Source organism: Chlorocebus sabaeus, chromosome 10, assembly GCF_047675955.1.
Source record: "Chlorocebus sabaeus isolate Y175 chromosome 10, mChlSab1.0.hap1, whole genome shotgun sequence".
NCBI lineage: Eukaryota > Metazoa > Chordata > Mammalia > Primates > Cercopithecidae > Chlorocebus > Chlorocebus sabaeus.
This window is the reverse complement of record NC_132913.1, coordinates 25,598,682-25,670,770: the sequence shown is the minus strand read 5'-3', so window position 1 is coordinate 25,670,770 and position 72,089 is coordinate 25,598,682. Positions and strand designations below refer to the sequence as shown.

Below are 72,089 nucleotides of genomic sequence, written 5' to 3'. Positions count from 1 at the left end.
CTAGTTCAACCATTGTGGAAGACAGTGTGGCAATTCCTCGAGGATCTAGAACTAGAAATACCATTGACCCAGCCATCCCATTACTGGGCTTATACCTGAAGGACTATAAATCATGCTGCTATAGAGACATATGCACACATATGTTCTTTGCGGCACTATTCACAATAGCAAAGACTTGGAACCAACCCAAATGTCCATCAATGATAGACTGGATTAAGAAAATGTGGCACATATACACCATGGAAGACTATGGAGCCATAAAAAAGAATGAATTCATGTCCTTTGTAGGGACATGGATGCAGCTGGAAACCATCATTCTGAGCAAACTATCGCAGGGAGAGAAAACCAGACACTGCATGTTCTCACTTAAAAGTGGGAATTGAACAATGAGAACACTTGGACACAGGGTGGGGACGTTATACCACATTTTCTTTATCCACTCATTGATTGATGGGCATATGAGCTGATTCCATATTTTTGCAATTGCGAATTGTGCTGCTATAAACATGCATGTGCAAGTGTCTTTTTATATTATGACTTCTTTTCTTCTGGGTAGATATCCAGTAGTGGGATTGCTGGATCAATTGGCAAATCTACTTTTAGATCTTTAAGGAATCTCCATATTATTTTCCAGAGTGGTTGTACTAGTTTACATTTCCACCAGCAGGCTAAAAGTGTTCCCTTTTCACCACAGCCATGACAACATCTATTATTTTTTGATTTTTTAATTATGACAATTCTTGCAGAAGTAAGGTGGTATTGCACTGTGGTTTTGATTTGCATTTCCCTGATAATTAGTGATACTAAGCATTTAAAAAATATGTTTGTTGGCCATGTGTATATCTTCTTTTGAAAATTGTCTATTTATGTCCTTAGCCCACTTTGTGATGGGATTATTTGTATTTGTTTTTATTTGTTTTTTTTTTCTGGTGATTTTTTTGATTGCCTTGTAGATTCTGGATATTATTCCTTTGTTGAATGCTTCGTTTGTGAAGATGTTCTCCAACTCTGAGGGTTCTGTTTACTATACTAATTATTTATTTTGCTGTGTATAAGCTCTTTAGTTTAATTAAGTTCCACCATTTTATCTTTGTTCTTGTTGCATTCGCTTTTGGGTTCTTGATCATGAAGTCTTTGTCTAAGCCAATGTTTAGAATGGTTTTTCTGATGTTACCTTCTAGAATGTTTATGGTTTCAGGTCTCAGATTTAAATCTTTGATCCATATTGAATTGACTTTTGTATAAGGTGAGAGATTAGGATCTAGTTTCATTCTCCTACATGTGGCTTGCCAGTTATCCCAGCACCATTTGTTAAAAAGGGTGTACTTTCTCTACTTTATGTTTTTGTTTGCTTTGTTGAAGATCAGTTGGCTATAAGTATTTAGTTTTATTTCCAGATTCTCTGTTCTGTTCCATTGGTCTACATGCCTATTTTTATACCAGAACCATGCTGTTTTGGTGATTATAGCCTTGTAGTATAGTTTGAAGCCAGGTAATGTGATGCCTCCAGATTTGTTTTTTTGCTGCTTAGTCTTGCTTTGGCTATGCAGGTTCTTTTTGTTTTAATTTCATATGAATTTTAGGGTTGTTTTTTCTAGTTGTGTGAAGAATTATAATCATATTTTGATGGGAATTGCATTAAATTTGTAGATTGCTTTTGGCAGCATGGTCATTTTGACATTATTTGTTCTGTCCATCCGTGAGCATGGGATGTGTTTTTACTTGTGTCATCTATGATTTCTTTCAGCAGTGTTTTGTAGTTTTCTTTGTTGAGGTCTTTCAATTCCTTGGTTAGGTATTGCCTAAGGCCATGGGAGCCCAACTCTTGCATCAGCATGAGCTAGATGTGAGACATAGAGGTAAAGGAGATCATTTCAGAGCTTTAATATTTGACTGCCCCACTGGATTTCAGAGTCGCATGAGGCCTGGAGCCCCTTCATTTTGGCCAATTTCGCTTATTTGAAACAGCTATATTTACCCAATGCCTTCACCCCCATTGTATCTAGGAGGTAACTAACTTACTTTTGATATTACAAACTCATAGGTGGAAGAGACTTACCTTGTCTCAGATGAGACTTTGGACTTGGACTTTTGGGTTAGTGCTGGAATGAAGCTTCTGGACAGCAAAAGAACCATCATCAGAGTGAATAGGCAACCTACAGAATGTGAGAAAACTTTTGCAATCTATCCATCTGACAAAGGGCTAATATCCAGAATCTACAAGAAACTTAAACAAATATATAAGAAAAAACAAACAACCCCATCAGAAAGTGGGTGAAGGATATGAACAGACACTTCTCAAAAGAAGACATTTTTGGGAGGCTGAGGCAGGAGGATCACTGGAGGTCAAGAGTTTGAGACAAGCCTGGCCAATATGGAGAAACCCTGTCTTTACTAAAAATACAAAAATTAGCCGGACGTGCTGGTTGGCGCTTGTAATCCCAGCTACTTGGGAGGCTGAGGCAGGAGAATTGCTTGAACCCCAGAGGTGGAGGTTGCAGTGGGCCAAGATTGCACCACTGCACTCCAGCTTGGGTGACAAGAGTGAAACTCCGTTTCACAAAAATAAAACAAAACAAAACAAAAATGCCTGTAATCACAGTACTTTGGGAGGCCGAGGAGGGTGGATCATGAGGTGAGGAGATCGAGACCATCCTGGCTAACACAGTGAAACCCCATCTCTACTAAAAATACAAAAAATTAGCCCGGCGTGGTGGCAGGCACCTGTGGTCCCAGCTACCTGAGAGACTGAGGCAGGAGAATCGTGTGAACCCGGGAGGCGGAGCTTGCAGTGAGCCAAGATCGCACCACTGTACTCCAGCGACAGAGTGAGACTCCATCTCAACAACAACAACAACAAAAAAAGACATTTATGCAGCCAAAAAACATATGAAAAAAAGCTCACATCACTGATTATTAGAGCAATGCAAATCAAAACCACAATGAGATTCCATCTCATGCTAGTTATAATGGTGATCATTAAAAAGTCAGGAAACAACAGATGCTGGAGAGTATGTGGAGAAATAGGAGCTTTTTACACTGTTGCTGGGACTGTAAACTAGTTCAGCCATTGTGGAAGACAGCGTGGCAATTCCTCAAGGATCTACAACCAGTAATACCATTTGACCCAGCAATCACATTACCGGGTATATACCCAAAGGACTATAAATCATTCTACTATAAAGACACATGCGCATATATGTTTATTGCAGCACTGTTCACAAAAGCAAAGACTTGGAACCAACCCAAATGCCCATTAATGATAGACTGGATTAAGAAAATGTGGAACATATACACCATAGAGTAGTATGCAGCCATAAAAAGGATGAATTCATGTCCTTTGCAGGGATATGGGTGAAGCTGGAAACCATCATTCTCAGCAAACTTACACAGGAACAGAAAACCAAACACCGCATGTTCTCACTCGTAAGTGGGAGCTGAACAATGAGAACACATGGACACAGGCAAGGGAACATTACTCACTGGGGCCTGTTGGGTGATGGGAGTTACGGGAGGGATAGCATCAGAAGAAATACCTAATGTAGATGACAGGTCGATGGGTGCAGCAAACCACCATGGCATATGTAGACTTATGTAACAAACTTGCACATTCTGCACATGTATCCCAGAACTTAAAGTATTAAAAAAAATAAAAAATAAAAAGACTTCGGGGGACTATTGGGAAGGCATGATTGGTTTTGAAATGTGAAAGAGACATGAGGTTTGGGAGGGGCCAGGGGCAGAATGATATGCTTAGGTTTTGTGCCCCCACCCAAATCTCATCTTGAATTGTAATCCCCATAGTCCCTACGTGTCAAAGGAGAGACCAGGTGGAGATAATTTAATCATGGGGACAGTTCCCCCATGCTGACCTCATGATAGTGAGTTCTTACGAGATGTGATGGTTTTATAAAGGGCTCTTCCCTCTTCACTCAGCACTTCTCCTTCCTGCCACCTTGTGATGAAGATGCTTTGCTTCCCCGTCACCTTCTGCCATGATTGTAAGTTTCCTGAGGTCTCCCCAGTCATGCGGAACTGTGAGTCAATTAAACCTTTCTCCTTTATAAATTACCCAGTCTTGGGCAGTTCTTTATAGCAGTATGAAAATGGACCAATAGAGTTATATTGCTAAGTTTTGTTTGTTTGTTTTTGTTTTTTTGCAGCTATTGTAAAAGGGGTTGGGTTCTTGACTTGATTCTCAGTTTGGCCTCTGATGGTGTATACCAGTGTTATACACCAATGTACACTGATTTGTGTACATTGATTTTGTATCCTGAAATTTTACTGAATTAATTTATCAGATCTGGGAGCTTTTTGGACATGTCTTTATGGTTTTCCAAGTATACAGTTACATCGTCAGTGAACAACAATGGTTTGACTTTCTCTTTACCAATTTGAATGCCCTTTCTTTCTCTTGTCTGACTTCTCTGTCGAAGACTTCCAGTATTATGTTGAATAGAAATGGTGAGAGTGGACATCTTTGTCTTGTTCTAGTTCGCACGGGGAATGCTTTCAACTTTTTCTCATTCAGTATAATGTTGGCTGTGGGTTTGTTATAGATGGCATTGATTGCCTTAAGGAATGCCTCTTCTACGCCAGTTTTGCTGAGGTTTTAATCATAAAAGGATGCTGGATTTTGTCAAATGATTTTTCTGCATCTATTGAGATGATCATGTGATTTTTATTTTTAATCTTGTTTATGTGGTGTATCACATTCATTGACTTCCGTATGTTAAATCATCCCTGCATCCCTGGGATAAAACCCACTTGACCATGATGGATTATCTTTTTGATATGCTGTTGTATTTGATCAGTTAGTATTTTGTTGAGGATTTTTGCATCTATATTCATCAGGGATATTGGTATGTAGTTTTCTTTTCTTGTTACGTCCTTTCCTGGTTTTGGTATTAGGGTGACACTGGCTTCATAGAATGAAATTAGGGAGGATTCCCTCTTTATCTTTTGGGATAGTGTCAATAAGATTGGTACCAATTCTTCTTTGAATGTCTGATAGAATTTAGCTCTGAATCTATTTGGTCCTGGTCTTTTTTTTTGTTGGTGATTTTAAAAATTACCATTTCTATTTCGCTGCCTGTTATTGGTTTGTTCACAATTTATATTTCTTTCTGGTTTATACTAGAATAATTGTATCTTTCCAGGAATATATCCATCTCCTCTAGGTTTTCTCGTTTGTGCGTATACAGGTGTCTGTAGCAGACTTGAATAATCTTTTCTATTTCTGTGGTATCAGTTGTAATATCTCCCATTTCATTTCTAATTTAGCTTATTTGGATCTTTTCTCTTCTTTTCTGGGTTTTATAAATTTGGGAGCTCCAGTGTTAGGTGCTTACATATTTAGGATTGTGGTATTTTCTTCTTGGACTAGTTCTTCTATCATTATGTCCCTCTTCTTTTTTAACTGTTGTTGCTTTCAAGTCTATTTTGTCTGATATGAGAATAGCTACTCCTGCTCACTTTTAGTGTCCATTTGCATGGAATATCTTTTTCCACCTTTTTACCTTAAGTTTATCTGAGTCCTTATGTGTCAGGTGAATCTGTTGAAGACAACAAGATACTTCGTTGGTGAATTCTTATCCATTCTGCCATTCTGTATCTTTTAAGTGGAGCTTTTAGGCCATGTACATTCAATGTTGATATTGAGATGTGAAGTACTATCCTATTTATCATGCTAGTTGTTGCCTAAATACCTTTTTTTTTTTCATTGTGTATTGTATTATAGGCCATGTGAGATTTATGTTTTAAGGAGGTTCTGTTTTTTGTATTTTGAGGTTTTGTTTCAAGATGTCTATCTCCTTTTAGCAGCTCTTGTAGTGTAGTCTACCAGTTGGCACTGGTAGTGGTGAATTCTCTCAGCATTTGTTTGTCTGAAAAAGAGTTTATCTTTCCTTCCTTTATGAAGCTCAGTTTCACTGGACATAGACTCTTTGGCTGAAAGTTGTTTTGTTTAAGGAGGCTAAAGATAAGACCCCAATCCCTTCTAGCTTGTAGGGTTTCTGCTGAGAAATCTGCTGTTAATCTGATAGGTTTTCCTTTATAGGTTACCTGATGCTTTTGCCTCACAGCTCTTAAGATTCTTGCCTTCATCTTGAATTTAGATAACCTGATGACTATGTGCCTAGGTGATGATCTTTTTGTGATGAATTTACCTGGTGTTCTTTAAGCTTCTTGAATTTGGATGTCTAGTTCTCTAGCAAGGCCAGGGAAATTTTCCTTCACTATTCCCTCAAATATGTTTTCCAAACTTTTAGATTTCTCATCTTCTTCAGGAACACCAATTATTTTTAGGTTTGGTCATTTAACATAATCCCAAACTTCTTAGAGGCTTTGTTCTTTTTTTTTTTTTTTTTTTTTTTTTTGGATTATTTGTTCTTTGTCTTTGTTGGATTTGGTTAATTCAAATGCCTTGTCTTCAAACTCAGAAGTTTTTTTCTTCTACTTGTTCAATTCTATTGTTGAGATTTTCCAGTGTATTTTGCATTTCTCTAAGCATGTCTTTCATTTCCAGAAGTTTTAATTGCTTTTTTTATTTATGCTGTGTATTTCTATGGAGATTTTTTCATCCATATCCTGCATTTTTTTTTTTTTTTCATTTCTTTAAGTTGGTTTTCACCATTCTCTGGTGCCTCCTTGAGTAGCTTAATAATCAACATTCTCAATTATTTTACTGGCAATTCAAAGATTTCTTCTTGGTTTGGATCCATTGCTGGTGAGCTAATGTGATCTTCTGAGGGTGTTAAAGAACCTTGCTTTGTCATATTACCAGAATTGTTTTTCTGGTTCCTTCTCATTTGGGTAGACTATGTCAGAGGAAAGATCTGGGGCTCAAGAGCCACTGTTCAGATTCTTTTGTCTCATTGTTCTCTCTCTTCCCCTAGAGATGGGACTTCCTGAGAGCTGGACTGCAGTGATTGTTATTGCTCTTCTGAGACTAGCCATCCAGTGGGGCTGCCAGACTCTGGGCTGGTACTGGGGAGTGTCTGCAAAGAGTCCTGTGATGTGATTGGTTTTCAGGTCTTTCAGCCATGGACATCAGCACCTGCTCCGGTAGAGGTAGTAGGGGAGTGTCGTGGACTCTGTGAGAGTCCTTGGTTGTAGTTGTATTTAGTGCACTGGTTTTCTTGAATGCTAGTTTTGCTAGCAGTTGGTTGGTCTCCAGCCAGGAGGTGGTGCTTTCAAGAGAGCATCAGCTGCGCCGGGTGCAGTGGCTCACGCCTGTAATCCCAGCACTTTAGGAGACTGAGGTGGGAGGATCACCTGAGGTCGGGAGTTCGAGACCAGCCTGACCAACATGGAGAAACCCCATCTCTACTAAAAATATAAATTTAGCTGGGCATGGTAGCGCATGCCTATAATCCCAGCTACTTAGGAAAGCTGAAGCACGAGAATAGCTTGAATCCTGGAGGCAGAGGTTGCAGTAAGTTGAGATTGTGCCATTGCACTCCAGCCTGGGCAACAAGAGCGAAACTCCATCTCAATAAAAAAAAGAAGAAGAGAGAGCATCAGCTGATACAAGCTTGCCCTAAGATTGCTTGGATAAGTATTTAGGTTTCTCAGGCAATGGGTGGGGCCATAGAATCTCCCAAGAGATTATACCTTTTGTCTTTGGATACCAGGGCTGGTAGAGAAAGACCATCAGGTAGGGGCAGCTTTAGGTGGTGTGAGCTCAGACTCTCCTTGGGCAGGGTTTGCTGCAGCTGCTCTGGAGTATGGGGGTGTGGTTCTCAGGCCAATGGAGTTATATTCTCAGAGGGATTATGGCTGTCTCTTCTGTTTCATACAGATCACCAGGGAAGTAGGGGAAAACCAACAGTGACAGGCATCACCCAACTCCCATGCAGCCAGCAAGACCAGTCTCACTCCCATCGTGCTGCATCAACAGCACCGAGTTTATATCCAGCCAGCCTGTGAGCAGGGCTGAGATCTTGCCCCAGGCTACAAGCCTTTCTGCTAAGAAAGTAAGCAGGGCTTTCAGGCCCCACCCCTACCCACCGGCCTTGACTTCTGTGCTCCCATCTGCATTTCTCTTTTGCCCCCACCCACCCAGTTGTGTCCAGGAAAATTTGTGTTTGGTCAAAATTATTACAAAGATCTTCTGGAAGTTTCCTTCTCCCTGTGATCCTTCCCCCGTTTCCACTGGCAGCCTTCCCTAAGGAACCCTGTGAGATAAAATCAGAAATGGCTTCCCTGAGGACTGGCAGAGCCTAAAGGGCTCTTCCCACTGCTTCTTCTACTTTTGTATTTCTCTTGGCTCTCTACATTTGTTTCAGATCTAGGTAAGGTTAGATCTTTCTCCTGTGATCTCGACTGACAGGTTCCCCAGTGAGGGTGTGTGTTAGAAGGTGGACTTACCCCCCTCACACTTTGGGCACTCACAGTGTTTTGGCTGTCTCACGGAGTTTGCAGCAGCAACCTGCTTCTTTCAAAGGGTCTCTTGTATTCTGTTGGTTTTTCTAATATGTTCCTGTCGTAGTTTTTAGAGCAAAAGTTCACAGTATGAGTCCCCACATGCTGTTCTATCCATCTGAGGTGGAGCGGCAAGTTAGTCCTGCCTCCTATCTGCCATTTTTTTCATCTCTTAAATTATTATAGATATAAAATACTTAGTTCTGCCAATGTCTCATTATAATCAAGGAAAACAGTTATGGCAGTTTGCAAAAAAGGTTTTAATTTCCATGTGTGTTTTTCAAAATTTATTTCAAAATATACTCACAATCTTGTTTTGAATTCTTACTATTATTTTACTCCAGGTATTTGGTATGTAATGATTTGCCAATCAATGACATTCTTATAGTACATCTTTTTCAGAATTCTAAAAGCACATTAGCAGTGGTAAAACCCTGAGAGGTAGGCATATTTAACTGTAAGATAACATTGCCTTTTAGGTATTGTTTGCCATGTGTCTTTGAACACCTAGGAATTGTATTATCTCATTGTAGCAGAAGGCTTAGTGTTTTCTAATGTAATTATGTGATGAAAGAAAGTGTAGTTTGGAATGAACTATATTGTGCTGCTTATGTTTTTAAACGACAGGTTTAATAACAAAAAAAAGATAACTGTAAGTAACATACTAAGAGAATAATATAAAATTATTCTAACCTGATGTACTGAGAACTTTCTAAAATAAGTCTCTGTAATGATTAAATGGGATAATCTTAAATCAGCTTAGCTATTGGGTTTATCTGAGGCAAATATCTCCTTCTATAAAATGTATTAAATCTAAACCAGACATTTTGGTCTGTAATTTAATTTTTAGTGGTCCAGCATTCTTTTCTTTCTTCTCGATATAATACCATGATTTCCTTTCTTGAGTTACCTTTTGCCCAATGTTTGCAGTCTTGTTCACTGTCAAAGTCCCCTGTCCTCACCTGGCCAAGGGGTGAGTATAAGGACCAACCAAACATTCTTTTTCAAGATTTAACTTTTAAAAAGAGTGATATAAAGATAGGAAAAAGAGAGCTAATTCATCCCCACAGAGGTAACCTAATAAAACCACAGAGTAGTTCCTGCTACTTGAATCTTGCTACCTGCGTCCCTGGGTTCTTTGCTGAGCACACTTTGGCAGTTATTACTTTGCTTATGTGAGCCACCCATATCCTTCCTGTAAGTCCTTTTTTATTTTTCAAGTTTGCCAGTGCTAGCCTTTTTCGTTGCAACTGAAGATCTCTAATTGGTACACAAAATCTTGAACTCCTCCACAATCTTTGTGTTACCTTTGTTAAAGATTATACAGAATTTAACATTTTATATCAGTATACAGATATCAAACATTTACCCCTTTCCACTGATGTGTATGTGTGTGTGTATGCTTGTATGAATGAATGTGTGTTGGTATGTGAGACTCATCTGCAAATATCAAGCTTCTGCTTGCCTCTTTTTTTTTTTTTTTTTTTTTTTTTTGAGACGGAGTTTCTCGTCGGCCAGGCTGGAGTGCAACAGCATGATCGCAGCTCACTGCAACCTCTGCTTCCTGGGGTTCAGGTGATTCTCGTGTCTCAGACTCCCAAGTAGTTGGGATTACAGGCGCGTACCACCACGTCTGGCTAATTTTCATATATTTAGTAGAGACGGGATTTCATCATGTTAGCCAGGCTGGTCTTGAACTCCTGACTTAAGGCGATCCCTCTGCCTTGGCCTCCCAAAGTGCTGGGATTACAGGCGTGAGCCACAGCTCCTGGCCTCCACTGGCATCTTTATGAGACCTTGATCTTTCTTAATTAAAGGAAACAAAGCAGAAACGGGTATATTCTAGGGAGTCTGCCTTCAACACTCTCCAGTTTATCAGTGAGTTTCTAAGTCCTTTTTTATTTGAATAAAAAGAAAAGAGCCTTTTACAGCCAGAAGTTTCCTACATATTTTTACAATTTTAAATACATACTAATATTATAACAGGTTTGCATCTGATACCTGGAGAAAGTAAGTTAAGTTCTCTTAACTATGGTGGATTCTGTTTCTATTATTAGACAGTAAATCAACATATGAAAAGATTGTAGAAACATTGCAATGATAACATTTCTGGAATGTTCACGTAGATTTCTTAAGAGGCTCATGAGAATTTAGAAAGATATATTATGGTCTACAGTTCTGAAGCCTGGGAAGACTGAGACTTTGGACATATTCTTGCCTATGCTAATGGATGATCTTAGATATTAATTTAACCTTTCTCAGTCATAATTTCCCCAACTGTGAAGTGAAGATAATAATCTCTTTATCTATATCATAAGGTTGCATGAAGATCAAATGAGATGTCCTCCAAGTAGTTAATGGAAAATGTACTTTTGATTAGAAGCCTATACAAATAAAAGTTAAGATGAGAAACAAAGGAAATAGAAAATAAGGTAACCATTGCATAGAAGGACTTATAGAATTCGTGTGGGGGACCCAAAGTAAACAGATTTAAAACAGTGCTAATCAAAACTGTATCAAACTTATTCAAAAGGCAAGTTTATGAGGTGTGCAATCATTTTTAAACAAAAGTACCCTTTATGTTTTTATAATAAGTATTATGAAAATTAATATCTATTAAACATGTACTATTTCTTAGGTTCTCTGTTAGCTATACTTTTGTCTCATTTAATCCCTTAAACCAAATGAATTGGATATTGTTATCTTCATTTTATAGGGGCGAAAACTCAAAATTTTGAGACTCAAAGAAATAAAATTACTTGTCAAGGTCAAAAAAGATAGAGCTGGGATCCAAATTTCTTGTGTTTGCCCTTCCCACATTGAGTCTAGGTTTGACCTTGGGACTTGCTTTTGCCAATGGGACATTAGCAAGCATGACATTAACAGAGGCTTACTAACCACTTGGACTTAGGGAGTTTGTCTTCTTTGTAATGTTTCCTCTTGGAACCTTGAGACTACCATGATATAAGGAGTCCAAGCTAAGAGTCACAACCAAGACTGCAGACAGATGGCCTCCATTGAGCCTTTCCAGCCAGCTCCTGGATATTTAAGTAAAGTCAGGTGAGGTTCCAGACATCAAAGAACAGAAACAAGTTATTATCATTGTACATTGCCTAACTACTTGACCCACAAAGTCTTAAGTATATAAAATAGTAGTCATTTTATGCTGCCTAAGTTTGGAGTGATTTACTACGTAACAATAGATAATTGATATTTAACTTGGGTTCAGTCTAAAGCTTGAGTACTCTTTACCCTGCAATATGCTGTCACAAATTATTGAACTTTCCTATATATTATCAAATGAAGTCTGGAACCTTGTTGTGCAAAGACATGAAACAAACTTTTATTAAAAAGTAAAAGAAGCTTAATAGAGAGAAGAGACAATCCACAGATTGGGAGAAAATATTTGAAAATCACATATGGGATAATGAGCCAATATTCAAAATATATAAATAAACCAAACTACTCAATAACAAGAAAACAACTCTATTTAAAAATGGGCAAAGGACTTGAATAGACACTTCTTAAAAGAAGACATACAAATGGCCAAGAGATACATGAAAAAAATGCTCAGTATCTTTAATCATCAGAGAAATGCAAATTAAAACCACAATGAGATACCACCTCACAATTGTAGACTGACTATTATCAAAAACATAAAAGATAGCAAGTGTTGGTGAGCATGTGGAGAAAAGGGAACCCTTATATACTGTTGGTGGTATTATAAATTAGTAGACATTTTGAAAATAATATGAAGATTTCTTAAAAAACTAAAAATAGAATTACCATATGATGCAGCAATCTCACTATTGGGTATATACTCACAGGAATTAAAATCAGTATGCCAAAGAGACATCTGCACTTTCATGTTCATTGCAGCATTACTCACAATAGCCAAGATATGGAAACAACCTAACTTTCCATCAAGGGATGAATAGATTTTTACAATGTGGTATATATACATAACAGAATACTGTTCATCTTTAAAAAATAAACTGAATTTCTGTCATTTTCAACAACATGGATGAACCTAGGGGATATTGTGTTAAGTGAAATGAGTCAGGCACAGAGAGACAAATACCATGTGATCTTATGTATATGTAAAATCTAAAAAAGGCAAGCTCATAGAAGGAGAGAGCAGATTTGCACGTAATTCTGATGCTAAAATTAAAAAAAAAAAATAGAACTAGGGAGCAGAATGATGGTTACCAGGGGCTTGGATTAGGGGAGGTAAATGGACAAAAGGAGAGACATTTATCAACAGGTACAAAGTTACATCTAGGAGGAATAAGTTTTAGCTGCTCTACTGCACAGCAAGGTAACTATAGTTAATGTATTAGATATTTCAAAATAACTAAAAGAGAAGATTTTAAATGTTCTCACCACAAAGAAATAATAAGCATTTGGGGTAACGGGTATGCTAATTACACTGATTTGATCATCTCACAATGTATATACATGTATTGAAACATCACATCCTACCCCATAAATATATAGAATTATTATTTGCCAATTAGAAAAAAGTAGAAGAAGAACACTAAAATGATTCATATCCTTCCATAAAGAGATTAATAGTTGTTGGTTAATATTTTGTCTTGTTTACAGTCTTATTTTTAATAAAATAAATTATTCCATCTTTTCTTGTAAATACTAAGTGTATTTTTAGAAGGAATTAAAACACTGCAAAAAGTACAAACATGGAGATTTAAAAATCAGTTAAATCTCACCACACAGGAAGAAACTTGGTTAATATTAGATGAACTTTATCCAGGCATGTTTCTTTAAAAAATAGACCACTAGACAGGAAGGAAATGCTTTAAAATATGATTATATTATAGATGACTTTTTTTTTAAAAAGAGTCAGGGTCTCACTTTGTAGCCCAGACTGAGGTGTAGTGGCACTATCATAGATTACTACCACCTTGAACTCCTGGGCTCAAGGAACCCTCTGGGGTAGCTGGGACTACAGGTGAGTGTTATTATGCTGAGGCAATTTTTTTATATTTTGTAGAGATGGGGTTTAGCCATGTTGCCCAGCCTGGTCTTGAACTTCTGAAATCAAACAATCCAACTGCCTTGGCCTCCCAAAGTGCTAGGATTATGGGCTTGAGCTACCATGCCTGGCCTATTATAGTTTTTGGGTTTTTTGTTTGTTTGTTTGTTTGTTTTTTGAGTTGGAGTCTTGCTCAGTCACCTAGGCTGGAGTGCAGTGGCACGATCTCAGCTCACTGCAACCTCTGCCTCCCAGGTTCAAGCCATTCTCCTGCCTCAGCCTCCGGAGTACCTGGGACTATAGATGTTTGCCACCCTGCCTGGCTAATTTTTGTATTTTAAGTAGAGATGGGGTTTCGCTCTGCCAGCCAGGCTGCTTGTCAAACTCCTGACTTAGGTGATCTGCCCACCTCAGTCTCCCAAAGTGCTGGGATTACAGGCGTGAGCCACTGCACCCGGCCTATAGATGTTTTTTAAAGTGAAAAAGAAGCCAATTTCTTTATGACCCAAACATACACACACATGCATACATACACACCACACAAACATTCTGAAACACCCTGATGGAAGTGTAAGCTTCAAACAAATATTTTCTTTCCTTTCAACGTAAAAGATTCCTCTAAGACTGTGGAAGAAATTTTGGAAAAACACAAATGTTAAGAGATTGGAGGGGCTGGGTGTGGTGACTCACGCCTGTAATCCCAGCACTTTGGAAGGCCGAGGAGAGTGGATCACCTGAGGTCGGGAGTTAGAGACCAGCCTGACCAAAATGGAGAAACCCCTTATCTACTTAAAATACAAAATTAGCCAGGCATGGTGGCACATGCCTGTAATCCCAGCTACTCGGAGGCCGGAGAATCGCTTGAATCCAGGAGGCATAGGTTGTCATGAGCTGCGATCCCAACACTGCACTCCAGCATGGGCAACAAGAGCGAAACTCCATCTAAAAAAAAAAAAGATTGGAAAATCTCAGTTTTAATAGTGATTCCCTGCTATAAATAAGGAGGACATTAACAGTCACATCCATTCTGTCATTTCATTCTATCTACCTTCCAGGTTTTGTTAAAACTTATTTTTAACATAATAGGACTATTACAATGTACCGTGATTTCCCCCCAGAACCATGAAGATCAGTACAACCAATCTCCAATTGTCAAAGAATCTGAGGCCAGTGTGATTACTTCCCCGGTGATAGTGATTGGCATTTTTGATCTTTTTTGTTTGAATTCTTTTTCTTAATGCTTGATAGTAGCACAACTAGCATAAGGAAAATCACCTAACTAGAATATGAATTGGCGTTGACTACTCTGTGTCAAATTTCTTTCAAATCCAATGTGTTCTTTCAGTCTGCAGCATTTGCCTTCAATTCAGGGAAATTATTCTTGTTTCATATTTTCAAATAACTTTTTGTATTTGTTTGGTTCTTTACAACCCAGTATCTATGTTAGATCCTTTTTATCTAACTCTCTTAGCTGTTAGTTTCCCCCTAATCTCTTAGATTGTTCCTCCTTCTCTTCCTTCTTCTTTTCTTTTTTACATTCACTATTATTATTTTTAGCCATTTCCCTATAAGAACAGTTCTATATTTATCAGAACCTTTTTAATTTTCTTTGCTTCTTTGAAATTATTCATTTTTCTCAATTTGGCCAAAGTTAATATCAGTTTGGATGCTGTGAGGAAACAGAATTTGCCCTGTTTGCTTAAAATTTAGACATATTAAGAAGTACTGTTGGGGTGGGAATGAGATTAAGAGAAAAAAATAAGCAATAGTGAGATTCCAGAGACTAACAACTGCTTGAAGCTGCTACAGGCACTACAGTGCTCCTGGAGTCAACTGACAATGAACACAGAGAAGAAGGTCCCCTCTCACACCAGCAGAGTGTGGAGTGTTCTATCTACTGTCAGAGACCTACAAAGAAGCAGGGAAAAATTGGAGAAAAAACATATTGGCCTCTTCCTTCTCCTACCTTCTGATCTCCTGCCCAACTGGAAGCCCAAAGACAAAGGAGCAAGGGTGATGAGTCCTCAGGGGTCAGCTTTCCATGGAACACAGAGAATGGTAGTGGTGGAAATGGTATTGAGGGGTTTGACAGTGAGAATGATTAGCGTATACTTGTCATTTTGTGTGATGTTGCTGAAGGATCACAAAGACTTTAACTCTTCAATAGGTCTCAAATATTTACTCTTCTCCACTGGCCAGTGTGTGTGCACACACTCATATGCATTTGCCAAGTTTCCACCAAAGTCTTCATGAAGCCTTGATCTTTCCTAATTTCAAGAGAAGGTGTATTATCTTTAAAGCAGGAAACAGGCGATATCTTAGGGAATCTCTTCAAACAACGAGTCTGGTTTATTTCCTGAACTCCTAAACTGTATTTTATTTGAAAGAAGAGAGAAGAGCCAATGAATTTTATGGCCTGAGAACAATGTTATCCATCCTTAATTGTTTTTTTCTCAGACTGACAAACTTCTTTTTGATCTCAAACCGTTGTTTGATCAACTCATTTTTCAGTTCATTCTTAAAATCCTTTGAATTTGTATTCTTATTAAATTCATCTATAGCTTAAAGCAACTGTGAGGTATTTCCATGTCATTTTTAAGCTATAATTTCTTCCAAGTTGGGTCCTTTTACTTTGCATTAAATATTTGTTTGTTTTTGCAATGAGATTTATTTTCATCTTGATCATGCCCAGGTAATTCTCCATTGATACAGTACAGGTGCATTCTTCCTACCATATGAGAATAATTTGTTTTCCTCTTAGCCACAGGTAGTGGGCTGACTTTTCTACAGTCTCCACTTTTCTACAGCTGGAGAGAACTGCACGGGCAAGAGACCCACCCAGCTTGAGAGAATGTGTACAATCTTCATCTTCCTTATAGTGCCTGGTCTTTGTCCTCTTTTGTGAGGGTTTCTCAAAGCCCAGCACCAGCTTTCTATGTTCCAGTCCCATAGAGACAAATTTCCAGCTTTGTGCTTGATAACCATTGCTAAAAAAATATTGGAGCAAAGCATAGGTCAAGCATTAAGGAATTAAGTAAATTGACTTGTCTATGTGAAGCCAGAAGACGTTAGATCTAGAAAGCCTATGGTTTTCTGAGAAGATACAAGTCTTACTTGGCTCTCTTTGGATCTATTATCTGTAACTAGTCTACATAATTTCATTGTTGGCTATATAATTAGAAAGAGAGGATGGCAACCAAGAAGTTGGGAAAACCTATAAGCATTATCCTGAAAATAAAAACCTAAACAAAAAAGTTAGGCAGAGATTGTTCTGAACAGTACAACAAGAAGTGAGTCAGTGAAAGGAGCTAAGAAATAGCTGACTTAATTCCATTGACATTTCCATAAACTCCAGAGGGAGATCTATAAAAAACATTAATCTATACAGTTTTTTTGTCATTGTAATTTGATTTTTTAAAAATTTTGTTCTCTTTATTTAAAAGTCTTTAAAAATATTAGAGGGCTTTTGTGTAAAATGGATATATCTATGTTTTCTTTTTTCTTTGTAGCATTTCTCTTGAGGACAATCTCTGGAATTTTGCTGAAACTATGAGGAAAGGTACAATTTGCTGGTGTGGGGAGGGCGGGGTACAGGCGTATTGTCTGTAAAGATGATGGAAGCCTAGAGCTGCTGGTGGTCATCTTTGCCACATGTGGGAAGAATCTGCCCAGAGAAAAACAGAGATAGAATGGGAAAGTCAAAACTTTAAGACGTAATTTGAGCACTGTGATCTAGCCGTGCCTGAAGTTCATTGGTGGAACTTCCCAGCTAGAAAGCCAGACAAGCCTGTTTCTTCCAAGTAGTTTGGGTAGGCTTTTTATTAGTAAAAGAGGTTTCATATTAATGTATTTTGTTTCCAAGGAACTAGTGACTGGACTTTAGAAATAGCTAGGCCTGCACTTTTTTCCCTGCTAAGAAACGGAGTACTTAGCAGCTGTGTTGAAGAAAACACAATAAAACAAAGAATAAGAATGAAACAGCTGAATGATTTAAGTCACCAAGTGGCTCTTCCTTGAAGCAGGGCAATCTGTGATTATGATGTTTGTCATCCCAGGTGATTTGACTGATTTGCCTAGCCGGGTGAGTATCCTTTCCCTCCCTTTCTTGTGTTTCCTCAACAAAGTTCCTCATCAGGTAGTGTACACATCAGGGGATTTCCTGATGGGAGGTCAGGATGGGGGAACCCTTAGGAATTGAGGATGGAGTGTTACTACTACTGCTTTCGCTTGTGTGTGACTTTGATCTTCCTGAACCACGGACTGTGTCCTCTCTTGCTTGTTCATGACAGTATTCCCAGTGCCCTGGACAGTGTTAGCCCACTATGGAACTTAATACATGTTTGTAGCAGAAACTATTTACTTCTATGTCAAAATCAGTTCTGCTGGAAGCATTGTTCTCAGAGGAATGACACAAAAAGAGAGGACTCAGAAAGGCAAGGGACCAAGTATCAGCTTAATGCCTAGCTTATAGCTAAGAGGTACTATTAGGTTCTTGACATATTCTCACAATTACTAAAAAAAAAATTGTATGCAAGGAAAAAACAAATGTTGCAATGTAGTATACATTTGTTTTGCATCAAAATTTTAAAACTGTGCTAATTTTGTGACAAATGATCTATTTTATAGCCACAAATTTTAGTTCTTAAGCTATCACTCTGTGATTATCAGTATTTTGCCTTTTTAAATTTCACAATAAAATTCTAAATAACAATGTATCATGAGAATGTAAATTTTGGAAGTCAGAAGAGAAACATTACTTCATTTTTTTTTTTTAATGGAAAGTTGTAAAGCATCTTTGAAACACCATGATAAAGATCCCATTGCAGTTGAAGATTTGCTTATCTGATTGCTTGACCTAATGAAATATATGGAACAAGCTGACCAGCTGTTTAAAATTAGATGGTAGGTTGGGAAAATGTGACATCATCATCTGAGACAGCCTTATACAAAGTTATACAGCAGGTGAATTTGGCATTCAGAAATGCTGCCTTTTCTTTTTAACCTGATGCTAGCCAGTTTTCAGTACTGTCTTCTTTCTATGCTGACCCTGTTTGAGAAAATAATCAAACATACCAATCTGGTCATTTATTTTTTCTTTAAAGTGTTCTAATGACCTTTGACTCCTTATAGGATAAAATCTAACCTCTTTAGCATGATAAATTTTGTTTTGTTTTGTTTTGTTTTGTTTTTGATCTGGAACTTTATCTCAGGGATTTGCCAACAGATTTTTTTTGAGTTCACCGGTTTGTTTTTGTTTTTGTTTTTGTTTTTGCCCCACACTATTGGAGGTCAAGGGGGTCTTCTAAATAGCACACATCTTGTCATCCAAGTTCTGAATCCATTAAAAATAAGACAAAAGTGTAAGGCATATGGGAACCCAAATGTGATATTTGTTACCGACAGAGCTGATAGTTGAAAAATTGCCTACTGGTGGACAACTGGACTTTCTAATACCGGTACCCAGAGTTAGATGGTTATAAAACCACGTCATAGGCAGTTCTGGGAGATAGCAAAAGCCCCCTGACAGTGGGTGCCAATGTGCCCAGATAGTACCATATGGAAGCAGCACAGCATAAGGTTCTTCCCTATAGACAACTGGCTCCCAAGCAGAAGGAGAGAGGAAGTGGCTTCTCTCCTTACACCCAATCTCTCCTTTCAAATTTTTGCATCATATTAAGATACTTTTCTCAGAGGAGGACTAGTGAGCTGGGGGTAGGGTGGGGAGAGGAAGCCCAGGGCTGTGATGCAAGTGGAAGACCTGCCATATGGAAAGGAACATAGGACTAGAGAAGAAGCATCCCTCCAGTAAGATGGACTGAACCTCCAGCTTCATTACTGTTATTGCCAAAGCACTGAGTTCTTTTAGTGAGGATCTCTTTTTAGACTCTTTATTGCTTTTATGTCTGAAAACATCTATTTCTCTCTCACTTTGGAAAGATTATCTAGTCTGGTGGTTTTCAGAAAAGAGGATGACAAGTTTCCTAGATCTTCCTCTGAGGCTATTGACAGGGAAAAGGGAGGGGAAACTGTTAAGCTGGTGGGATATGGATTCTAAGTTCCAGCCATAGCCATACCCTCTTTATTTCTCATATATATTTACATATTGAGTTTCTACATAATATTGTTTGGGAGAAAGGATCTTATTAATAGATAAAATCTGAAAGATGTTATTATAATCGAATCCATCTTATAATAATAATAACAAACACTTAATTAGCACTTATTATGTTTCAGAAACAACCTTAAGTTATGGTGTGTGTGTATGTATTTGTGTGTATAAACACACATGGTAATTTAATTCTAAGACAATCTTATGAAATAGTTATAATAATATCACCCTTTTATTGATGAGGACACTGAGGCACAAATATTTTATATTTTCTGAAGTTATGCAGCTGGTAAGAGGCACAACTAGAACTTGGTCCCAGTTTTCTGAATTGGGAGTGTGTATTATAAACAATGGCACTATTGTGAATTCTAGAAAGTTAGAATGAATCCCACAGCTAGATAGTGGAATGAGGAGAAAAACAAGAATCTAGATTTCCTCACTTTCCTACTAGACTTTTGTGACTACGTCATAGCATTTTCAAAGTGACCACCTACTCTGTGCTCATATAATGTTGAATCTGACCAACTTTGTGTTCACTGTTGCTGATGTCCATAGTTTAGTGGAGATGACTCCAGACTTGGATATTTAACATCCTACTTGATTTCACCTGTTGGATGACTCACGAGCATCACAAACTTTAAAAGTCCCAGAAAGAACTTATGATTCCACACCCCATGAATCTACTTGCCCTACTGATCTTCTTTCAGTAAATTTTGTCAGTTGCTCAAGCCAAGAACTTGTTCATCTTTTTTTATTTTTATTTTTTAAGATGGAGTTTCATTGTTGTCGCCTAAGCTGGAATGCAATGGTGCAATCTCAGCTCACTGCAACCTCCACCTCTTGGGTTTAAGCAATTCTCCTGCCTCAGCCTACCAAGTACCAAGACTAGAGGTGTGCACCACCATACCTGGCTCATTTTGTATTTTTAGTAGAGACGGGGTTTCACCATATTGGCCAGGCTGGTCTCGAACTACTGACCTCAGGTGATCTGCCTGCCTCAGCCTCCCAAAGTGCTGGGATTACAAGGTTGAGCCACCATGCCTGGCCTTGCTCATCATTTTTAATTTCTTCCTCTCTTTGCCTCCCATTTCCAACCCACCAGCAAGTCTTTTTGATATACACATGGTAATACAAAATACAGCTGGAATCTATATAATTCTCTCCAACACTGCACCATACTTAGAAAAACAACACAGTAGCTATTACCACCATATTTTTTTCTTTGTTCTCCCCAAACAGAATGAAATCTCTCTATGCACCATCTGTCTTTTCCAAGGTTTACACTCAATATACTCAAAAACAATACTCCATCCAATCCTTTTTACCGTTTTGCAACCCCATATTGTGAGAAATAAATTAAAAGTCACAAACACCTCAAAATTTACCCTGAAGAATCACATTTCACAAAATTTTCTTTCGAAAAGGATAAGACATAATAAATACACACACACCACAACTCTCTTATCCCAATTTATTTTATGCTTGATCTAATTTCTAATTCATATGGTTGCAAAGTTGTTAGTGTAAGCTATTCAGGAATACTTTATGGAAATTTGCCACAAAAACCTTTTGCTATCTGTTTCAGTATTTAACTTTTCAAGATTTGATATCAAAATATATACTTGGGAAAGTTTAATTTCAAACAAAGTCCTTAAGCTGTATTGAACTTGTTTAGTTTAGTCATATTTTAATCTTCCTGTTATTATATTGGCATGTTACAATTAATGGCCTATTTGAAATTCCATTAAATCTTCTATTATCAGCAGTTCATAACTGCAGCATAAAAATTTTTCTCTAGGCTGAAACTTGTTATACAAAGGTCTCAGCCTAGAAACAATTAAAAAAATTAGTCATTAAGTAGTTTGTCTTTGAATGCAGACTTGTCATTTTCATTATTTTTGGACTAAGCTGTTTAGCCAGGTCTATACTGCTCCATGCTAATGTTCTAAAAATTGTTTTTGAAATGTTCATGGAAAAAGTTATGGGAAATACAAGGAAAAATAATATCTCATTTTAGACCAGGGAATGATTTGGCTCTTTATGTCCAGTATTCCCCAGTTCTGCATCTCTCTGGCCCACCCTTACCACCATGTAAGTCTCAATTCCTCCTCCAAGATTAGGAAGGATCCATTGTCTGTCTATGTAAAGTGAAGACTGAAATTTTAATCAGATTTTCAATGACTCTACCTGTTTTTAGTCCTGCATTCACCTCTCATTTTTAGGGGTACCAGGTACCACCTGTTTCTTTGCCTCCTTGGGGTTTTGCAATGAACGTCAGTTCTTCTTGGTTCAGTGAATGGAATGATAAAGAGCACCGCTACTCAAGTTTACATTTTGGCTATATCATTCACTAGTCTTTAAATCTTAAATCAAATACTTAACTTCTGGCCGACCCAGTGGCTCATGCCTGTAATCCCAACACTTTGGGAGGCTGAGGTGGGTTAATCTCGAGGCTAGGAGTTTGAGACCAGCCTGGTTAACATGATGAAACCCCATCTCTACTAAAAATACAAAACTTAGCCTGGCATGGTGGCATGTCCCTGTAATCCCAGCTACTTGGGAGTCTGAGGCTGGAGAATCACTTGAACCCAGGAGGCTGAGGTTGCAGAGATTTGAGCAGCTCCTAGTGGCCACGATCACATCACTGTACTCCAGCCTGGGCAACAGAGTGAGACTCTGTCTCAAATGAAACAAAACAAAACAGAACAAAAAACAACTGTTTTTCAGCCTCAGTCTCTTTATCTACAACATAGGGATAACAAACTGTCATAGGGTTTTTGCGAGGATTAAGTGAGCTAAAGAGGGTGATGTTTAACATAACAGAGGAATGGATCAGGCAGAACATGAAAGGCCAGTTAAGGACTTGGCTTTTACTGTAAGTGAAGTGGGGAACCATTGCAAGGTTTTGAGTGGAAGGGTGACATGATCAGATTTTTAAAAAAGAAAACAATCGAGGTTTAGGATGTTCTGACAGATTATATGTTAAAGAAAGAGAAGTGTCAACGTGATTCCAAGAGTGTTGACCTTCAGCAAGGATAGAGTTTCCATCAACTGAGACAGGCAAGGCTGTGGGTAGAGTGGATTTGGAATGGTTGGGAGTAGGAATTGTGTTTTGGTTCTCTATTGGACATTAAAATAAGGCAGTGGAGAGAGAGTTATGGGCAGGAATGTGACAGTTGAGTCTTTGCACTGAAATTGTGTTTAAAGCCCTGAGAAAGAATGAGATCACAGGGGAGTGAGTATAGACAAAAAGGACTGTGCCCTGGGGCAAACTAACACCAAGAGGTCTGGATTAAAAAGAGGATTGAGACTGAGAAGGAGTGCTCGGTGAGGTGCGAGGAGACCAAGAAAGTTGTACTGGATGGCAAGGGAATGAAGTGTATTGGAGAGAAGTGAGGGATGAGTTGTGTTTCATGTGACTGATAAGTCAAGTATAATTAGGTCTGCTGGATTTAGTATAGTGAAAGTCATTGAAGATCCCAACAAACGATTTTCATGGAGGATTTGGGGAGGAAGTAAATGAAGTGGTTTTACAAAGTAACTGAAGAGGAGGAATTGGAGACAGCAAGGCAGATAACTCTAAAGGATTTTTCTGAAAAGGGAGTAAAAGAAATAGAGTAGTAGCTTGCAGGGGTCAGGGATCAAGAAATAACAGCTTATTTGTATACTATAGGAATCAACTCCCATGAACAGAATTCTAGAATACTATACAGTCCACTTCTAGATGCAGAACTTTTACTTATACAGTATATCCTCAAATAACATTGTTTTGTGCAAAGTCATTTTATTATGCCATCAATGAAAAAAAATTAATTCTGGGACAGAGTCACTATCTGTGTGGAGTTTGCATGGATTTTTTTTTTCTCAAGTACTTCTATTTCCTCCTATATCCCAAAACTGTGCATGTTAGGTTAACACGTATGTCTAAATGATGCCAGTCTGAGAGAGTGTATGTATATGTGTGTGTCTGTGTGTATGTGCATGTGTGTGCCCCACAGTGGAATGGTGTCCTGTCTAAAGCTGGTTCACTCCTGGTGCCCTGAGCTGCCAGGAAAGGCTCCAGCTACCTGAGACGCTGAACTGGAATAATCAGGTTGGAAAATGAAGAATGAATAGAAATGATGGTAAAATAAAAATTTGTAAAGTATGCAATAATCATACAAATACGGAACAATAAACAATTTGACATGAAAGCACTCAGTGAGCATACCATATTTATGGTTTTTTGGACTGTGTGGTGGTTGGAGGTGCTCATTACAACTCTCACTTTGCAAATATTTATTTCTCAATTGAACCCACCACCACTACTACTGCTGTGATTCACTGATTCACTACAAATTAGATAAGTAATTATCTTATTTTTATTAATCTTTCTGAAATGTACATGTAGACAACATTTACTTCAATGTTTACTATTAGAAGTGGGTCTTTATTAAGAAGTTTGGTGATGTTTTTGTGACCAGAAATATGCCACAGGATCTTAACTCTTATTTATATCAATTAGCCTGTCGTAAAATCGGTTTTGTTGAACGTCGCTTTGTTTAAACTTAGTCTCCAAGAATCCATTGACGATATTAAGTGAGGACGTATTGTAATAGTTAATAAATGGAATAAATTTGAGAAAAGAACATTTGTAAGCCTAAAGCACAATGGTTAATTGCATGTATCAAGTTATGTAGTCAAAATGCTCTATCTTCAAATTCCAACTGTGATATATATTGGCTCTTTGATAGGAATAATTAAGCCTCCTTTGAAGAGTTTGATGAAGGTGGCTTCAGTCAACCAACATTCATCATATGCCTAATGTATGTCAGGCACTGTTTTAGGTGCTGTGGATAGAGCACTGGACAAAACAGATAGTAAATGCTAATCATTTGTCACAATGCCTTATCATAGAAAACACTCAATAAATATAGGTTGTTCTCATAATTTTTTTTCTCTACGTTATCCTCATCAATATTAATTACAGAATATCTGGAGGGGACCAAGGTCATGAAATATTTAAAATTTTATAGTAAAATCACTGATCATTAGAGAAATGCAAATCAAAACCGCAATGAGATAGTATCTCACACCAGTCAGAATGGCTATTACTAAAAAGTCAAAAAATAACAGCTCCTGGAGAGGTTGTGGAGAAAAGGAATGCTTATATACTATTGGTGGGAGTATAAATTAGTTCAACCATTGTGGAAGATGGTGTGGCAATTCCTCAAAGACCTAAACACAGAAATACCATTCAACCCAGCAACCCCATTACTATGTATATACTCAAAGGAATATAAAGCATTCTGTTATAAAGACACATGCACACATATGTTCATTGCAACACTATTCACAATAGCAAAGATACGAAACCAACCAAATGCCCATCAATGACAGACTACATAAGAAAATATGGTACATACCATGGAATACTTTGTAGCCGTAAAAAAGAGAAAAGATCGTGTCATTTTCAGGGACATGGATGGAACTGGAGGCTATTATCCTTAGCAAACTAATGCAGAAACAGAAAACCAAATATTGCATGTTCTAATTATAAGTGGGAGCTAAAAGATGAGAGCACATGGACACATGGTGGGGAACAACACATACTGGGGTCTACTGCAGGGTGGAGGGTAGGAGGAGGTAGAGAATTAGGGAAAATAACTAATGAGTACTAGGCTTAATACCTGGATGATGAAATAATCTGTACAACAAACCCCCATGACACAAGTTTACCTAGGTAACAAACCTGTACATGTACCGCTGAACTTAAAATAAATTAAAAATAATAAAATACAATTATTTGACTATTAAAAAATCTGGAGTATAATGCCTAAAAGAAATATGAAAATATTAAAGAGAAAAGGAAGCAGAATTATCAGTTTCTCAAATATCAGAATCCGAAACAAAGAGTAGAAAGAAAGATATTATGGCTAGATATGAAAATAAAATGTCTCACAAATTGAATGGGCTGCCTAATTGTGACAAGTAATTAATTCTCAGAGGTAATATTCACACAACACCATCAGGAATGTTGTATTGGGTATTTCTATTTGAGAGTGATATTTTAGACTTGGGTGTTTCTAAGATCATTAGTGGGTCTAAAATGTAATGATTTAATAAATTTCTTTAGATATAAATTATTCATCCTGGTTGGAATTTTGATTGATTTGTTCTTAGGTGGTTCACTTACCTTCTTTAGGTCTCAGTTTGGACCTCATCTGTAAAAAGACTTCTGCTGGGTGTTTAGCTCTAAATTACTTTAGTTAATTAATGAAAGCAACCTGAAAAACTATTTTTTCCATTGCCAGGCATGTTGGTGCTTGCCTGTGGTCCCAGCTACTCAGGAGGCTGAGGCAGGATCACTTGAGCCCAGGAAGTCGAGTCTACAGTGAGCCATGATGGCACTACTACACTCCATCCTGGGTGACAGAGTGAGACTTTGTCTCAAAAAAAATAAAAATAAAAAATATTTAAAAAAAATTAACAAAAACCTGTCTTCCCATTTGTTTTTAGTTTTTATTTGGAGCTAGGAATGTGGAGAATCCTGGGCTACATGCAGTATATAGTATTACTTTTCATCTCCATTTGACTTTAAAGATTAAAAATTACATGAATTATATTTGAAAGAAACTCTGAGCTTTGCAGATAAGCAGAAAAGCCTCAGCAAATAAAAACCATATTGCAAAGAGAATACTGTGCAGTGTAGGTAAAAATCAAACATTTACTCTTTGTTCTGAAATCTGAGTTACTGGAAGCGAACAAAACTGCAAACAATTATTGCTGTGAGAAACAACTCCTGCTGGGCAGTCTTAGGATGTCAACTCTAATTCTGCACTGAGGGCTAGTTCCATGGTGCCTGGGATAATTATTGAGAAGACAACTCTTTCCAGCATTTACTATTTTTAAGTATTTCTTTTTTCTTTCATGCTCTCTCTTTATTTCTCTACTCTTATTTTCCTGTGCCATTTCATTTTGATCTTTCTAAATTCACAATTATTTGAACATATATGCTCAGAATAACTGACAAAGGATAGCGGCAAAGGAATATAAAGAAGTGTAAGACTTGGTTCCTGATCTTAAAGGATCTGTAGATTATTCAATGAAGGAAGAATGGAAGGAAAATAGAATAAACAGAGCTCTTGCAGTGATGTTGGCACTATATTAAGTATGAGAAGACTTAGGTAGTTTTACAGAGGTCATACATAATACTTGGTGGGCATTACTCATTGAATCCTCTCACCAACTCTGTAAAATACTTATCATATCCACATGTTGATTCTAGGTTAAGAAATTTGTCCATGGGTGCCTGAACCGAAAGTCGTATTTCTTTTTACCACAATGTGCTGCCTTAGAGGAACAATTGAATACAATGGGATCAAGTGCATTGTGGGGTGGAGTAGGCTGTATTTATAACATGCATATGATAGAGAGAGGTAAGATATCACAGGTGGTTGGAAAGATGGGTGTGAACTTCTTGAAGAAGTGGAGACCTGAGTCATTTTTTCATTCATTCTTTAATTAAATATTTATTAAGCATTCTATACCAAGCACAGTGTGTAGACCTGGCTTAGCTGCTGGTGATACAAATTTTAGAAAGAATCGATGCCTACAGAAACAAAAACTTCTTGAAATATGTATACAGTAGGTGATGACCATGTTTGATAATGTCTTTATTTTCCCAAGTTTTCTTGAAAAACATTAACTTGAATTTGTTGATTTAAGAGAAGCCTCTAAGATCTTTTAAAAATTCAGTAAAAATCCCTGCTTTATTTTTGGTTTCCACTTAAAATGAACATTTAGCACAGTGTTTCCCAAATACAGCTGAGAGAAGTAATCACCTGGGCACATCTTAAAACTGTAGATTCCAGAAAAGTCTGGGAATCTATATTTTTAACAATAGCTCCAGGTTATTTTTATTATTAGCAAGTTTGGGAATCACTAAGTTAGCCCAAAGCTATTTGAAATTTAGCCTTAGATTTCTTGATAATCAACCCAGGCTTGTACAATCCAAACTGGTTTGACACACAGCTGGAAGTGTCAGATCACTGGACCAGATGGACTTGAAATTGCCCTTAAGTTTTGATGGGAAAACAGCATTACAAACCAGATTTGTAAACAAAATTTAACATAATTAACATTTAATCCTATTAATAAAAAATAATAACCAAACTCAAATTTGTTCCATTTCTACATTCCTAAGACTAAGCTTCTGGGGCAAGAGAATCAGATGGGGGTAAGTAAAAAGACAGTGGCAGTATCATTCATTTTAATTTTATGCTTGGATACTTGAAGCAGATCAAATATGGAGGAGAGACAGAATCTGGTTTTTAGGAGAAGATCGTTGTCTTGTTTTCAGTTTTAATACAGTTTAAAAGCTGAATAACAGAGGGGTGAACAATAATTTTAGTGAAAAAGATTTTAGGTGCTTGAGGAGGATATTAAAAAAAATTCTGTGTTATGTATAATACAATTGAAAAATACTTCTTCGTGGAGATTATGATAAACTTTTCTCGAAACCAGAGCTTTTCTTTTCTTTTCTTTCTTTTTTTTTTTTTTTTCGATGAAGCAACTGAAGGCTGGTTTGTGGTATAGAAAAGAAAAGATACTCTAGCTTTCTAGTCCTTAGCAGTGAAAACTAATGTAATCTATTCCAGATATTAATTAATAGGTTTGGGTTTGTGTTGGTCCTGCAATTAATGTGCTGTGTGATTCTGGGCAATTTACCTAGCTTCTCTGCTTTTTAATTTCAATCTCTGTCAATGGGACATAACAACACATATTCCATGCATCATACAGATTATTGTGAGGCTTGAATGCCATAATGGGCGTAAATACAAAGAGTTATTAAACTCATTGGATAATCACAAATTCTGTATATTTTATTTCAAAATGGTCTGAAAATCATTATTCTAAACTGTTTAAAAGGAGTATTTGGTTAGGGAATCTAATACAGGCAAGGGAAAGGCCCAATAAATTATTGAGATCTTACCGGTGCCCAGCTTCTCTCAGTGACACAGTAATAGTCCACCCTATCCCCAGAAATTGTTTCCACATCACAGTACAAAAGAACAGTGGTGTGGGAGCCACTCTCGTAAACTTTCCCAATCCCTGCTTGGCTTGTTTAGCAGCTCAATAGATACTGTCCTATCACTGCTGTCCATTTTCACCCCTTTCACGGGTCTGTAACTCAGGCAGTGGCTTGTGTTCCTTCTTAGTTTAAATGCTATTACTCACTTGGAATTCCAAATGGGAAAATGCTGGCAATGCAAAGGTTAATAGAAGCGCTGACACAACTCTAATTGCAGCAGCACAGACATATCTCTGTAATTGTAGCCCGCACTTATCTCGGTTTCTCATACTCTTTCAGCCCATTGAGATCTGCCTCAAGCTGAAGATGAAAAGGGGGACTCTGGAGTCGATTGATCGAGCAGAGTCTGATAGAGTTATCAGGCTTTTGCAGATAGAATGCCTACCACTGTTGGATACATTGTCATAATCAGTGTTTAGGCAAAACACCTGGACTTCTGCAAGGGCCACAGCCCCCTCCCCACCACAACACTACTGGTGCCTAGGCATTTGTATGACTGGGAGACAGATTAAACTGAAAGCGATAAAGGTACCAGTCTGAACTGGTTGTCAGATGCTTCCTGAATGTTTCCCATTAGGTCATTATTGAATATATGTTTATTTTCATACTTAGGAAGGCATTGGAAACATGCCCAACTCATCTATAGCAACTGACTACAGCTTTTAAAGCCCAAACATGCTGATGCTTGTTGATTGTAATTGGCCATGCTACATGGTGATGACTTTGGGAGGGTGGAGATGCTAATTTTGCAACTTTGGGAATCTCGAGTCAGCTAATTTAATGAGGACCCAGACTCCTTACTGTCAAAAGAGACTCTCATGAAATTAACCATCACAATTGTCTCCTTAATGTTAGCATTGAACTTGCCTAGGTTGGGTACTTTTATGGTATGAATTAGACCAATGTTGCTGGGTTAATATGCGTAGGTGGAAAGATGGGTACTGACTAGCTTTATTTAAATTTTCAGAGTCTTTGTGTATTTGGTTCTGTTTAAAGATTTTATGGAGGTAAAATGTACGTGAAATTATACATTCTCTCTCTTTTATTATCATTCTATTTATTTATCTGGTTCGTTTAGGCTAGTTATAGGTTCCCCATATGACACTGCTGTGTATATGATTATAGATATTTGTGCTCAATATTTTTACCCTGATCCTGGGTAGATCATGGAGCTAACATTTTTCAGGTGAAAATATGTACATAGAAAGGCACTTCTGCAACTTTGTATTGATTTCAAAGGCAAAGGCCTTTGTCAGCTTTCACAGACTAATGTCTAATGCACAGGTTTGCTTTTGACACCTCCAGTTACCCACCGGAGAAGTTTTACTTCCTCTCCCTGAAGAATCCAATGCACTCAAGATCTACATTTTTCTTTCATTTGATTCGATAATTTATTTACACTGATGATTTAGTAAGTTACCCATTTTCAGTGGCATTTTTGTTTAAAAAGGGGTACGTGGTGAGGAAATAGTTCATCTTAACACCAAAGAATCACGGAAAATGACAGGCAGCAATGATTGGTGGCAAGGACACTTTCAGGGAAAACATCTTCTGCAGTTATCTTCACTCCTGTAATCAACTTTGGTAAAAAGGCCCAGACTCTGGGATGTGATTGTGACAACCTGAGTCATAAGAATGAGTGGGTGTGTGAATGGGTGGGTTTGTGTCCTGGGGGAGATGAAACACAGGCAGAAGAAATACCTACTGAAAATTAAAGGGGCCCTACAAAACATCTTGAGGAATGACATACAGGGAAGGAACATGTTGAATAAATAACTATATGCACAAATGGCAAACCTGGAGCTCAGCTGTAGTATTTTCACATGGCTAATGATAGCAGTAACACAATAACAATAAGCCAGCATTTATTAAGCATCTACTCTGTGCTGAAACTGTGCTAAGTGCTTTATTGTATTTGTTCCCAGAATTCTTGCAACTACTTTATGAAGTAGATGTAGTCTTTATCTTCATTTTAGATGGTAAACCTGAGGCACGAGAAATCTAAATAAATCATTGGACATAGTAAGTTGTTAGAATTAGATCAAATCCAGGTGATTCTAATTCCAAAACCTAGTTTTTTTGTTTGTTTGTTTGTTTTAAGTTCATAAAATTCTTACAACTACTCTATAAAGTAGGTATAGTTTTTATCTTCATTTCAGATGATAAAACTGAGGCACGAGAAATCTAAATAAATTATTGGACATAGTAAGTTGTTAGAATTGGATCAAATCCAGGTGATTCTAATTCGAAAACCTAGTTTTTGTTTTGTTTTGTTTTGTTTTTTTGAGACGGAGTCTTTCTCTGTCGCCCAGGCTGGAGTGGAATGCAGTGCTGCAATCTCCACTCACTGCAACCTCGGCCTTCTGGGTTCAGGCAATTCTCCTGCCTCAGCCTCCTGAGTAGCTGGGACTACAGGTGCTCACCACAACACAGGCAAATTTTTGTATTTTAGTAGACAGAGGTTTCACCATGTTGGCTAGGCTGGTCTGGAACTCCTGACCTCCGGCGATCTGCCCGCCTTTGCCTCTCAAAGTGCTGGAATTACAAGCATGAGCCACTGCGCCTGGCCCAAAACCTAGATTCTTAACCAATGTACTATGCTACTTCCAACAAAGTCATTTCAGAGGCTTTTTTTTGTTGTTCTCAGAGAATTTTATAGGTCAGCTCAGGTCAAGGAAGGGAAAATGGCTATTAAGACACAAAATACGCGTATCCTACTATGAATTACTTTACCTCTTTTAAACATCTACTCATTGTCAGGATCAGATTAGACAAAGAGAAGAAAGTCATTTTTAAGATCTATAAATAACAATTTTAGAGAAAGCACAGAATGAAATGAGTGAAAAGTCCTTCCTGATCTCTATATTTTTATAGCAAAAACCATTATATGTGTTCTATTTTCATCAGGAAGATTATATGCTTATTTGGACTTTATATGTAAACTGATTTTTAAGAGTAACATTCTGAAGTTGTGAGGCTCTCCTAGGAAGTGGCTTCATCTTTTTCCTTGTTGAATTTCAGCTCTAGCACAGGATTGGCCTTTTGAGAGAGTAAGAGGGTGACTGACTCTCCAACATGAGGAAATGAGGTAAAATAAAGTGAGATATTGGCATTAGATGCCTGGATTCAGTTACCAGCTGTGCCTTTCCCATCTGTGTGGGACCTTGGGCAAATCAAATCATTTAAGCTCTCTAATGCAGTGATTCTGACACTTTAGTATGCACCAGAATCGCCCAGGCTTCTTGCTGAAACACGATGTGCTGGGCTCCACCCCAGAGTCTCTGAATCAATAGGTCTGAAATGGGCCCAAGCATCTGCCTGACACGTTTCCAGGTGATGCTAATGCTATCAGTCCAGGGCTACACTTCGAGAAACATCATTCAGAGTCTCATGTTTGCATCTTTAAAAGGGGATAATAGTATCTACCTCGTTAGGCTGTTGTAAGGTTTGGAGACAGAATCTCAAGCTGACTTTCTCACCTGTGCGTGTACACCCCACACTAGAACTCTACGTTCGTTTAGTGCTTAAAGTCCACTATTCAGACCCTCCATTTGGATTGTTAAAGGGACATTGGTGATTCCAGAGTTTCTGGAAAGTGTCAGTTAAAACTTAACAGCTACCAGATGTGTGGAGTTAACTTGCAAAAGTTACACGTATCTGAGAAAGAGGGAAAACAGGAACAGAGATCTGTGCTTACGCAGCATAGAAGAAAATGTCTGAAGAAGACCTTCTTCCCTTTCTGCATAACATTCATGAAGGTCTCTACTGATTTTCAGTATTTTCTAAATGCAAACTTGAGAACCAAATTAACTCATTAATTAATTTATTTAGCACATATTTACTGTGCCTTAAAAAAATCCTTGTGCTATGAACTCCTACAATACCACGTGAGGATAAGAAAAATATAATTCCTAGCCTCAAGAAAGTTTATTAAAAGTCCTTTGAATCTGTTTCTAGATTAAATTCTGGGTCTTCATCTATAATTTGAATATATTTGTTATTTTATAAGACTTACTGATCTAAATCAATCTACATATACTGAATATCACATTATTCTCTCTGACCTTTATTAAGTTTAGTGGATAGCACAAGAGAAATACCACAGACTCTGAATTCAAAGAATTAAGAGTTTATTAACCAACACATATTTAAATATTATATACTATCAGCACTAATACCACATATATTTGCTAAATATTAAGGAGTGTTCAAAGAAGGAAACCTAAAGGAAGATTTCCTTGTGATTGAAAGTGCTTTCATTTGGTGGACCCATCACTATATTTCAGAGGCAATTTGAGATTCAGTCATTAATACTATGACTTTTAACTTTAATCCAAAGTGAGACCCTAATGGAAATCTAAAACTTGCTGAAATACATGGCAAAGAGAAATCTGTTTGATGTTTTCCCTTATAAATACTATTTTACACTTCCATTTTCATTTCTTGGGTTCTGGAAATTCCAACTCATCCAAACCTTTACTGACAATATGTATGAGACTCTCTAAGTTTATTTATTGACTCGGAAGTTTTTATTTTATTTTATTTTGTTTTTTTGAGACGGAGTTTCACTCTTGTTGCCCAGGCTGGAGTGCAATGGTGCTAGCTCAGCTCACCGTAACCTCTGCCTCCTGAGTTCAAGTGATTCTCCTGCCTCAGCCTCCCGAGTAGCTGGGATTACAGCCCCTGCCACCACACCCAGATAATTTTGTATATTTAGTAGAGATGAGGTTTCTCCATGTTTGTCAGGCTGGTCTCGAACTCCCTACCTCAAGTGATCTGCCCACCTCGGCCTCCCAAAGTGCTAGGATTGCAAGCGTGAGCCACCATACCCGGCCAACTCTGAATTTTTAAAGTGATTCTACCCAAAGTTGGAGAAAATCTTTACCTGTAACTATATCTACATACCAGAGCAAATGAATGCACAAAGCTTACTGTAGAGTTTGACACTGATCATAAAGTTCCTTTGGTAATCTCTGGATATTTAATAAAATGTAGTATCCTTCAAAGTCAAATATGATATTGTTGACATAAATGTATCAACATGTTCTTGCAATAGATAGCACATAATATCTACTATGTTTTAGAAGTCACAAGAATGGTTTGGTACTGATTTTTGCACATATTCTATCTTGGTCCCACTTGAATTGAAAGGTTCTCATTTTCAAATTTTCAATTATAACTAAGGAGATAGGAAGAAGTCACAGAACAGATCTTCTGTCCTAAGTCCAGCCATTTTTGTTGTCAGTTATTGGGCTGTTGGTTGGAAAATTTAAGCCTGTAAAGGGAAAGGGGTGGAGGTGAGTCAAATGAGGCTAGGATATTTTTCACATCTGAAACTCTATGACCCTCCTTATGGCTGGTTAAAAGAATGGTAGCTAAAGGAAAAGAAATACCATTTCTGTTGAAAGTCTGAAAAGTCATTCTGAGTTTACTTAGTCATCAGTGCTTCATTCACATTAGCTTTTGTTTGTGTATTTGTCTGTTTTCACACTGCTATAAAGACATACTCAGGACTGGGTAAATTATAAAGCAAAGAGGTTTAATTGACTCACAGTTTTGCATGACTGGGGAGACCTCAGGAAATATGATCATAGTGGAAGGGAAAGCAGGCACGTCTTACATGGTGGCAGGTGAGAGACAGCCAGCAAGAATAGGGAAAACTGCCTAATAAAACCATCAGATCTTGTAAGAACTCTTTCACTATCACAAGAACAGCAGGTGGGAAATCACCCCCATGATCCAATTATGTCCTGCCCTCTACACGTGGAGGTTACAATTCGAGATGAGATTTGAGTAGGGACACGAGAGCCAAACCATATCATTTGCTTTGGTTTGTTTGTTTTTTGGTTCCTTTTGGGAATCATATTTACATGTGAGATTAAACAGAATCAGGTTATGCTTGCAGTGCTTAAAGTTCTTACTTTGACAGCAGCTCAGCCTCTGCTATGTTAGATGGGAGCCAGGAAGGACAGGAATAAAGAGGATATCCAAGGTTGAGTGGCTTTCTTTGTAAGTGTTCTTAGAGTATAAGGGGTGAATATGATAACCAAACATCCTTGGGGGAAATAGAGATATAAGAAAGCGTCACAAATTGTGAGGGAAAACTTTGAACTTTAACCATTTGATAGTTATGCCTAGAAATGATCCTGTTTTCTATTTGTAACTTTTCCAATTAAGTAATAGATAAAACCTGCAAACTTGAGGTCACACATTTTTTTAAACTTGAGAGCTTTTAACATATTTTAAAGATTTCACTGTAAAATTGTTTTATAAATTGCCACTCAATTAGCATTTGACTTATTTAATTAATACAACAAAGGAAGAAAAGAAAGCCAATATATCATCTCAGATTCTTATGTAGTTTTTTGAAAGGTAAAAACAGACCTCTTTATTTCTGGGTAATCTAATTTAAAAATCAGTAATTAAGAGTTGATATTTTAAAGAATAAGTTAAAGCATTAAGTTAAATTATCTCTATTTTCAGATGGTATGATTATGTGACCAAAAAAAATCAATAAACTATGTAAAAATTTCTATAATCAATAGTGTAATAAAATTGCAGCATTAAAACTGACATACAAAATTGAATAAACATATATATATATAGAGAGAGATTATTTGAAATAATAATAAAATTGAAGACCCAATTTGTGCTTAAAAACAAACACACAGACACACCTATACATAAGCTCAACATGAAATGTCTACAGCCTTCGTAAAGAAAACTATAGCACACACTATTGGAAGATCCAAAGGTACAGTTGAACAATCAGCAAAGATAAGTTTTGGATAGTAAAATTTGACATAACACAGATATCAGTTATTTCTAAGTTAATTAATACATTTAATACACTCCCAATAAAAATGCCACCAGTTTTTTTTTTTTTTTTTTTTCCTGGAACTAGAAAAGTTGTCTATAAAGTTGATTTGGAAAAAAAAAAGAAGCAAGAATAGACATAAGAACCTTTAAAAAAAAACATAAAAAAGGTAGACTAATCCTGAAATATATTAAAATATCCTATGAAACCTCTAAATTAAAATAATATAACATTATAGCAAAGGTTGAAAGAAAAACTAGACCCAAATACGTATGCAAATATAGTGTAAAATAATCTTAGTGGGGGAAAGAACTTATTTAAATAAATTAGTGTTGGCATAAGTAGATGGCAATAGAGAGAGAGAAAATTGGTCTTATTCTTCTTACTTCATACTAGGACAAATTCCAAATGTGCCAGAGAGTTGAGTTAAATCAAAGAAGTACTGAAACAAATCATAGGTGCAACCGTATATCTTAGGCATAAGAGAAACTCTCATAACTATAACTCAAAATAGAAGAGTGGTAAGGAAAAATATTAATAATTTGACAGCATAAAAATTCAAGATAATAACATCAAAAAACTTTTCATGGCAAAAACAAGGAAACACTATGAAAGTGAAAATGACAAAATGAGGAAAGTATTTGCAATGTATATCAAAGACAAAGTTTAATAGTATGAGTATCCAAAGAGTTTATAACAATAGAGAAGAAAAACATTCTACAAATCCTATAGAAAAATGGCAAGAGATTTAAGTAAAGATAGAAAAAAATAAAAATGGCCCTTAACTATTTACAGAGGTATTCAGCATCATTGGTAAAGCGTTCAGCAATTTAAAGCTACACTTAGATCCCTTTTCTCGTTTAGGAGATTGGCCAAAATACAAAAGTTTGACAGCATCCCTGCTAGCTGGATGAGGCATGCTCATACATTGTTGGTTGGAATGAAGAAATGTACAATTTCAAACAGAGGGCAAGTGGGCAATATCTATTAGTTGGCACAGAAATCTTACTTTTAGGAACCTATTTTGAATGAAGTGGAGGGAAAAACAAGATGACATTTGCACAGACTACTCATTGCAGCAAAAGGCTTAGAAAACCCCAAGTGCCCATCGTAAGAGGACTGGTTGAATGCTATGTTACAACCACATGATGGAGTAATATGTGGTGGTAAAGAGAAGTCGGAAAGATTATTATATACTACTATGAAGTCATCTCTGGAACTAATAGATTAAAGGAGAGACTTGAGAGACATAGCCACCCATTGCACTGTATCGATCTTATTTGTGAGTTGACAGACTTTTTCTACAAAGAGCCAGATGGGTAAATATCTTAGGCTTTCTGGGTTGGTCCTACAGTTTCTGTCAGAACTACTCATTTCTGCCCTTATAAGGCAAAAACAACCATGGATAGCCGAATGAACTGCATTCCAAGACATCTGTACTTAACAAAAATGGGAGACAGCCAGATTTGGCCTGAAGGCTACAGTTTGCAGGTACCTGTCAAACTGTGTTCAAAAAGTATCTAAAATGACTTGAACACTGATTGGATGGAAGAACAGGGACAGGATAATGACAGTTAACTCTTCTATTTGGAAAGGAGAACAATGAGATGCACAGAGCAGTTACTGGTCCATAGATATTTTGAAATCCTATTAAGCAAGATTCTTCTACTGGGTGGGGCACACGGGGGTGGGGGCGGATTGTTCCAAGTTCACAGCCTAGTCGCCTAGTCTCTGTTCTTGTAAGTAGATTTTCAGTCCATTGTATTCTATGACTTTTAGCCCCATTTTCTGGGAGTTCCTACGTTTTTCATGATTATCTTTGGCCACATTTGAAAATCGTCTCCTTGCCCTCCCCTCACCCCTAGCAGCTTCTGAGCCTGCTTCCTTTCTGTGTTGAATTGTCTACTGTTGACTTAGCACCTGGGCTCCTGTCTAAGATTAGGAACTACATTTCTCAGAATCTTCTTTGTATGGTTGTGAGATGGAGTTGGTCCATTAAAAGAAATTTTATGAGATTGGAAGGTAGATAAGAGTAGAGGACATAATTCTTGGGAGGTTATGGTCATCAGGCATCATCTGCAGAGGTGCCTGGTGAGTCTCTGGTTGTAATTCTACTGCTCCAGCTCATCTTGATGGCTGGCCACGATGACCAACAGCTGCCTCAAGCCCACCTGAGCTTGGCTTGTGGATCCACTGAGGCTTACACAAGACTCTCCCTGAGCTCCTTCTTTGCCAGGTTCTCCAGTTTCTCTTTGGCAGTATCACACTGCTCCCATGCCAGCCCATCAAGATAAAATCGTTAGTGACAGTTTCTCAACTTCTATGTCCAATCCCTTTACTTTCCCAACTCCACTAATGTTTGCATAAACTCTAATTCCCATATTAAATCCATTATTCCTTTTTATTTTGCTTTTTTGTTATTTCTCTGTACTTCAGTGGATTCTCTCCTTATTCCTTGTAATATATATAGTGGCTCTGGTTTCCTGATTTAACCTCAAACGATATATTACTCACAGAAAGTTCAGGACCAAGACTTACTTTATGTCTCAGTCATTCTTATTTAGTCCAGACTGGATGATCTTTTGAGTACAACTCTCTCAAAAACTTACATGACCTTTTTCTATTTTATTTTATTTAGTTCCCGTACCAATACCTACATCAAGAATTCTTCTTGATACATGCTCCTTGTCCTAATATTAATTCTGGACATTGTAAGCCGATGAGATTTTCACAGAAGACACATCCTTCGTATGTTCTCCCTCTGCCGTTTGTCTAACTGAAAGGATATTTGTTGATTTCTTAATTGGTTCAGAAGTTTCACAATAGGTTTTATGGTCACATGCTTGATTTTTTCTTTCCCATGAAACTTCTTTTCATATTGGCCTTTGTCACCCAAAGCTTTCTCTTTGGGTTTAATGTTTTACCAGTTGGAGATGAAAAACAGTTGCATCCTTCAAAACTGAAAGGCCCACAAATTTCTGTGCTCTCTTTATTTCCTTTGACTCTTATTTATAAGCCATCAGACCTTTTCTGAGTTCATTTCTTTGCAGTACCTTACCAAATGCAGCCAATAGCAACAAAAGCATGGTCCTAACATTATGTCTCTCAATCTCTCCACTTAAAGCCATAAGCTCATTTGGTACATTATCTTTCTTCCTGGTTATTCCAATTTGCCACTACATGGTAAGGGTAATGTCTTTCTACTGTAAACAGGTTTCCTGGTTATCTACTGTCCAGCAGTGAAGCTAATGCCATGTATTTCAGGTTTTGTGTTATAATAACACTCGCTTTGGGGATCAATTTCTATACCAGTAAGTTTAGGCTGTAGAGTATAAGTTTAGGCTGTAGAGTGTTAAGCCAGATCTTAGTTGCTTACAAAGACAAGGATTCATTTCTCATTCACATTACAGCTGGCTTATCAAAGGTCAGCTGAAACTTTGTTCTACATCTCTGCTTGTGATCAAGGTTGAAGAAGCAGTATCAATGGGAGATGTGTATATCCTCATCATAGAGAGAACAGAGCATGGCATAACCATACAGTGGTACCCAAATCTTCTTCTTCCAGTGGCCCAGGTCATTTCCAAGTATATTTCATTGATTAAAAAAGTCCTGGGTTCACCATGACAGGGACACACAATCCTCCTGCAGGGAGGTATACCTCAAGATATATATGCCTGAAGTCAGCAGGGCAGGGTTGTATAATGCATTCACAGGGAGGTCACTTCTGGTCAGATAACTATGCCTGATACTCCATAAGGTGAAAGTATAACCTCCCAAGTGTAGGGGCAGATAATATTTTGACTAACAACACAATCAATTTTATTTCAACATGTTTCATAAACAACTTGATAACAGAGTCAGTTTTATGCCTGTGCTCTAACTATATTTGAACTGACCTACTGGAACCCAAATTCCATGATGCCAGAGTCTACCGTTTGTCCAATTAAAAACATGCTTCCTATGATTAAATATTAATTAAATTGAAAAAATGTATATATGTGTCTTTTGAAAACAATAGTTCATTCAAGGAATTCTATTATTAGTAACTCCTGCTTAGTGATTAAAATGTTAATATTAAATTTTTTTCTGAAAAATATTTGTCTACAGAATATAATAGGAAACTGACTTTCAAAACAAATTTTCTAGTCATTATTTGAAAAAGAAAATTTCAAAATTTAAGATGTGCCTGAAGGTATAGACTTAGAAATTTAACATTTAAAAACATTTTCTTCATTCTCTAAGCTTATATTTCATAACTGTACAAATTCTTGGCTATTCTACTATTACTTGTGAATTTGCTTAAAAGAAAGCTCTTTAGTGTTTAGTCAAACAATAGATAAAGCTTTTAGCATGAAACATTATTTTATGGTAGAATCAGCAAGCTGAACTATTAATATATTCTCTTATTTACTGAAACATTTGTTTGGTATTTGTCATTTTTGTATAAGGCAATACACTAATTTGTGATGAGCTTTTAATTATATATTATTTGTAAAATTAATTTTTCCTATGTAGCAAATTTTAAAATAACCAGAGTAAGCCATGAAAATAAGTCTATGTCAAAAGTTGAAGGTCAAATTAGTATGATCTACTAGAAAGAATTGTGCCTTTGAGTGAAGTAGATTGAATAACTGATGCAAAGTTTTCCTTAGCTCTGGTAAAAAGAACTGTGCCTTTGAGTGAAGTACATTGAATAACTGATGCAAAGTTTGCCTTAACTCTGGTAAAAAGAACTGTGCCTTTGAGTGAAGTTGATTGAATAACTGATGCAAAGTTTTCCTTAGCTCTGGTAAAACAATCGATTAATTCCTTTGCTATGGCTTCATTTTAGCCAGAGTGTGCTTCCTGCCTCCTTGACTTGGGTTTGGCCACATGACTGGCTTTAGCCAAAGGGAAATTAGCAAATATAATGTAATCAGAGTCTTGAAAATTTTTATGAGTGGTTGGGCTTGCTTCCCTCTGCACTGTGCTTCTGCAGTGCCAGGAGAAGATTATGCTCTAGGTGTCTCTAGCATGAGTTTCAGTATGAGATGTGCAAGAGGAGCTGCCCCAGCCCAGTCTCAGATACTTGAACCCAAAATATATGCTCTTTGTTGAATGCCACTGAGTTTTTGTGGTTGTATGTCATACGGTAAGAGCTAACTGACATGAGAACTGGAGACCTAATTTAGTCTCATCTCTGCCTAGGTACATGATGATGTTGACAGGATCCCCAGCCCTTCTATGTCCAGTCTCTCAATCTACTACTTGAGGATAATAACACCTCTATCATAGCCTGGTTTTGAGAATAAATTAAGACAATAATATAGATGTGAAAGTGCTTTGAATAACTGTAAGATGTTCCTAAAAGTCCTAAAAGATATTTGGTTTTGAGGAGGGTGAGAGAGAAAGAGAGAATCAAAGAGAGAGAGAGAGAGAAATTATATGACCCAACTCTAGGTCATAAAAGAGATGGCCTACATTTGTTGTTTGGCCTAATAAGCTGGGTGAAGTTGAATAATAATCTGTGATCCATCACTGAAAAATGCTTCCTTACAAAACATTGTTACTCAGATTTATTTGATGAGAATCCTTTCAGGTGTTCGTTAAAAAGGGGAGGGGAGAAGAGGGGAAAAAAGGAAAAAAAAATGATACACAAACTTCTCTCTCCTAGATATTTTGATACAGGAAACATGGATATGGGTTGGGATGTAGAAATTTGTGTGTTAGGAAGTGGCCCATGTGACCTTTTAGGATTAGGCGGATTTGGGAAATATTATGCACATAAAGTATCCTGTAAATAAAAAAATAAAAATGCAGATGATTATGAATAAACTAATGTTTGATTAAAAGATGATCAGATTCTAACATTTGAAAACAGAAAAAAACACCTCTGATTATTAAAAGACTTGGGAAGATAAAAAAGTTACTAGCATAATATTACGGTAGATTGTGGGACTAAAAACTCCTAATAATTCTTTTAATTTGTTTTTACTTTTTCAAAAATAACCTTGACATCAGAGAATGTATATGAACACTAAAAACTAGAAATGGTATTAATGAAGTGGCAGAGTTTTATCTGACTTATTGCAGACCTCCCTTTACATTTGTGGAGTCTGCAGCAAGGTAAAAAAATGGAGGCCTGCATGCCATATGTCTAATATTTAAATGTGATAAATCATACTAAAACCTATTACATAACATATATTTTATCTTCCAATTGTTTCTGATATAACTTTTATGGCACGTATAAAACCAAATTAAAAGATATGTGAATTACATCTACGATTTTTACATAACTAAAAATTGGTAAAATACCAAAGACATCTGAATTTAAGTATCAAGATATCCGAAACTTGTGTTAGTTTAAAAAGTATTAAATGCAGATATACATAAATCTTATATATTTATCTCATAAAATTTAAGTTTATTTTCTCTATTTCAACAAAATAAATTATGTTGTCATGATGAATTTTTTTCATAATCAAGGGTATCATATAATGACCTAAAGGAATAAAAAGTAAAATTAAATAATTACTCAAAGCATATAAAACTTAAATATGTTTTTGTTTAAAAATGTATATTAAGTAAAAAAGTCTATATTAAATATAAAAATAAGAAATAAAATTATTTTCATGTTTTCAAAAACTTTTTTTAAAAAATATTCAAGATATGCACTAAAGCTTATAAGCAGAAGACAAATTAAAAGTAAGGAAATCAAAATATCCACTAAAATTAAGATTGATGATTAATTTTTGAAAATTTAATTAAATCTTACTAAAAATTTTTATAAAAATAAAATTATTTGCAAATGTAACATTCAATGTTTATTTAATTGCCAATATAAAAGAAGATATATCTAGACCAACATATATATATGTTTTTAAAAGTAATATCAACTATTTATTATTTCAACATGTTCCTCATCTGCAGTGTGTGATTTTTATAAATTTTTATGCAAACCATGAGCACTACTAGATTCATGAAATGAAACAGGAAGAAAAAAATACTGGGAAATAATGTTTTGGGCAGGAATCTATTGCATTTATGCTGAGAATATTTTAGCAAGTAAATTAATTTGTCTGTTATCTAAGTAGTTCTACCACTTGATTCCTGACTGCACTGGTGTCTTTGTTTTGTGGTGCTACAACAGAATATTACAGACAGGGTAATTTATTTAATAAAGAACAGAAATTTATACTCTCACAGTGCTGGAGGCTGGGAAATCTAAGATCAAGGTGCTAACATCTGGTTAGAGCTTTCTTGCTGTGTCCCCACATGGCAGATGAGCAGAAGAAAGTGAACCTACTCCCTCAAACCTTTTTTATAGTGGCACTAATCAATTCACATTCCAAAAGGCCCCATTTCCCAACACTTTTGCTTTGGAGATTGTTTCCAATACATGAACTTTGGAGGAACACATTCAGTCCACAGCAACTGGGAGTCAGCTTCTGACTCCGATACTGGAATTAGTGCAGTCTTCATACATTCACCACATAAGGGCACAGTTGATTTTGTAGGACAAGAGGTGTGGAATAGCAATTACCTGGAAACTGAACAGTACAGGGTTCTAGTGACATGATGCCAGCATCAAGGACAGGGTCTTGAGTGGCAGAGGCACATATGTGCTTTTTTATAGATATGCTTGTGTGTGTGTGTGTGTGTATGTATATTTGTGTGTGTGTGTGTATGTGTATGTGTGTGTGTGTGTGTGTGTGTGAGAGAGAGAGAGAGAGTTAGGAATTTGTGAAGCCCCCTAAAGTATGAAACCGAGGAAGAAGCCTGAACTCTTTGAGGGTGTATGTGAAATGGCAAGGTTGTTGATAACATTAGTGCCCATTTTGAAGGAACAAGATGGTGAGTTGTGACTAGTAAATGTTTAGCATGCCAGGGTTATCTGGCCTGAACCATCACTTACATCTTTGAGTCTCAAAAAATGTATACAATTTAAAGGGCTCCCCTTTCCTTTCCTTAACTAGCAACCACCCCTACTCTGAGGTGCACAGTTCCACATTGTTTTATGCCCTGTAGTGCCTTCTGTGATTATTCCAGGCTTACCAATGTCTACTTGAACTTAAATCTAATTACTGAAAAAACTCGCTGAAACTGGAAGACCTAACAAAATGTTTTGGTATTAGGCCTTGAAGTCCTAGAGATTGGTTTAAATTCATTATGGATTAGAAATGGGAAGGAAGCACCTTTTTTTCTGGAGAAGATTTCCACAGCATATGGTAGATTTTGTTTCTTGTCCTAGATAGATTCTTATTACTTAATTCTGCTGAACCTTCTGATAGTTTTAATGGAGCCATAACCCACTTGGCTAGATTTTAAGTATTATCTGCCTTTCCAAGTGAGCTTATAATGTTAAGGACAGTCCCGGAACACCCCAGGTCAAATACACCAAAGGAAAAGAAAAGAGACTTGGGGGATACTTTCACACTGCAAGATGATGACATATACCCCCGGTTAATCAAATTCTAGCTAATCATAAATACCAAGGTGATTTGAACAAATGAATTGCTTCAGCATACTGAAACTCTGATTTAAATTCTCAGGGCTCCATAATTTCAAAATCAATAAACACTTATTATTGTTTCTGTTTGTACTGCTGAATAAATCACTGTGTAATTTTACCTCTTAATTCTTAAATGTGTAATATAAAAGTATTGATTTTAATAGTTTTTGTACTACTAAAAGGGTATGTAATTCATATATACACAACTCTTTGGCATGGTGCCTAAGGCAGTGAAATTGTTGCTGTGAATAATGTGTAAAAACCTTTTATTAAAAATATTTTATTGAGGCATAACCATCATAAAGAAGTGTGTACAAATTATAAGTTTACAACTTGCTGGGTTTTTGCAAAGTGAATACACCTGTATTGCCTGTCTCTGGACTAAGAAATAGAATATACCAGCACCCTAGGCACTAGCCACTGAAAAAAGATAACCATAATCTGACTTCTAACATCATTGATTAGTTTTGCATAGTATTGAACTTTACATAAATTGACAGCCACAGTAGAAACATCTTTGTTCCTGCTTTAAAAAAACAAACACCCAATATTATGTTTACACAATCATCCATGTACTTTGAGTTTAACAATAATTTGTTCATTCTCGTTGCTATTTAATGTGCCTCTGTATGAATGTGCCACAGTGTTTGTATCCATTGTTCTGTTGATGAACATGTGTTTCCAGGTTCTGGCTGTGATGAATAATGGTGCTATAAACATTCTTATACATGTCTATTGATGTACACACATATACATGCATTGGTGTGAGCTACTGGATCATAAATTATGCCTGTGTTCAGCTTTAGTTCATCATGCTGAGCTAGTTTCTAAAATAATTGCATCAGCTTACACTTATAATAGCAATGCCTACTGGTTTACTTCCTCACCCACTTTGCCAACACTTGTTTTTTTCCATCTTTTTCATTTCAGCTCTTCCAGCAGGTGTGAAGTGGCATCTCACTGTGGCTAATTGGCATTATTTCTCTGGTGACTATGGATGTCATGCACATTTTTGTAAGTTTAATGGCCATCTAGATATCCCCTTCTGTGAAGAACCTGCTGAAGTCTTGTGCATTTTTCTATTAGAATGTGTCCTTTTTTAAATAAAAAATTGATCTGTACATTTTAAAATATCTGGATTTTTGTCTTTTATGTATAATTCAAATATTTTATCCCATCTTAATGGCCTTTTTAAATTACATTTTTTTGATAAACAGAAATTCTTAATTTTAATATAGTGTAATATATTCACTTTTATTTTATTAGTACTTTTTTTTTGTCCTGTTTACGAAATCTGGCCAAGTGCAGTGGTTCACACCTGTAATCCCAGTACTTTGGGAGGCCAAGGCGGGTGGATCACGAGGTGAAGAGATCAAGACCATCCTGTCCAACATGGTGAAACCCCGTCTCTACTAAAAATACAAAAATTAGCTGGGTGTGGTGGCACGTGCCTGTAGTCCCAACTACTCAGGCGGCTGAGGCAGGAGAATCTCTTCAACCTGGGACACAGAGGTTGTAGTGAGTTGAGATCGCACCACTGCACTCCAGCCTGGTCAGAGCAAGACTGTGTCTCAAAAAAACAAAAACAAAAACAAAAACAAAAAAACAACAAGACATCTTTGGATTTTCCGATATATTTCTAGAAGTATGTGTGAGATAACTTTACTTAAAATTTTTTTTTTTTCTTATTAAGTACAGGAAAAGGATGCTGTTGAATATTATTAATATCTTACATTTCTGTCTTATTTAAAGCAGTTGAAATTAATGTATGTGTTTATATTATTATATAAATATTTCTTGAAAAGGGGCCTGAATAAGAACAGGGATGGTGAACTCAAGTAGCTTCATATCTAAGAGAATAAGTATATGTAAATAAGCATGCAAATAAAAAGAAATAATTGCCACAAACGGTGCAGATAAGGGAACATGGGATTTTTTTTTCTTTCTCTTTTTGGGTGGGTGACAGGAAAGTCTGCATGAAAGAGATGAAATTTTAATCAAGCCCTGAAGTATGGATAGAATTGGGGCTTGAGATAAAACGAAGGCATTTTGGAGGGTGAAAATAGAATAAACAAATGATCAGAATTGAAACGGTGTGGTATACATGTAAACATAGAGGTAATTTAACCAGATAGTTCATATAAAATATGACTAAAAAATTACTGGCCTTAATTATTGAAAAGCAAAAACAACAGGAAATAGAGTCTAGATGCATTGCATGTCATTTTTTACAAAGTGGTTATATTAACACTTTTTAGTTGTATTAACAGAAACCAAATCTAGCCAGTTTATACCTAAAGCGCCTCAGGGAAAGTGGTTATTTCATGGAATCTAAGGGTAGGGAAGCAGATGGAATTCAGAACTAAAGGCTGGAGTTCCGTAGTGACCCAAGTAGTCTTCTCTCTACCGATTTATCTCCCTCTCAGGGCATGTCTGTTTTATTCTGCTCCTTTGCTATAGAATGGCTTCTTTGCTTCTCAGGCAAGATATTAGAAAATAGCTTCTAAAAGCTCTCCCCTAGTCAATATATCAGACAGATGTATCTGGAATCTGAAATTCCCTGGGAAAGGGGCTCGTTGACTCAGTTTCAGTCAAGGGCCCATTCCTGGTCCAATCAACTATAACAGGGCAGGGAATGGGAGGTATGTAGTAGGAGGCACCATATTTACTAATGTGATTTCTGGGAAACTCACCATTATAACCAAAGGGATCTGGAGGCCAAGGAGGAAGTTTTTTCTCAGAAAAGGGGAAAGTGGATTGTATAATCAATAGAAGAGGGGTCATCTTAGAAAGCTATGATAATAGCTATTATTTATTAAGGATATACAGCAGTCTTTTTTTAAAAAAAGTTTTTATTTTAAAATGATTATATATTTACAGAAGAATTGTGCAGATGAGAGAATGCCTGAATAGCTTTCATCCAACTTCCCCTAACATTAGTCTTTTATGTAACCATGATATATTTACTAAAACTAAGACTTAACATTGGCATACTATTATATTATATAAACTGCAGACTTTATTCAGGTTTCACAAGTTTTTCTACCGATGTCTTTTTTTCTGCTCCAGAATTAAATACAGGATGTTAGATATTGCATTCGTCATCATGACATCAACAGTCTCCTCTAATCAGTCTCTCTTTGTTCTTTATTACTTCGACAGTTTTGAAGAGTACTGGTCAGGTGTTTGTAGAGGGTCCCTGAACTTGGGGTTTTCTAATGTTTTCTCATTATTTGACTGAGGTTCTGGGCAAGAAGAATATCATGAAGGTGAAACATTCCCTGATAGCATCATTTCATGTTATCAGAGGTATGTGATATCAACATGACTCCTACCAGTGATATAAGCTTTCTTCACTGAAAACTTACAAGGAATTTGTGAACAAATGTTAAAAACATCGCAGTAATTGATAAATATTTTGTGCATAATACTTTAAGGTTAAGCAAATATACTTTTTCCTTATAAAGATATATATAGATATATAAAGAGCATATATATATCTATATGAAGAGTATATAAATATAAATATACTCTTTCCTTATAAAGATCCGCCCACAAATTTGCTAAAATGCTATTCATGAATGCTATTCATCTATGGATCCTGCCTACAGCCATCACAGGTTGAGTATCCCAAATATAAAATTCCAAAATCCAAAACTTTTTGAGCACTGACAATGCTAAAACAAAATGCTCATTGGAGCACGTTGAATTTTGACTTTTCAGATTTGGGATGCTCAACCAGTAAATAAAATAAAAATATTCCAAAATCAAAAAAATTATGAAATACTTTTGGCTCCTAGCATTTCAGATAAGGGATACCCAGCCTGTATCACAGTATGTAATGGTGATATTATTTTTCCTTAATTTCCTTTCTGTTTCTTTAAAATTCTTTTCTAAAGAATATTCATTTATTTTTCCCATTTTACTTACGTATTTAATCATTTGTTTAGATCAATATGTACTGGATATTTAATTTTTGGTGGTCATAATCCAGTATTATCTCTATTTATTGTGTTAAAATTTTTCCATCTTTGTCCATTTAAAAATATTTCAGGTTGGCTCTTGTGTCCTCTGTTATGTATCCATCCTTCGTTTTGTTGTTGTTAAAGCGCTTTCTTTTTTCTAGCACTACAAGATGGTCCAGATTTCTCTGTATTTTTGCTGTTCTGGTCCTAGAATCAGCCATTTCTCTAGGGAGTTCTTATTCTTTTTATTGGAGAATAGTATTTAGTAATTAAGATATGGATATTGGATGTGCTGATTGATATTGGAATACCTGCTTCTAAGTCCTCTCTGCTCACAAAGCTAAGAAATATGTACATGTATATTAAGTCATGCATACATACATACATATCAATAATTATTTCTAATCTATTTGCAAATATATTAAAGTAAATATGAGTTTATACTGATATCTCTGATTCTTAATTCAGTATCATGGGATTTATTTTAGCCTTTCCTCATCATTTCTTGGTAATTTTATGCTACAACAGTGACAAAAACTCATGCCAGGTGCTTTATCTATGATCTAATATTAAATTGTCACAACTATGCTTTAAGTCTGATCTCCATAACTGATGGGAAAGTTACAAACTTAGTAAGCTTTAGTCATTTGTCTAAGGCACAAAGAAAGTAAATGGTGCTTCATGGCAGTAGACCCAGCAGCAGGTCCACCTGTGAACATGATGGTGACCCCACCTTCCTCTAGACCCTGAAGATAGCCACACTCATCTGTGGACCCCAGGGGCAGCCCAGGCCAGCCACAAACCCCAACAGCAGGACTTCCCCCTGCAAATACCTGCAGCAGGCCCACCAAAGACACATATGCCTGTGAACACTGCCAGCCAACTGACTTGTGAACTGTGCCAGTTTATATACCTGGAATCTCTGACTGAGTTGACTGGCAAAGATCTTTCCCTGCTAACGCCAGTTAGTAACAACTGGAAGAGGTGACTGCTTCCTCAAGTGCACAGACATCAACAAAAGGTTACACAAATCCTGAAAAATCAGGCAACCATGATACCATCAAAGAAAACCAATAGAACACTAGTAAATAACAATAAAGAAATAGAGATCTAAAAAAATACTTGACAAAGAATTAAAAATAGTAGACTTAAGGAAACTTAAGGAGCTACAAGAGAACATAGACAATGAAACTAAATCAGGAAAATAATGCATGAACAAAAGGAGAAGTTCAACAAAGAAATAGAAACCGTAAGAAAGAATCAAACTGAAATCCTGGAACTAAAGAATACAATGTCTGGCCTGAAAAATTAACTAGCAATCTTCATTCCACAGCAGGCTAAATCAAACAGAAGGACTCGGTGAATTCAAAGACAGTTCATTGGAAATTATACAGTCAGAGGAACAAAAATGAAAAAGAAAAAAGAAGAGTGAAAAATCCTGTGGGAGTTATGGGACACCATCAAATGAAACAATATACCCATTATGGAAGTCCAAGAAGGAAAAGAAAAAGAGAAACGGGAAGAAATCTTATTTTAAAAAATAATGGGCCAGGCACAGTTGCTCACACCTGTAATCTCAGCACTTTAGGAGGTGGGTGAATCCTGTGAGGTCAGGAGTTCGAGACCAGCCTGACTAACATGGTGAAAACCCACCTCTGCTGAAAATGCAAAAACTAACCAGGCATGGTGGCAGGGACCTGTAATCCCAGCTACTTGGAAATCTCAGATGGGAGAATTGCTTGAACCAGGGAGGTGGAGGTTGCAGTGAGCTGAGATTGTGCCATTGCACTCCACCCTGGGAGACAGAGTGAGACTGTCTCAAAAAGAAAAAAAAAATGACTAAAAATTTTCCAAATCTAAGTAAGAAAATAGACATTCTAATTTATGAAGCCCAAAGATTCCTAAATAGACTGAACCCGAAGAGGTATACTGGAGAAACATTATAATTAAGTTATAAAAGTCAGAATTTTAAAAACAGCAAGAGAAAAGAAACTTCTCACATAGGAGGGAACTTCTATCAGCAGACTTTGCAGCAGAAACATTACAGGTCAGCATATCCACCTTCAGCAGTCTCAACTCCACCAGCTGGAGAATAAATGGGATTTGCATGAACTCCACTCTGAACTGAAATAGAGATTGCAGTGTTAATATCCTTTTCTTCTGATCATTACTAACAGTTCCTCAGAAAATTAAATGTCAGAAGACAGAGAAGCACAGGAGGGTGAATTGTTGGCCCTGGAGATTATTTATGATGGAGATGAATTTAGAAAATAGAGTCTGTTCAAGGTGGAGAAACCAGGTTCTATTTGGATTTGCCACAGAATTTCCAGATATTTGTGAGTGCTATCTGCTCTATGCAAGCACTTAGACTTCCTATGGGAAGAGCACCATGCCAGCATGGTCCTTTTTGCCTGGATGCAGTTTCTTAAGGAAGAGATCCTAGTGTACTTGAATATTGTCTCTCCTTTCGAGCTCACGGTGGGTTCTCAGAAAAAAGTATAGAGAATGACAGCTCAAGCCTCTCCTAACACAGAGCTAGATATTGGAGGAGCTGCTGGATCTAATGTAGACCAAGAGGAAATTGTGGATGAGAGAGCTGTGCAGATGTGGAATCACTGTCAAGTCTAATCCAGAAAATCTTGGACTTTGATCAAGCTCAGCACATAAAATGCTTTAATAGTAAATTTTTCCTTTGCCATATCTGTTTCTGTGAGAAGCTGGGCAGTGAATGCATGTACTTCTTGGAGGGCAGGTATGTATACTGCAAGGCTTGTCTGAAGGACTACTTTGAACTCCAGATCAGAGATGATCAGGTCCAATGCCTCAACTACCCAGAACCAAAGTGCCCTTCGATGGCCACTCCTGATCAGGTCAAAGAGCTAGTGGGACCAGAGTTATTTGCCTGTTATCATTGCCTTCTCCTCTAGTCTACTTTGGACCTGATGGCACTTGTGGTATACTGCCCCCGCTCATGCTGCCAGCTGCCTGTGATGCAGAATCCTGGCTGCACCATGGGCATCTGCTCCAGCTGCAATTTTGCCTTCTGTACCTTGGGCAAATTGACCTACCATGGGGTCTCTCTATGTAAGGTGACTGCAGATAAATTAATAGACTTATGAAATAAATCCCTGAATGCAGATGAGGCCAATAAAAGATTTTTGTAACAAAGGTATCATAAGAGGGTGATTCAGAAGGCACTGGAAGAGATGGAAAGTGAGGAGGGGTTAGAAAAGAACTCAAAGAGCTGCCACATTGTGGAACTCCCATAGAGAAATTAGATGAATGTAATAAGATGACATGTACTGACTGTATGCAATATTTCTGTTGGATTTGCATGGGTTCTTTCTCTAGAGCAGACTCTTACAAACATTTCACTGATCCTACCTCACCATGTTTTAATGGGCTGTTTCACGCTATGGATGTTAATGGAGACATTTGGGAAGATGGGATTGAAGACTAGTTAATGACTGCTCAAGATATGGAAGTGGATTGGTTTTTCCTAATCTTTTGTCAAGTACACGAAGTAAACTTGCAGGATATTTATGACACTATTCATTCACCCTTCCTGTGCAGAAGATATGGAAGAACAAGTCTTATATTTTCATGTGGTACTACTGATGAAGGTGCATTCGTACATTTTTTAATGTAATGTAAGTTGAGCAAAATTATAAGCTGAAGCTTCAGAAAATGAAACAACAGAATATTAGATATAATGTGTGCAAATCTCTGAATTGTTAAAAATTAAATATTTATTTTCTTCCCAAAGCTTTAGGTAGGAAAAGAGGGGTCAAGAGTTAAACTTAGAGACTGTTTTTTGTCTCTGAGAAGCATCCCTCTAAGGCATTCTGTTGGAGGTCCCTCAGTACTACTCCTTACAACAGGTGTGGGTTGAAGGCTTATGAAAATTATACTGTGACTCTGATCTAATTTACTCCATGTTAGTCACATTCCTTCCAACCTAAATTTCGGCCAAGTCAGTTCTCTTTGGAGGGAGCCCTATACTCTGTAACTGACTGGATGGTCCAGTGTTATTTTCATATACTGCTTTTCAGAATGGAAATTTACAATACTTTAAAAATATTTTTAATACCATAAATACTGTGGCGCACTTGATATTTATTAGTGTCGTATATGATCCACTGGTTTCAGGCCAAATCTAGAATTTAGTGATACTGGCTCAGAAGAATTTAAGTTCTATTCAACCTTCCTGGGCATTAGAGCCTAGATTCAAAATGACTTGTCTTTACTACTTTTGTTCCACATTCCCTCTCTTTACCTTTGCCCTACCTTCTGTTTGTAAGGACAATTTTAATATTAATTCCAGCAACACCTGTTTTTATTTCCTCTGCTGGAATAGGAGAAAGCCTAATATATTCCCAAATTGAAAGTTCTTGAATTATCCACATTTCGCACCGTACATGCCTATAGTGACAGTATACAAACTGTCTATTCCACTGTAGTTCCAGTCTTAACTTTCTGAATTCTTTTTAAATATCTTCTCTAACAAGCTATGGGAATTGGGCTTCCTATTTATTTTTTATTTTTATTTTTTGCAATGGCAGTGTTTTGGGTGATAATTTTGGATTGATACCTATTCCTTTTTCTGGGTTTTCTTGGCTTTTTGAAAAATTGTCTTTTCTAATAGTTTGGTGAGTGGCTTGGTAGCAAAGTAAGATTTTTTGGAAAAGAGTACAGAAAAATTGAACTGCTGCTCGAGAACATATTCTTTTTTCCTACTTTGTCATTGAAAATTGAGGAATCCCTTTTAAATGTTTTAGGTGTGTATATCCAAAGAGTGAGCGAGGACTATGTTTCCGAATTGTCAAAGAGGATGCTTAAACTTAAAAATAAAAATAAATTTTAAAATCATGTTACTAAAAAGAAAGAAACATTACAGGTCAGGAAAGAATGGGATAATATATTCAGCATACTGAAAGGAAAAAAATCTGTATTATATTGCTGATGCTGAGTATCTGTATTATAGCCAACTAAACTGTCCTTTAAAAATGATGAAGGGTTAAAGACTTTCCCAAACTAACAAAAGCTAAAGGAGTTTGTCAGCACTAGATTAACAGTGAAATGAAAAAAAGAAGTTAAGCAGCACCACCAAGACATATGAAATTATAAATTTCACTGTAAAGGTCAATATAAAGATAAACACAGAATATTGTAATATTGTAATGGTGACACATAAATTACTTTTAACACTATAATGAGTTAAAGGGTAACATTATTAAGAATTCTAGTAACAATAGAAATTTGTTAATGTAAACAAAATATAAAAAAGAATATCTGACATCAATAACATAAAGTTGTGGGGGAGTAAAGTGTAAACTTCTGCATGCAATTGTAGTTAAAATGTTGTCAGCTTCAAGTAGACTGTCACAATTATAAAATGTTCAATTCAAACCTTATTGTAACCATAAGAGAAAACCTCCAGTAGATACATCAAAGATAAAGAGAAAAGAATCAAAATATATAACTGCAAAAGCCATCAAAACACAATAAAGATAACAAGAGAGGAAGAAAGGAAGAGGAGAACTATAAAAGAGACAGAAAACAATTAACAAAATGTCAAGTTAATTGTAGTGTTCTTACCTATCACTAATTACTTTAAATTTAAAGGGCTAAACTCCCCTATCAAAAGACATAAATGGCTGAGTGGACTTAAAAAAACAGGTAATACCCAAATACACACTGTGTGCAAGAGACCCAGTTTAAGTTTAAGGACATACATAGACTAAAAGTGAAGGGGTGGCAAAAGATACTCCATGTAAAAAGTAACCAAAATAGAGCAGGAGTGGCTACATTTGTATCAGACAAAATACATTTTAAATCAAATAATTACACAAGAGATAAATAAGGTCATTAAATGATGATAAAGGGTCAATTTTATTAAAAAAATAAACATTTATAAATATATATTCACCCAACATCAAAGACCCTAAGTATATAAGTATATAAAGCAAACATTTTGTAATCGAAAGAAGAAATGGAAACATAATACTAGTAAGTAATTTTTCTTTTTTTTTTTTTTTTTTTAGATGGAGTCTCACTCTGTTGCCAGGCTGGAGTGCAGTGGCATGATCTTGGCTCACTGCAACCTCCGACTCCCTGGTTCAAACAATTCTCCTGCCTCAGCCTCTGAAGTAGCTGGGATTACAGGTACGTGCCACCATGTGCAGCTAATTTTTTTTTTTTTTTTTTTTTTTTTGTATTTTCGGTAGAGACGGGTTTCACCATGTTGGCCAGGATGGTCTCGAACTCCTGACCTCGTGATCCGCCTGCCTCGGCCTCCCAAAGTGCTGGGATTACAGGTGTGAGCCACTGAGGCTGGCCATAAGTAACTTTAATACCCCACTCTCAATAAAGGATAGATCATCTAGATAGAAAATCAATAAAACAGCAGAACTGAAGAATACCATAGGCTAAATGGACTTAACAGACATATATAGAACATTCTACTTAATATCAGCACAATATTCATTCTTCCCAAATACACATAAACATTCTCCAGCATAGAGTCCATGCTAGATCACAAAACAATTATCAACAAATTCAATAAAATTAAAATCATCTAAAGTATTTTACCTGATCATAATGGAATGAAACTAGAACTCAATAATAGAAATAAACTGGGAAAATTCACAAAAATGTGGAAATTAAACAACACGTACTTAAATAACTATTGGGTCAAATAAAAATAAAAAAGGAAATTAAAAAATATCTTGAAACAAACAGAAACAAAACATACGCAAACTTTTGGGATATAGGCAAAGCAGTACTGAAAGGGAAGTTTATAGAAATAAACATATGCATTTAAAAAGAAGAAAGATCTCAAATTAACAAGGTAACTTTGGACCTCAAGAAACTAGAAAAAGAAAAAATGAAGCCCCAACATAGCAGAAGAAAAGAAAAAAATAGAGTAGAAATAAATGAAATACAGAATAGGAAAACAATAGAAAAAAAATCAATGACATTCTTTATTCTTTGAAAAGATAACGAAGATTAACAAACCTAGACTAAGGACAAAAAAGAAGATTCAAATAAAATCAGAAATGAAAGTAGAGATATTGCAATTGATGTCACCAAAATCAAAAGGATCACAGGGACTCTGACAATTATACATCAACAGATTGAACAAACTAGAAGAAATGCATAATTCCTAGAAACATGCAACATACCAACACAGAATAAAGAAGAAATAGCACTTCTGAACAGATCAATAACAAATAAAGACTTTGAAGCAGTAATAATAATAATAATAATAATAAAACTTTCAATAAATAAAAGTCCAGAAGCAGATGGCTTCAGGGATAATTTTATCAGATATTTAAAGAAGAAGACATACCAATTTGTCATAAACTTATAAAAAAATAAAAGAACAAGAAACATTTCCAAATTCAGTTTTTGAGGCATCATTCAGCTACCAAAGACACCACATGAAAAGGAACTATAGGCTAATATCTTTAATAAAAATAGATGCAAAAATCTTCACAAAATACTAACCAACCAAATTCAACAGCACATTTAAAAGGATCATACACTATGACAAAGTAGGATTTATTTTTGGGATGCAACGATGGTTTACATTAACAGAATGAAGAGTAAAAATCACATTATAATCTCAATAGATTTAAGAAAAGCATTTGATAGAATTCAACACTCTTCCGTAATAAAAACTCAACATTTATGTATAGAAGGAACTGACTTCAATACAATAAAGGTCATTTATGATTAGCCCACAGCTAACATCATATCAATGGTGAAAAGCTGAAAGCTTTCCCTCTAACATCCAGAACATGGTAAGGATGCCACGCTTGCCTCTCCTATTCACCATAATATTGGAAGTCCTAGCCATAGCAAATAGGCAAGACAAAGAAGTAAAAGACATCCAAGTGACAAAGGAAGAAGTAAAATTGTCCTGATTGCAAATGATGTCATCTTATTTGTAGAAAGCCTAAAGATGCCACAAAAATACTATAAGAATTGATAAATAGATTCAGTAAAGTTTCAGGACACAAAATCAACATGTAAAATTCAATTGCACTATGATACACCAACAAGAAATTTTCTGAAAAGGAAATTAAGAAAAAATTCTACTTACGATAGTGTCAAAGAGGTAAAATACTTAGGAATAAACTTAACCCAGGAGGCAAAAGACTTTTTATACTGAAAATTATAAAATATTGTGGAAAAAATTAAAAACATGAATTAATGGAAGGATGTTTGTGTTCATGAATTGGAAGAATTAATATTCTTAAAATCTGTATACTTTTCAAAATAATCTATACATTCAATGAAATATTTATTAAAATCCTGATGACAATTTTTGCAGGCATAGAAAAAAAAAATTCTAAAGTTTATTTGGAACCAAAAAAGACCCTGAGTAGCCAATGTAATTTTGAGAATAAAGAACAAAGTTGTTCATACTCTCTGATTTCATAATATATAATAAGCTACAGAAATAAATACACTATGGTACTTACTGAAATGCAGCCATGTAGATAAATGAAACAGAATAGAGAGCCCAGAAACAAAACCATACACATAAAGTCAACTAATGTTTGATGATGGTCTCAAGAATATTTAATGGGGAAAAGATAGTCTCTTCAATAAATGGTATTGGGAAAACTGGATACCCACTGGCAAAAAGAATGACTTTAGGTTCTTATCTCACACCATATACAAAAATCAACTCAAAATGATTTAAGGGCTTAAATGCAAATCCTGAAGCAAAACTCTTAGAAGAAAAGAGAGTAAAAGCTTCCAGACATTGGATTTGACAATGATTTCTTGGATATGACACCAAAAGCATAGGTAACAAAAGCAAGCATAGACAAGTGGGATTACATCAAACCAAGAAGCTTCTTCACAACAAAGAGAACACTCAACAGAAAGTAAAGACAACCTACTGAATGGGTGACAGTATTTGCAAACCATCCATTTGATAAGGAGTTAATATCCAAAATATATAAGATTGAGCAGATATTTCACTAAAGAAGACATATAAATAGTCAACAAGTATATGCAAAGGTATTCAACATCACTAATTGTCAGGGAAATGCAAATCAAAACAATGGTATATCACCTGGCACCAGTTTAAAAGGCTATTATTTTAAAAACCCGAGAGACAGCAAGTTTTGTCAAGGATGTAGGGAAAAGGGAACCCTGTACACTGTTAGTGGGAATGTATTAATATATTATTAATGTAATAACTTGGTGTAGCCGCTATTGAAAACAGTATGGAGTTTCCTAAAAAAGTAAAAATATAATTACCATATGATTCAGCAATCCTATTTCTGGGTATTTATTCAAAGAAATTGAAATCTGGATCTCAAAAATATATCTGCACTGTCATGTTCATTGCAGCATTACTCACAATAGCCAAGATATGGAAATACTCTAAATGTCCATAGACAAATGGAAGGATAAAGAAAATGTGGTATATTCATATAATGGAATATGATTAACCTTACACAGGAAGGAAATCTTGCCATTGCAATAATATGAATGGATCTAAAAGACATTATGCTAAGTGGAATAAGCGGGCACAGGAGGGCAAGTACTGCATAAAAATACCTTTATGAGGAATCCAAAATAATAAAACTCATAGAACCAGAGAGTAGAATAGTGGTCATCTGAGGCTAGGAAGAGGGGAAAGGAAGAGGTATCATTCAAAGAGTACAAAATTTTAGTTATGCAAGATAAGTAAGTTCTGGAGGCCTACTGTACAACACAGGGCCCATAGTTAACAATAATGTATAGTATACTTAAAAATTTGCTAAGAGGGTAGATTGTTTGTTAAGACCTCTTGCCACAAAAGAAAAACCTTATAAATGATTAAAAATAAAAATAATAAAGATGGCAGAAGGAAATGTTGAGAAGTGATGAGTAAGTTTATAGCCTTGGTTGTGATGATGGTTTCAAGATTATACACTTATCTCTAAACTCATCAAGTTGTGTACATTAATTATGTGCAGTTTTTTGTATGCTAATCATCTCCAACAAAATGTTTAAAAAAGAAATGGGTTGAGCCCATGCATTGAAAAACAGTTACCTTAATGTCATACTTAAGTGTTGCTTATCATTGACTACACACTTAATAGAACTATCCTTGTGAAGATATTTTTAGAGCTGATCTTTTTTAAAAACAGATTGAGATACAACTTATATCTTATAACATCTACCCTTTTAGACTGTATAATTAAGTGCTTTTTAGTATATTCACAGTGCCTTGCAACCATCAACACTAATTTTTGGACATTTTAATCTTCCCTCCTAGCCAAAACCACATAGCCATTAGCTTTCTCTTTTCCTTACTCATTAACCCCAGGCTATAGAAACCACTAATCTAGATACGTCTCTATATATGTACCATTTCAGGACATTTTGAATAAATGAAATAACATAATATGTGGTCTTTTGTGATTGACTTTTTACTTAGCATCATATTTCAAGATTCATACACATTATAGCATTAGTACTTATTTTTTTTTTTAAGAAATCGACCTTTTTTTAGAACAGTTTTAGATTCACAGCAAAACTGAGCAGAAGGTACAGAGATATCTCATATGTCCCTCTGCCCCTGTACTTGTGTGGCCTCCTCCATTACCAACATCCTCCATTGAGTGGTACATTTGCTGCAATTGATGAGGTTACACGGACACATCACCATCACCCAAAGTCCATAGTTTAACTTAGGGTTTACTCTTGATGTTGTACATCCTATGAGCTTGGACAAATTTTTAATTACACATACCATACAGAGTATAATACTATAGTATGACACTATATTAACCCCCTGACTCCTGAAAACCATTGATCTTTTTACTATCTTCATAGTTTTGCCTTTTCCAGAATGTCGTATCGTTGGAAACATACAGTATGTAGCCTTTTCAGATTGGCTTCTTTCACTTAGTAATAGGCATTTGTATTTCCTCCCTTTTTATGGCCTGATAACTTAATTGTTTTTGACATTAAATAACAATTCATTGTGCCTGGATGTACCATAATTTATCCATTCACCTACTGAGGGACGTCTTACTTGCTTCCAAGTTTTGGCAATTAGGAATAAAGCTGCAATAAACATCCATGTATAGGTTTTTGTGTGGAAGTAAGTTTTCAGCTCCTTTGAATAGATACCAAGGAGCACAACTGTGTGACTGACTGCCATGGTTACTACTTGAGACCGCCACTATGACAGTTACTACTGTTACTACTTGAGACCGTCATTATGACACTGAATGAAGGGATGAACGTAGACATGAAAACTTAAGACAAAAGAAACTGTTTTAAAGGAAGGGGTCAGGAGAAGAAGAAGAGAGCTACCTGCTTCTAGTGAGCAAAGGCAGCACCCAAGCTTCAACAGCCCTTCGTATTTATTGGGGAGAAAGAGCAGGGGGAAGAGGTGATGATTGGTCAGCTGCTTAATTGATCACAGGTTCATATTATCGGTAACAGGCTTCCTATGTGCCTACTCACAAGAAACACTTGTGCCTGGGTTGTGACTGCCCTCAGCATTCCTTCTGGGCGGCAGACACAGTTTGTCAGTTTGCCAACATTCTGCATTTTATATAGCTTTGTAGGAAACTGCCAAACTGTCTTCCAAAGTGGCTGTATTATTTTGCATTGCCACCAACAGTGAATGAGAGTTCCCATGGCTCTACATGCTCTCCAGCACCTGGTGGTGTTAGTGTTCTGGATTTTGGCCATTCTAATGGGTGTGTAGTGGTATCTTATTTATGTTTTAATTTATATTTCCATGATTATGACATTGCTTATTTGCTCCCTGTATATCTTCATTTATGATGTGTCTGTTAAGGTCTTTGGCTCATTTTAAAATCAGGTTATTTTCTTATTGTTGAGTTTTATGTGTTCTTTGCATGTTTTGGATAAGAGTCTTTCATCAGATATGTTGTTTGCAAATACTTCCTTTCGGTTTTAGGCTTCTCTTTCTATTCTATTGACAATTATTATCACAAAGCAGTTTTTTTAATTTTTATTTTTTGTGAGTGCACAGTAAGTATATATATTTATGGGGTACATGAGATATTTTGATATAGGCATGCAATGTGTAATAATCACATTAGAGTCAATGAGGTATCCATCATATCGAGCATTTATCCTTTGTGTTACAAACACACCAATTATGCCCTTTCAGTTATTTTAAAATGTACAATTAAATTATTATTGACTATAGTCACCCTTGTTCTATATTTGACTATATTTCACTATTATTGACTATAGTCACCCTTGTGCTATATTCTTGTATTTGTGCTACTAAATACTAGATCTTATTCATTCTATTTATTATATCCATTAACCATTTCCACTAGCTCCCAACCTCCACTACCCTTCCCAGCCCCCGATAACCATTATTCTACTCTCTATCTCCATTAGTCCAGTTGTTTTAAATTTAGCTTCCAAAATGAGTGAGAACATGTGAAGTTTGTCTTTCTGTGCCTGGCTTATTTCGCTTGACATAATGACCTTCAGTTTCATACATGTTGTTGCTAACGACAGGATCTCTTTTTTTTTTTTTTTTTATGGTTGAAATGTGTATATAATCATCCACTGTGTATATGTACCACATTTTCTTTATCCATTCACTGGTTGATGGACAGTTAGGTTGCTTCCAAATCTTGGTGGTTGTGAAATGCTGCAATAAACATGGAAATGGAGATACCACTTTTATATACTCATTTCCTTTATTTTGAGTACCTAGCAATAGGATTGATGGATCATATGGTAGCTCTCTTTTTCATTTTTTTTTTTTTTTAAGTAACCTCCAACTGTTCTCTATAGTGGCTTTACTAGTTTACATTCTCACCAACAGAGTAGGAGGTTTCCCTTTTCTCTACATCTTTGCCAGCATTTGTTATTGCCAGAGTTTTGGATAAAAGTCACTGGGGAAATACAGTCTCTTTCTGTACTTTCTGCAATGTACAGAAAGTGTACAGTAAGTAAGATGATGTTTCTGTTTTGATTTTCATTTCTCTGATGATCAATGATGTTGAGCACGTTTTTATATCTGCCATTTGTATATCTTCTTTTGAGAAATGTCTATTTAGATATTCTGCCTATTTTTAAAATCAGATTACCAGTTTTTTTTTTCTATAGAGTTGTTTCAACTCCTTATATCAGCTGATTATTAATCTCTTATCAGATGGGTAGTTTGAAAATATTTTCTCACATTCTGTGGGTTGCCCCTTTACCTTGTTGATTGTTTGCTATGTAGAAGTTTTTTACTTGCTGTGATCCCATTTGTCCTTTTTGCTTTGGTTACCTGTGCTTATGGGGTATTACTCAAGAAATCTTTGCAAACTGAATGTCCTGGAGAGTTTCCTCAATGTTTCCTTGTAGTAGTTTTATAGTTTGAGGTTTTAGATTTAAGTATTTAATCTATCTTGACTTGATCAGCTTGATTTTTGTATATAGTGGGATATAGGGGTCTGGTTTTCTTCTTCTGCCTATAGATATCTGTTTTTTTCAGGACCATTTATGGAAAACGCTGTACTTTCCCAATGTATGTCCTCAGTACCTTTGCTGAAAATGAGTTCCTGTAAATGTATGGACTTTTTTCTGGGTTCCCTATTCTGTTCCATTGGTCTATGAGTCTGTTTTTATGCCAGTGCCATACTATTTTGTTTACTATAGCTCTGTAGTATAATTTGAAGTCAGGTAATATAATTCACCCAGTTTTGTTCTTTTTGTTCAGGATAGCTTTGGCTATTCTGGATCTTTTGTGGTTCCATATAAGTTTTTGGAGTTTTTTCTTTTCTATTTCTGTGAAGATTGTCATGGGTATTTTGATAGGGGATTACGTTTAATCTGTAGATTGCTTTGGGTAGTATGGACATTTTAACAATATTGATTCTTATAATTCATGACTATATAATATCTTTCCATTTTTTGTGTTTTCTTAAATTTCTTGCATCAGTGATTTATAGTTTTCATTGTAGAGGCTTTTCACTTATTTGGTTAAGTTAATTCCTAGGTATTTAATTTTATTTGTGACTTTTGTGAATGGAATTGCTTTTTAATTTCTTTTTCAGATTGTTTGCAGTTGGCATATAGAAATTATACTGATTTTTTATCCTGCAACTTGACTGAACTTGTTTATCATTTCTAATAGTTTTTTGGTGGAATCTTTAGATTTTTTTCAAATATAAGATCATATCATTTGCAAGCAAGGATAATTTGACTTCTTTCTTTCCAATTTGGAGGCCCTTTATTTCTTTCTTTGTCTGATTACTCTAACTAGGACTTCTAGTACTATGTTGAAAAACAGTGGTGAAAGTGACTGTCCATGTCATGTTTCAGATCTTAGGGGAAAGTTTTTTCCAATTCAGTAGGATACTAGCTATGGGTCTGTTGTATACGGCTCTTATTGTGTTGAGGTATGTTTCTTCTATATCCAGTTTTTTGAATTTTTTTAAAATTAAGGATGTTTAATTTTATCAAGTTCTTTTTTTAGCATCAGTTGGATTGATCATATGGTTTTTATCCTTCATTTTGTTGATATGATGTATCACATTGATTGATTTACATATGTTGAACTATCTTTGCATCCCAGGTATAAACCCCACTTGTTCATGATGAATAATCTTTTTAAGATATTATTAAATTCAGTTTGCTAGAATTTTATTCAGGATTTTTACATCAAAATTCATCAGATATATTGGCCTGTAGTTTTATTTTTTTCTGATGCATCTTTAGCTAATTTTGGTATCAGGGTAATACTGGCCTTGTAGAATGAGTTTGGAAGTATCCCCTGCTCGATGCTTTGGAATATTTTGGGTAGGATTGGAATTAGTTCTTTAAATGTTTGGTAGAATTCAGTAATAAAGCCATAAGTTCCCAGGGTTTTCTTTACTGGGAGACTTTTTATTACACCTTCTATTTCATTACTTGTTATTGATCTTTTGATGTTTTGGATTTCTTCCTGGTTCAATCTTGGTGTCTAGGAATTTGTCAATATCTTCTAGATTTACTGACTTATTGGCATATAGTTGCTCATAGTAGACACTGATGATTCTTTTATTTCTGCCATATCAGTTGTAATGTCTTCTTTTTCATTTCAGGTTTTATTTATGTGGATCTTCTCTGTTTTTTCTTAGTCTGGTTAAAGGGTTGTCAATTTGCTTCTCTTTTCAAAAAACAAACTTTTTGTTTAATTGGTCTTTTGCATTTTTTATTTCAATTTCATTTATTTCTGCTCTGATCTTTATTATTTCTTTTTTTTCTACTAATTTTGCGTTTGGTTTGCTCTCGCTTTTCTAGCTCTTTAAAATGCATTGTTAGATTGTTTATTTGAAGTTTTTCCCTCTTTTTTGAGATAGGAACTTACAGCTATAAATTTCCCTCTTAGTATTGCTTTTGCTGTATCTCATAAGTTTTGGAATATTATATTTCCGGTATCACTTATTTCAAGACATTTTTCAATTTTCTTCTTAATTTCTTCAGTGACCCATTGGTCATTGAGGAGCGTATTGTTTAATTTCCACATATTTTTATAGTTTCCAAAATTCCTCCTGTTATTTATTTCTAGTTTTCTTTTGTTGGGGTCAGAGAAGAAGTTTGATATTATTTCAATTTTTTTTTTTTTTTTTTTTTTTTTTTTTTTTTTTTTTTTTTTTTTTTTTGAGGCGGAGTCTCGCTCTGTCGCCCAGGATGGGGTGCAGTGGCCAGATCTCGGCTCACTGCAAGCTCCGCCTCCCGGGTTCCCGCCATTCTCCTGCCTCAGCCTCCCGAGTAGCTGGGACTACAGGCGCCCGCCACCTCGCCCGGCTAATTTTTTGTATTTTTTTAGTAGAGACGGGGTTTCACTGTGTTAACCAGGATGGTCTCGATCTCCTGACCTCGTGATCCGCCCGTCTCGGCCTCCCAAAGTGCTGGGATTACAGGCTTGAGCCACCGCGCCCGGCCTGATATTATTTCAATTTTTTTTGAATTTTGTAAGACTTGTTTTGTGACCTAATGTATTCAAGTGCTAATGAGAAGAATGTGTATTCTGCAGTTGTTGAATGAAATGTTCTGTAAAAGGCTATTAGGTCTATTTGGTCTGTAATGCAGGCTAAGTCTCATGTTTCTTTCTTGATTTTCTGTCTGGAATATCTGTCCAATGCTGAATGGGGGTGTTGAAGTCTCAAGTTGTCATTGTGTTGGGGTCTATCTCTCTCTTTAGCTCTGATAATATTTGCTTTATATATTTGGGTGCTCCAATGTTGGATGCATGTATATTTACAATTGTTATGTCTTCTTGCTGAATTGATGACCCCTTTATTATTATATAATGAACTTCATCATCTTTTCTTATAGTTTTTGTCTTGAATTCTATTTTGTCTGACGTAAATATAGCTACTGCAACTCCTTTTTGTTTTCCATTGGCATGGAACATCTTTTTCCATCCTTTTATTTTCAGTCTATCTGTGTCTTTATAGGTGAAATGTGTTTCTTGTAGGCAATAGATTATTGAGTCTTTTTTTTTCTTTTTTGAGACGGAATCTCACTCTGTCGCCCAGGCTGGAGTGCAGTGGCACGATCTCCACTCACTGCAAGCTCCGCCTCCCGGGTTCAGGCCATTCTCCTGCCTCAGCCTCCCAAGTAGCTGGGACTACAGGCGCCCGCCACCACGCCCGGCTAATTTTTGTGTTTTTTTAGTAGAGACGGGGTTTCACCAGGTTAGCCAGGATGGTCTCGATCTCCTGAACTCGTGATCCTCCCGCCTTGGCCTCCCAAAGTGCTGGGATTACAGGTGTGAGCCACTGTGCCGAGCCGATTATTGAGTCTTTTTTAAAAAATTCATTCAGGCACTCTATGTATTTTGGTTGAAGAGTTTAGTCCATTTGCATTCAATGTTATTTTTGATAAGTAAGGATTTACTTATGCTATTTTTTGGTTTTTTGGTTGTTTTGTGGACTTCTCTTCCTTCTTTCTTTCATTCCTGTCTTTCTTTTAGTGAAGGTGATTTTCTCTGGTGGTATGTTTTTATTCCTTGCTTTTTATTTTTAACATAATCTGTTGTATGTTTTTTGGTTTAAGATTACCATGAGATTTTATTAACAAACAAATAAGCAAAAAGAAAACTAATAAAAACTCTTCACTTTAACTTAATCCCCCTGGTTTTAAATTTTGTTGTTTCTATTTATATCTTATTTTGCTATGTCATGAAAAGTTGTTTTAGTTATTATTTTTGATTGCTTCATCTTATAGTCTTTCTACTTGAGATAAGAGTAGTTCTATATACAACAATTACATATTATAATATCTTGTATTTTCTCTGTACTTGTTAGTATCAGTGAGTTTGGACCTTCAGGTGATTTCATTAACATCCTTTCCTTTCTGATTAAAGAACTTCCTTTAGCATTTCTCATAGAATAGATCTGGTGTTAATTAAATCTCTCACTTTTTGCTTGTCTGGAAGTCTTGATCTCTCTTTCAGGTTTGAAGGATTTTTTTTTCCAGATATGCTATTCTAGGTTAAAAGTGTTTTTTTGTTTTCTTTTTCTTTTTTTTTTCCCTGCAGCTCTTTAAATATGTCATTCCCTCTCCCCTGGCCTATAAGATTTTTACTGAAAAGGCTGCTGCCAGACATCTTGAAGTTGCATTGTATGTCATTTGTTTCTTTTCTCTTGCTGCTTTTAAGATTCTTTCTTTATCCTTGACCTTAGGGAGTTTCGTTATTAAATGCCTTGAGGTAGTCTTCTTTAAGTCTGCTTAGTTTTCCATACACTTCTTGTACTTGAATATTGATATCTTTCTCTATATTTGAGAAGTTCTCTGTTATTATCCCTTGAATGAACTTTGTACTCCTCCCGCTCTATCTCCTCTTTAGGCCAATAACTCAGATTTGCTTTTTGGAGGCTATTTTCCAGATTTTGTAGGCATGCTTCATTGTTTTTGTTTTCTTTTTTCTTTTGTCTTCTCTGACGGTGTATTTTCAAATAGCCTGTTTTCAGGCTTACTAATTCTACTTTATGCTTGATCAATTATGCTATTAAAAGACTCTGATGCATTCTTCAGTATCCTGCTATTAAAAGACTCTGATGCATTCTTCAGTATCCCATTGGCATTTTCAGCTCCAGAATTTCTGTCTGATTTTTTAAATTATTTCAATAGTTTTGTTAAATTTATCTGGTAGAATTCTGAATTTCTGTCTGTGTTATCTTGAATTCTTTCAGTTTCCTTAAAACAGCTGTTTTGAATTCTCTGTCTGAAAGATCATATATCTTTTGTTTTCTAGGGTTGGTCCCTGGTGTCTTATTTAGTTTGTTTGGTGAGGTAATGTTTTCCTGAATGCTCTTGATGCTTATAGATGTTTTCTCGGTGTCTGGCATTAAAGACTTAGTTATAATATTTATTGTAGTCTTTGTGGTCTAGCCTTGTTTGTACTCATTCTTCTTGGGAAGACTTTCCAAGTATTTGAAGGGATTTGGGTGTTGTCATCTAAACTGTGTCTGCATTAGGGGGTACTCCAAGCCCAGTAATGCTGTGGTTCTTTCCGACTCATAGAGGTACCACCTTGGTGGTGTTAGATAAGATCTGCAAGAATTCTCTGGATTACCAGAAACTTTTGTTCTCTCCCTTTACTTTATCCAAACAAATGGAGTGTCTCTCTGTGCTTGGAGTTGGGGGTGGAGTGACACAAGCACCCCTGTGGCTACCACCACTGGGACTGTGCTGGGTTAGACTTTAAACCAGCACAACATTGGGTCTTGCTCAAGGTCTGCTGTAACCCTTACCTGGCTACTGCCTATGTTTGCTCAAGGTCCTGGGACTCTACAATCAGCAAGTGGTGAAGCCAGCCATGCCTGTGTTTCTCCCTTTGGGGAGATGAGCTCTTCCAGGCCCCAGGTACATTCACAGGTGCCATCCAGGAACCAGAGACTGGAGTCAAAAACCTTAGAAGGCTACCTGGTGTTCTATTGTACTGCACCTGAGCTGGCACTGAAACCATAAGACTCAGTTCTTCCCACTCTTTCCTCCCCTTTCCACAGGTAAAGAAACCTCACCCTGTGGCCACCACCACTTCAGGTTCATGGGGAGTACTGCCAGACTACCATTTATGTTCCCTTGAGGCCTAAAGGCTCTTCAGTCAGTTTATGGTGAATGCTGCAAAGCCCAGGACTCACTCTTCAGGGCAGTGGGCTTCCCTCTGACCTAGAGCAGATCTATAAATGCCATCCAAGAGTCCAAGCCTGGGATCAGAGACCCTAAGAGCCTACCCTGTGTTCTCTCCCTCTGTGGCTGACCTGGTACCTAAGGTTCAAGACAAAGTCCCCTTTACTCTTCCTTCTCTTTTTTCAAGCAGGAGGGGTCTATCACCACAGCCACCACAGCTTGAAATGTGGTTTCATACTTGAAGTCAGCATGTCTCAAAGTCTTGCTCAAGGACCATGACTTACTACCTGGGTATCACTGCTGATTATTCAGGAGCCAAGAGCTCCTTAGTCAGCAGAGAATAAATCCTGCTATGACTGGATGCTTCCGTTCAAGGCAGCAGGTTCCCTTCTGGCTCAGGGTGTATCTATAAACATTTTCCAGGAGGTAGGATCTATTGTAATGACCTCATGACTCTCCCTGCTGCCCTATTCTACTGTGACTGAGCTGGCATCCAAGTTGCAAGACAAAATCCTCTTTACTCTTTCCTCTCCTTTCATCAAATAGAAGAAATGAGTCACTTTTCTTGCTGCAAACTGCACTGCCTGGGGTGGGGGAAGTGTGGCAAGAGCACTCCCTTGGCTGCCATGGCTGGTGTCTCACTAGGTCACATGCCCAACAAATCCACTGGCTCTGAGCCCAGCACAGTGTTAGGATTTGCCTAGGAGTTGTGGTCCTTGTGGCCTAGACTGCCCTTCAAATTTATTTAGGACCCCAGAGCACTTTAGCCTGTGGTGGCTAACCTTGCTGAAACTCAAGTTCCAGCCTCTGGGATGGGCAATTCCTCTCTGGCTAGCACTTGACTTAACCCTCCCTCCATGGATATCAGCTGAGTTCAGCCCAGTTTTGCTTTCTGCTGTGATGGGGCAGCACTAAGGTCCAAGGCAAAGTCCCGCAGTCACTGTACTCTCTCCCCGCAACACACAGATTCTCTCTATGCCAGGGCATGGGAGGGGAGTTGCATTGGTGATCAAATACTATCTTTCCTACCCTCTTCAGTGCCTCTTTCAGTGATAGAAAGTTAAAACCAGGTACTGTGATTACTCACCTAATTTTTGGTTCTTATAAAGGTGATTTTTTGTGTAGATAGTTGTTAAATTTGATGTTCCTGTCAGGGGTGGTGATCAGTAGAAGCTTATATTTGATCAGGCCATATTGCTCCACCGCCTTTCTCCAGTGCATAAATGTTTAATTTTAATAAAATCCAGTTATTGCTTTCTTAGATTATGCCTTTGTTGTTATATATAAAAAGTTATTGCCAAATTCTAGGTCATCTAGTTTTTCTCCTGTGTTATCTTCTAAGGGTTTTATAGTTTTGCATTTTACATTTAGGTCTATGATCGATTTTGAGTTAATTTTTGTATAGGATGTAAGATTTGTGTCTAGATTCATTTTTTTTTTCTTGCATGTGGATGTCCAGCTGCCCCAGTACCATTTATTGAAAAAGACTATCTTTTCTCTTTAAATGTCTTCGTTCCTTTGTCAAATTTCCATTGACTATATTCATGTGGATCTGTTTCTGGGCGTTCTACCCTGTTTTGTCTATTCTCTTGCCAATACCACACTGTCTTATTTACTGTAACTTTACAGTAATTCTTGAAGTTGGGTAATGTCAGGCCTCCAACATTGTTTTTTACCATTAACATTGTGTTGGCTATTCTGGGTCTTTTGCCTCTCCATATATACTTTAGAATTAGTTTGTATTTATCCACAAAATAACTTGCTGGAATTTTGATTATGATTACATTGATTCTATAGATCACATTAGGAAAAACTGACATATTAACATTATTGAGTCTTTCCATCCATAGACATAGAATATTGCTTTGTTTATTTAGTTTCTTAATTTCATTTGTAGAGTTTTGTAGTTCTAATATATGGGTAGAGTTAAGAATTAATATTTTAAGGATTCCATTGTATTTATTCTATGAATTTCAGGAGCAACCATTTTTACATATATATATTTAAAACTGCTTTATAAAATTTAAAAAAAAATGGTATCCTCTTTTGTTTTCAATAACAGCAGTTAACAGTACTGCTGGTCATCCCTGTGAATTTTGCTCCCTGAACAGTGAAGACTGGTGGCCCAAAGTCCTTTTGCCAAGAGGCCTCTGAACATGTGCATTATTGGATTGCAATCCCCCTGCCTAAGCCAGTTAGAACTCATTCTCCATAATGCAGAGAAATATGATTGTTTTTCGAAGGGATCTTCAGGAAGATGATTATTGATGGTGTTCAATGAACTTTCTGAAATTTAATGCAACATTTTGTAACCTGGGTGTTTTGGGAAAGGAAGGGAGCCATGTACAATCATTGACCTCAGGCCACCAACGCACTTAAAAGCTTCAGGATTCCCTACAGGTATGGAAAATGCCCTAGCCATATGTCACCAGGATCAAATGGTTAAAGAAGAGGCCCCTCCACTTCAAATACATCCCACAAAACAGGTAGAGTGTTTTCTTCTGTTTTCTGTTCCTGGAGAAACTGCAGTACAGGTATTGCAAAGAAGAACCATTGCCCAAATAATATAAAAACACAAGATCTCCCTTGTATTTGGAGGAGAAAGTGATGAGCCTTGATGTCTCTCAAAACCAATCTGAGAAGAGATAGGAGGGTGGTTCTTGATACTCCAGAAGAAATTCAAGAGTGCCTCCTACCTCTTCCCACTGTGTTTCTAAGAATGACTTTGTGACAGAGGAAGGTGAATGCGAAAGGCTTCAATGTATTCAAGTGTCTTTTCTGGAAGTAAGAATCAATACCATTTCCTCTTATTGCACTTTTTAATCCTTTAGAATTTAAAGAAAACATTCTTCACTTTCTGTATTTTGAATCTTTGTCATGTGGTTGTTACTGTTCAACTTTTTAGTAATGTGCATTTCGTTGCTTATGCTTTATCTCACTCAGTAGATGAGCACCATGTGACATAGGACACTGTCTTATTACAGTTGCTCCATTTTTTTCACTTCTTAGAACAGTGCCTGGCACATATTAGGTGCTCATTAAATGTTTGCCAAATGAACAGGGAATCTGAGTTCAGTGTCAACTGCCACTCCACTTTTTTAGTCAGCTCTGAGGAAATTTTTGCAATATTCAGTCACTGTCTGCATTTATAAGTCTTTCCAGGTAAGACTATTTTAAATGAAAAAAAAATTCAAAATATTGAACATATGAATACAGCCACATAATGATGGAGATACGGTCTGAGATGTGCATCCTTAACTGATTTCATCATTGTGCAAACGTAAGAGCGTACTTATACAAACCTAAATGGTATAGTCTACTACACACCTAGGCTATATGCTATAGCCTATTGCTTTTAGGCTATAAACCTGTACAGCATGTGACTATACTGAATACTATAGACAACTGTAACACAGTGGTAAATATTTGTGTATCTAACATCTCTAAACGCAGAAAAAACAGAGTAAAAATACAGTATAAAATACAGTATTAAAAATACAGTATAAAAATGGTACACCTGTACAGGGTATTTACCATGAATGGAACTTGCAGGACTAGAAGTTGCTCTGGGTGTCGGTGAGTGAATGTGAAGGCTGAGGACATTACTGTAGACATTACTGTAGACTTTATAAACATTGTACACGTAGGCTACACTAAATTTATAAAAACAATTTTCTTTTCAATAATAAATTATCTTTAGCTTAATGTCACTTTTTTACTGTACAAACTTCTAATTTTTTTGACCTTTTAACTCTTTTGTAATAACACTTAGTTTAAAATATGAGCCTATTATTACAGTTGTACAAAATTTTATCTTTATATCCTTATTCTATAAGTTTTTTCTATTTTAAAAATTTTTATTGTTTTTAACTTTTAAAACTCTTTTGTTAAAAACTAAGTCACAAACACACACATTAGCCTAGGCCTACATAGGGTCAGGAACATCAGCATCACTGTTTTTTACCTCCACAACTTGTCTCACTGGAAAGTCTTCAGGGGCAGAAACATACATGGAGCTGTCATCTCCTATGAAAACAATGACTTCTTCTAGAATATCAACCTGAGGGACCTACCTGAGACTATTTTACAGTTAACACTTTTTATAAGAAGAATGAGAAGTATACTCTAAAATAATGATTAAAAAGCATAGCATAGTGAATACATAAGCCAGTGACATAGACATTTCAAGTATTATGTACTATATGTTATTGTGTGTGCTATACTTTTATATGACTTGCAACACAGTGTGATTGTTTACACCAGCATCGCCACAGACATGTGAGCAATGCATTGTGCTATGATGTCACTGGGCAACAGGAAGTTTTCAGCTCCGTTGTTATCCTATGGGACCACCATCACCATTTCCCATGCTGTCCATCATTGACCAAAATATCAATTATATGGCACACAACTCTGTGTATGGTAGCACAACTGCAATATAGTCATGATTGATTCTATGGTCTGGCATACGTCCTAAATGATTGGTAGCTGATTCACAGAATGACAGAGAATATTTGACTTCCTTTCCTGGAATTTCTACATAAAGGTTGGCGGGAAGTGCAAGGAGTTTCAGTAGAAAAAATACAAAATCATTAGGAGCCCAGATATTTGGAAACTAGATTTGGCTCTGCTGCTGTGAAGTCTAGTAGCAATTTGTTTATCTCTCTGAGTGAATGGGTTGGAATACTTGATTTATTAGGTCCTTTTCATATCTAATTTTCTGTGACTTTAGGCATGTTTGCTTCTAAGAACAAGTCAGGATATAACAAGTACTAGGCACTGCCATAAGATTCACATCATTTGGAAACCTCACAAGGGTAACAAATAGCAAAGGAATTGTTTAAGCTCAATTACAGGTAGTGTATGAGATAATTTCATGATTTAGTCATCAAAATATCCAGTCCTTTTGACAGACTCTTCCTATTTTCCTATGATTCCTTGACTATATCCAGTCCTCGCTGGGACACAGTACAGATTACTCCATTAGTCTCGGATGGGCTCCTATTCATTCTTCATGGGAAAGTCAGGCTAGTTGCCCTTTTTGCTCTTTTATACCTGCCATGCCATCCTGGGTTTACCTATATTCTAA

The 72,089-nt window shown here is 36.4% G+C and overlaps 1 pseudogene; it reads left to right on the top strand.

The window, feature by feature from the left end:
- Positions 1-50,257: 50,257 nt before the first annotated feature.
- On the top strand, positions 50,258-51,335 carry LOC103217014 (E3 ubiquitin-protein ligase RNF14 pseudogene; annotated as a pseudogene).
- Positions 51,336-72,089: the final 20,754 nt, after the last annotated feature.